At 45.5% G+C, this 72,089-nt stretch overlaps 2 protein-coding genes and 2 non-coding genes across 8 annotated transcripts; 1 reads left to right on the forward strand and 3 right to left on the reverse strand.

The window, feature by feature from the left end:
- The first annotated feature begins 875 nt into the window (after positions 1-875).
- Positions 876-23,559, forward strand: dnase1l1 (deoxyribonuclease I-like 1). 5 transcript variants are annotated; one of them, XM_064956148.1, is made up of 9 exons: positions 876-961; positions 11,803-11,958; positions 12,199-12,287; positions 12,377-12,466; positions 14,494-14,606; positions 16,769-16,881; positions 18,218-18,375; positions 18,979-19,075; positions 23,300-23,559. In XM_064956148.1, exons 2-9 carry the CDS (start codon positions 11,812-11,814, stop codon positions 23,411-23,413), a joined length of 921 nt encoding a protein of 306 aa, XP_064812220.1. In that variant the 5' UTR covers positions 876-961; positions 11,803-11,811; the 3' UTR covers positions 23,414-23,559. The 5 variants fall into 5 exon arrangements, with proteins under 5 accessions (XP_064812220.1, XP_064812224.1, XP_064812221.1 ...); XM_064956152.1 differs by having other exon boundaries at positions 18,324-18,375; XM_064956149.1 differs by having other exon boundaries at positions 889-965.
- Positions 23,560-28,723: 5,164 nt separating this feature from the next.
- Positions 28,724-38,242, reverse strand: LOC135527665 (large ribosomal subunit protein uL16). Its single transcript, XM_064956153.1, has 6 exons — positions 38,092-38,242; positions 33,631-33,689; positions 31,054-31,161; positions 30,703-30,841; positions 29,727-29,889; positions 28,724-29,009 (listed from the first exon to the last, which is right to left on the reverse strand). Exons 1-6 carry the CDS (start codon positions 38,112-38,114, stop codon positions 28,854-28,856), a joined length of 648 nt encoding a protein of 215 aa, XP_064812225.1. The 5' UTR covers positions 38,115-38,242; the 3' UTR covers positions 28,724-28,853.
- Positions 30,538-30,670, reverse strand: LOC135528583 (small nucleolar RNA SNORA70). Its single transcript, XR_010453566.1, has one exon. It is a non-coding gene; the product is annotated as a small nucleolar RNA SNORA70 (small nucleolar RNA).
- Positions 32,982-33,114, reverse strand: LOC135528584 (small nucleolar RNA SNORA70). The gene has a single exon (XR_010453567.1). It is a non-coding gene; the product is annotated as a small nucleolar RNA SNORA70 (small nucleolar RNA).
- Positions 38,243-72,089: the final 33,847 nt, after the last annotated feature.

Genomic DNA, 72,089 nt, shown 5'->3' on the forward strand with positions numbered 1-72,089 from the left:
TGTAATGAGGGTTGCCAGGGGTTGTAATGAGGGTTGCCAGATGTAGTAATGAGGGTTGCCAGGTGTTGTAATGCGGGTTGCCAGGTGTTGTAATGAGGGTTGCCAGATGTAGTAATGAGGATTGCCAGGTAGAGGAATGAGGGTTGCCAGGTGTGCATCATGATGGGGTGCAGGTGTTGTAATGAGGGTTGCCAGGTGTAGTAATGAGGGTTGCCAGGTGTAGTAATGAGGGTTGCCAGGTGTAGTAATGAGGGTTGCCAGGTGTAGTAATGAGGGTTGCCAGGTGTAGTATTGAGGGTTGCCAGGGGTTGTAATGAGGGTTGCCAGGGGTTGTAATGAGGGTTGCCAGGTGTTGTAATGACGGTTGCCAGGTGTTGTAATGAGGGTTGCCAGGTGTTGTAATGAGGGTTGCCAGGTATTGTAATGACGGTTGCCAGGTGTTGTAATGACGGTTGCCAGGTGTGCGTAATAATAGGTTGCAAGGACTGTGGTTAGTAGACCTGCGACGTCGAGCACCGGAGAGGGGGAACAAGATTAGACGAGACACAGATAAACATATAACCAACTCATAACTAAAAATCTGTAACGTTCCACAAGACGTTGCTAAACATATTCTTTCTCTTCAATTTGCTTTTCTGGATTCACAAAACTTTCTTAAGAATACATTTTTTCTTAACTGCCATTTTTTCCTTAACTACTGTACAGACTTGTTATTTTGTGAATCTGAGCCCTCTTCATACTGCTGGGTTGACTGTGAGACAGAAGCTGCAACAACTCAGGTTTCAGTGTGTGTGTGTGTGTGTGTGTGTGTGTGTGTGTTTGCCTGCGTGTTTTTATGGAACTCGTCAGCTGCAGTGACCCCTCCTACAGGAAGCAGAGAGGGGTGGGGTGGGATAGAGAGGGTAGCAGCCGGGCAGTCTTCTCTTGAACCAGGAAGAAGAAAGTAAGCCGACTCCACCAAGTTAGTAAGACCACAGAATGTTATGTAATTTATCTGTGTGTGTCTCGTCTTTCTGTCAACCTTTAATTCTTAGCCTCTGTTCCACATCTGTATTTATATACTAAACGCCAAGGGAGAATTTGTCCAACACCTCTGTTATATGGGACTCTGGTCACCTTTAGTGTGTCCAATGTGTTTCTTGAGAGAGTGTTTTTTTTGTGCGTGTGTGTGAGAGAGAGGGAGCGAGGTATCAGTATATAACACACATGGGTGTTTCAGTGTGATTCTCCTTAGTACAGCGTCTGTTGTAGTACAGTCGGCTAAGGAACAGTTGGTGTAATAGAGGTACTGAAATGTGACTCTGGTTCCGTGCCTTCAGAAAGTATTCATACCCTTAGACTTATTCCTCATTTTGTGGTGTTACAGCCTGAATTCAAAACAGATTAAATAGATTTTTTCTCTCACCCATCTACACACAATACCCAATAATGACATAATTTACATAAGTATTCACACCCCTGAGTCAATACATGTTAGAATCACCTTTGGCAGTGATTATAGCTGTGAGTCTTTCTGGGTAAGTCTCTAAGAGATTTGCAAACCTGGATTGTACATTATCCTTTTTTAAGTTCTTCCAACTCTGTCAAGTTGGTTGTTGATCATTGATAGACAGCATTTTAAAGTCTTTTCATTGCAAGACAGCCATTTTTCAAGATTGTCAAGCCGATTTAAATCAAAAGTGTAACTAGGCCACTCGGGAACATTCAATGTTGTCTTGACATGTTTGGCCTTGTGTTTTAGGTTATTGTCCTGCTGTAAGGTGCATTTGTCTCCCAGGGTCTGTTGGAAAGTAGACAACCAGGTTTTCCTCTAGGATTTTGCCTGTGCTTAGCTGTATTGTTTATTTTTATCCTAAAAAAACTCCCCAGTCCTTAATAATGAAAAGCATACCCATAACATGATGCAGACACTACCATGCACTCTAATCCTTAATGATGACAAGCATAACCATAACATGATGCAGCCACCACCATTCTTGAAAATATGAAGAGTGGTACTCAGTGATGTGTTGTGTTGGATTTGCCCCAAACATAACGTTTTCTATTCAGGACATACAGTTAATTTCTTTGCCACATTTTTTTGCAGTATTACTTTAGGATGCATGTTTTGGAATATTGTTATTCTGCTCAAGCTTCCTTATTTTCAGTCTGTCATTTATGTTAGTGTTGTGAAGACGCTACATTGTTGTTGATCCATCTTCAGTTTTCTCCTATCACAGCCATTAAACTCTGTAACTGTTTTAAAGTCACCATTGGCCTCATGGTGAAATCCCTGAGCAGTTGCCTTCCTCTCTGGCAACTGAGCTAGGAAGGATGTCTGTATCATTGTAGTGACTGGGTGTATTGATACACCATCCATAGTGTAATTAATAACTTCACCATGCTTAAAGAGATATTCAATGTCTGTTTTGTTTTTTTACCCATCTACCAATAGATGCACTTCTTTGCAAGGCATTGGAAAACCTCCCTGGTCTTTGTGGTTGAATCTGTTTTTGAAATTCGCTGCTCGACAGAGGGACCTTCCAGATAATTGTATGTGTGGGGTACAGAGATGAGGCAGTCATAAACAAACATGTTAAACACTATTATTGCACACAGAGTGAGGCCATGCAACTTATTATGTGGCTTGTTAAGCACATTTTTACTTTTAATTATTTAGGCTTTCCATAACAAAGGGGTTGAATACTTATTGACTCAAGACATTTCAGCTTTTCATGTTTAATTAATTTGTAAAAATGTCTAAAAGCAGAATTCCACTTTGTCATTATGGGGTATTGTGTGGAAGGCCAGTGACACAACATCAGGCTGTAGAGTATTATATATTTTTTAAGTTGAGGTGTGTGCATACTTTCTGAAGGCACTGTTTGTGGGGTGTGTGTGCGTTACATTTCTCTGCTATGCCTCAGTTAATTAAGGATAATTAAAATTACAGTTATCTCAACCCTCAAGAGTTATATGGTCCCTGGAGTTAGTGTCGATGACTGGCGTTCATTGGGACAGAATACTTTTAACCCCATTAAGAGTATCCAGAGACAGGGCGTTCAATCTATGGAGTTATCCACAGATGTGGGAGGGGCCTCAGTGTCATATTTCCCAGTATGCTTGAATGTTTTGGTATCTACTGGAGAGCTCCTCTTTATCTACACCCATTCAGCATCGTTCACACCCTCTTAAGCTTTAGCCCCACCCATCTCTTTAAGGAGCGTTCAGAGCGCCACATTGGACGCTCTGGCCAAGGAGTAGGAGTGATCCAAGCGTGCTGCCCTAACAACAGCAGTCAAGCACCCAAGCTAACTGGCTAACATTGACTAGCTTTCTAGCTACTTCCAGACACAAATGAGAGAACAGCTCACTCTGACCATTTTACTCACCCTAGCAGAGGTGGTTAGGCTGTTTTCATGTTATCTAGCGTGTTGGTGACTGCAACTGTATTGCTGGCAACAATGTAATTATGCTTTTTTGCCAACGTTTACTGACACTGGCCATATTCAGCGGGTGTTGAGTGTTCGTAAATTCGTCAGTTATTCTGCGCTCTGGCACACCCAGACAAGAATACTCTGAAATCAGAGTAGATAGACAATTTGTAAGTCGCTCTGGATAAGAGCGTCTGCTAAATGACTTAAATGTAAATGTAAATAGCCAGAGAGAATTTACCAGCTACGTCTATCAACAGTTGTTGCAGGTACATTCTATTGAAATGGTTACTTGCATAGTGGAGTCTTTTGTTTAGACATGTAGCTAGCTAGCTAAGCAATGACACATAAGATATGAACCAACTCATGACGTTACTACCCTGCATGAATCTGCAGGTAGCTAACCAACCAGGTTCAATGTTAGCTTGCTCACATTAGGCTATAACTAGCAATGCAAATGCATTTCTGATTAGAATAATATTACTATACAGATCCTACACGTAACATTAGCTAGTGAGCCAGCCAGTTAATGTTAGCTGGCACGCTAACAGTACACTTTAACTTGAAATGAAAACATCTTTCTGACTAAAGTAGAAACGTGTAATATCTGAAAATGTAGCTAGCTAGACTATCTTACCCACGTACATGGATGGACGCTTCTCCCTCTCTGTCACGGATGCCATGGTTGCCCTTAGTTTGAAGATGTAATCATGGCTAGCGGGAAGGTTACTGACTTTTTCAGTGGCTAAATCAAGTAAGCACGTAATTTATCAATTCTATTTGTATTTTTACATGGCATACAAGTTTGTTATTAAGGCACATGAAAGTTTATATGTTCAAGAAGGCATTTCTGACCAAAAACGCATTTGGCTCAAATGGTGCTCCTGTGAAGTAATGACTCGCAACATATGCCTAGTTTCCTGAAACGAGTCACACATAAACTCCCAAATAGTGTTACATTTGACTCCATAGGAGTTAAATTAACTCTGCCGGTTTGACTTTGTACAGCTGTAGTTTCAGTCTGGGTTGAATGTAGGGTGAATCTTACTTAGCCTGTGTTGCACCCTGCTGGTTTTACCCCAAACAAACCAAACTTCAACTGTCAGGTCATTATCAAGTACTTACCATGTAACTATTAAGCCTAACGGTCTAGAGAGTTGGAAAAGACAGTAGGAACTCACCACTGTCACTCTGAGCTCACGTGACATTCAGGGAGCATCTCAAATGATCTCTGTGTCTTGTCAGCTGGGAACATCCAACCAAGCCTGTAGGCTAGTTGAAGTCTTGGGGGTTTAATGTAGTATGAATCTAGTGTGTAGACTCGTTTAAATGGTCCTATATGGCTCAGTTGGTAAATCGTGCTACCCACACATAAAACGTAAGCAATGCACACACAACTGTCAGTCACTTTGGATTAAAGCGTTGGATAAATGGCATATTACAGTATGATTATATTAAGTCTGGGTTTAAGTACTCCCACTGGGCTTTAATGAATCCTTAACTAATCACACTGCAATTGTTAGGTCATTATTGAGTAATTACCATGTAACCATTAATGACTTGGACATCGTATTTAACTCCATGTACATGTGTGCATTAATACACATATGTGAATTGAAAATGTATTTTCTTTTATATCCCAACTCCCCCTGAGACACTCGGAGAGTGGGGTCACAGCCAGGGTCACAGCCAGGGTCACAGCCAGGGTCACCATAATCTAGCGCTCCTGGAGCAATTAGGGTTAAGTGCCTTGCTCAAGGGCACAACCTTTCGGTTACTTGCACAACGCTCTAGTCTAGCTGCTAGGCTATCTGACACCCACCCCTAGAGAGAAGGTATGAGACACAAGAGCTTAGCGAGAAACTGGAGAGAAGGTATGAAGAACAAGAGCTTAGCGGGAAACTGGAGAGAAGGTGTGAGACACAAGAGCTTAGCGGGAAACTGGAGAGAACGTATGAGACACAAGAGCTTAGCGGGAAACTGGAGAAAAGGTGTGAATTACAAAGGCTTAGCGGGAAACTGGAGAGAAGGTATGAAGAACAAGAGCTTAGCGGGAAACTGGAGAGAAGGTATGAGACACAAGAGCTTAGCGGGAAACTGGAGAGAAGGTATGAAGAACAAGAGCTTAGCGGGAAACTGGAGAGAAGGTATGAGACACAAGAGCTTAGCGGGAAACTGGAGAGAAGGTGTGACGAAGTTACGTGACTCAACATGACTTTCAATAGCCCGATTGCCAAACAGATCTGGCACCAGTGTGGAGGATGAATCAGAGTTAGTTGGGCAACATAGATAAATAAATATTATAGTAATAAGATGTTTTATTTACATAATATGCTTATGTCAGATACTTGTCATTAGAATGTCTCCCTTTGGACTATACTGTTGGCAGTTGCACTTTTCCCTTCTCACCTAGGGCTCAGTCACTTAGGGCTCAGTCAGCTAGGGCTCAGTCTGCTAGGGCTCAGTCACTTAGGGCTCAGTCACTTAGGGCTCAGTCAGCTAGGGCTCAGTCAGCTAGGGCTCAGTCACTTAGGGCTCAATCAGCTAGGGCTCAGTCACTTAGGACTCAGTCAGCTAGGGCTCAGTCAGCTAGGGCTCAGTCAGCTAGGGCTCAGTCACTTAGGGCTCAGTCTGCTAGGGCTCAGTCACTTAGTGCTCAGTCTGCTAGGGCTCAGTCACTTAGTGCTCAGTCAGCTAGGGCTCAGTCACTTAGTGCTCAGTCAGCTAGGGCTCAGTCAGCTAGGGCTCAGTCAGCTAGGGCTCAGTCAGCTAGAGCTCAGTCACTTAGGGCTCAGTCAGCTAGGGCTCAGTCAGCTAGGGCTCAGTCAGCTAGGGCTCAGTCAGCTAGGGCTCAGTCACTTAGGGCTCAGTCAGCTAGGGCTCAGTCACTTAGGGCTCAATCAGCTAGGGCTCAGTCACTTAGGACTCAGTCTGCTAGGGCTCAGTCACTTAGTGCTCAGTCTGCTAGGGCTCAGTCACTTAGTGCTCAGTCAGCTAGGGCTCAGTCACTTAGTGCTCAGTCAGCTAGGGCTCAGTCAGCTAGGGCTCAGTCAGCTAGGGCTCAGTCAGCTAGAGCTCAGTCACTTAGGGCTCAGTCAGCTAGGGCTCAGTCAGCTAGGGCTCAGTCAGCTAGGGCTCAGTCAGCTAGGGCTCAGTCACTTAGGGCTCAGTCAGCTAGGGCTCAGTCAGCTAGGGCTCAGTCACCTAGGGCTCAGTCAGCTAGGGCTCAGTCACTTAGTTCTCAGTCAGCTAGGGCTCAGTCAGCTAGGGCTCAGTCAGCTAGGGCTCAGTCAGCTAGGACTCAGTCACTTAGTGCTCAGTCACTTAGGGCTCAGTCAGCTAGGGCTCAATCACTTAGGGCTCAGTCAGCTAGGGCTCAGTCAGCTAGGGCTCAGTCACCTAGGGCTCAGTCAGCTAGGGCTCAGTCACTTAGTTCTCAGTCAGCTAGGGCTCAGTCAGCTAGGGCTCAGTCAGCTAGGGCTCAGTCAGCTAGGGCTCAGTCAGCTAGGGCTCAGTCACTTAGTGCTCAGTCACTTAGGGCTCAGTCAGCTAGGGCTCAATCACTTAGGGCTCAGTCAGCTAGGGCTCAGTCAGCTAGGGCTCAGTCAGCTAGGGCTCAGTCACTTAGGGCTCAGTCAGCTAGGGCTCAGTCACTTAGTGCTCAGTCAGCTAGGGCTCAGTCACTTAGGGCTCAGTCAGCTAGGGCTCAGTCACTTAGGGCTCAGTCAGCTAGGGCTCAGTCACTTAGGGCTCAGTCAGCTAGGGCTTAGTCACTTAGGGCTCAGTCAGCTAGGGATCAGTCACTTAGGGCTCAGTCACTTAGGCGTCGGTCACCTAGGGCTCAGTCACTTAGGGCTCAGTCAGCTAGGGCTCAGTCACTTAGGGCTCAGTCAGCTAGGGCTCAGTCACTTAGGGCTCAGTCACTTAGGCGTCAGTCACCTAGGGCTCAGTCACTTAGGGCTCAGTCAGCTAGGGCTCAGTCACTTAGGGCTCAGTCAGCTAGGGCTCAGTCAGCTAGGGCTCAGTCACTTAGGGCTCAGTCACTTAGGCGTCGGTCACTTAGGGCTCAGTCACTTAGGTTAAACCATGTGATGGGGAGATGTCGTGGAAAATTGCAAGATTATGTTATAGTGCTTGTAAGATTATTTTATCATCTTTGTATTGCATTAGAATGGTTGTTTTATTCAACGGAATAGAATCTGTTGAATATTGTGTGTGTGTGTGTGTGTTCCACTGAGGATGGTCCTCTATGAGATAGCACTGACAGAGGAGATTTACGATGTCTTTGGCCAATAAAGCCTAAAGAGCATTCCAGATAGTGAGGTAATGTTTTGGTACTATGAAGTACCAGGAACGAGATTAGAACCTCATTTTAGAGACCAAACTGAACGATCATTTATAGCTAATGCTATCTAGCTATGGGATACTCCTCTTTCAAGTAAAAGGCCCTTTGTGAACTGTTCCTAAGATCTGTGGTTCGTCATGTAAGTTGAGAGGGATGTATCTTTGCTATAAAAGATCTCAGTTGCCATTATGTTGGGGCTCATTTATAGGCACTGAATTGATCTGAGTCAAAGGGCTATTGTAAAGCTCATGTTATTAAAAGATGAAGTTTAAGTATAACTCTGAGTGGTGTGTGGTTTGTAACTCTCCTCATTTGTTAATAGAGGAATTTCCCACGACACCAGGCTAGACATTCAAGCCAATCACAGCATTCTGAAAGAGCGTTATAAAGATGATTTAGTGTGATTTCTCTCCTTTCCTCACTCGTAATTTTCTTCTTTGTCATGCTGAGTAAAATAGTGCTCGTCAGCTCGATATATAACAAAAGTCTACAGGATCAGTGTCCCTAAACCGGGACAGTTGTTGCTCAATATTCTTGTTAATCTAACTACAGTGTCCAATTTACAGTAGCTATTACAACAACAAAAATACCATGCTATTGTTTGAGGAAAGTGCACAACAACAAAAATACCATGCTATTGTTTGAGAAAGTGCACAACAACAAAAATACCATGCTATTGTTTGAGGAAAGTGCACAACAACAAAAATACCATGCTATTGTTTGAGGAAAGTGCACAACAACAAAAATACCATGCTATTGTTTGAGGAAAGTGCACAACAACAAAAATACCATGCTATTGTTTGAGGAAAGTGCACAACAACAAAAATACCATGCTATTGTTTGAGGAAAGTGCACAACAACAAAAATACCATGCTATTGTTTGAGGAAAGTGCACAACAACAAAAATACCATGCTATTGTTTGAGGAAAGTGCACAACAACAAAAATACCATGCTATTGTTTGAGGAAAGTGCACAACAACAAAAATACCATGCTATTGTTTGAGGAAAGTGCACAACAACAAAAATACCATGCTATTGTTTGAGGAAAGTGCACAACAACAAAACACTTCTCAGGCAACTGGTTTGACACATTAACCTCTGAAGGTAAATAATGTACTTACATTCAGTTCTTGCTCTGATTTGTCATCCTGAGGGTCCCAGAGATAAAATGTAGTGTAGTTTTGCTTGAAAAAAAATCAATTTTTATATTCAAATGTAGAAACTGGGTTCACAGTTTGACCACACTGCAGTCCCTGCCATCTAGATGTGTGAAGGTTAGTGTATTTTCTGTAGGGAAACTAATGATCCATTCCTTGGAGTCTGTAAACTTTTTTTTTTTATTACCATATCATTTTTGTTTGTTCTCTATAGTTATGTACTTGAAAATATATTATTTGACCAATTCGGCACATTCGGGCAAACTCCTGGCAGACTTGATAGAAAATGTTGGGAAGTGATGTAATTCTTCACTGGATCAGTCTGGAACGTTCCACACACATTGCCTCCATCTTGTGGACAACATCTAAATTACACCTATAATCCGATCTCTATGTATGGAATTTCTCTTGCATTTCAAAGATGATGAAAAACATAAAATGCATGTTTTTTTGTTTGTATTATCTTCTACCAGATCTAATGTGTTTACACTCCTACATTAATTTAAAAATAGTGGCAGTATGAATCTGAAGGAGACATTTATTTTTATCTTCATCATGATCTTTCTGTCTCACGGTACTATAACGTTAAACTGTGTGGGACTGAAGTTGTGTATATTTTAGTTCAGGGATATTCTATCTGGGGTCTGGCCCTCTAGGGTTCCATAGAGGTACGGTAGGGAGTCTGCAATCCAAAAATTGTTTTCCATTTTTATTTCAATGTTTTCATGAATATTATTAGCAACAACTAAATATGTTCTTGCATGCCTACACTCTTAGAAAAAAAGTTGCTATCTAGAACCTTAAAGGGTTCTTCGACTGTCCCAGTAGGGTGACCCCTCTGAATAACCTTTTTTTGGTTTCAGGTAGAACCCTTTTGGTTCCAGGTAGATCCCTTTTGGTTCCAGGTAGAACTCTTTTGGTTGCAGGTAGAACCATTTTTGTTGCAGGTAGAACCATTTTGGTTCCAGGTAGAACTCTTGGAGTTCCATGTAGAAGCCTTTCTACAGAGGGTTCTACATGGAATCCAAAAGGGTTCTACCTGGAACCAAAAATGGTTTGTACCTCAAACCATAAATGGTTGTCCTATCGACACAGCCGAAGAGTAAGAAGAGCTGAAAAGTGAGTATACTGTAGAAAAGAGGAGAATATCTTTTTTCTGAGAGTTTACAGTAGAGAAGAGGAGAATATCATCTTTCTAATGATGTCAACTTTATTTCGCAGCTCCTAATATTGAGCCAATTACACTCTTTGTAGTATCTGACAGGCTTTGACAAAGCACCTGCTAATAGGCTACAAGCCTCAATTACACTACTTGGCTTGTGAGTACCAGTCGCGGTAACTACTGCTGGCTGCTGGTGAGCGCTCTTTACTTGGACATACATTTTTACCAAGTCATAAGGTTTGGTTAACCAGCTAACCAGCTGCTCTTAGAGTTACCTTTCCTTACCAACACATGGCTGACGTTTGTTTAACCAGCTAAATAGCAGCTTTTAGTGATAATGTGTTAGGAGTGACCGTTCGAGCTAATAGGCTATGTTAGAGTTTAAACTTCCCTTTCAAATTATGTGGGGAGGTCAAAATAATGAAAACAAAATATATTATTTTTTAAATGTTGATTACTTCTCCTTTCCATTATCATTCATCTGATAAACTTGTTTTTGTTGCTAACATATGATAGGGTTAATGGGCCACTGGTTCACCTGGGAGGGGTTCCCTGAGCCACTGGTTTGTCTTGGTGGGGTTCCCTGAGCCACTGGTTTGTCTGGGAGGGGTTCCCTGGGCCACTGGTTTGCTTGGGAGGGGCAAGTCAGTTAAAAACAAATTCTTATTTACAATGACGGCCTACCAAAAGGCAAAAGGATTCCTGCAGGGACAGGGGCTGGGATTAAAAATGTAGGACAAAACACACATCCCGACACGACAACACTATATAAAGAGAGACCAAAGACAACAGCACAACATGGTAGCAACACATGACAACACAGCATGGGAGCACCACATGACAACACAGCATGGGAGCACCACATGACAACACAGCATGGGAGCACCACATGACAACACAGCATGGGAGCACCACATGACAACACAGCATGGGAGCACCACATGACAACACAGCATGGGAGCACCACATGACAACACAGCATGGGAGCACCACATGACAACACAGCATGGGAGCACCACATGACAACACAGCATGGGAGCACCACATGACAACACAGCATGATAGCAACACAACATGAAAACAACACAGGAGCAACACAACATGGAAGCAACACATGACAACACAGCATGGTAACAACACAACAACAACAAGGTAGCAACCAACAACACGGTAGCAACACAACATGACAACAACACGGTAGCAACACATGACAACAACACAGTAGCAACACAACATGACAACAACAGGGTAGCAACGCAGAATGGTAGCAACTCAACAATGGAGATGTCTATTTAACAAGGAGAGTTTAAAAAAACGCTGATTTAGGATACACAATTCATATGATTATTGAGAGATTTCTACATAACTGACTGACTGACTGGCTGGCTGGATGACTGACTGACTGACTGACTGGCTGGCTGGATGACTGACTGACTGACTGGCTGGCTGGATGACTGATTGACTGACTGACTGACTGACTGACTGACTGACTGGATGACTGACTGACTGACTGGCTGGCTGGATGACTGATTGACTGACTGACTGACTGACTGACTGGCTGGATGACTGACTGACTGGCTGGCTGGATGACTGATTGACTGACTGACTGACTGGCTGGCTGGATGACTGATTGACTGACTGACTGGCTGGCTGACTGACTAACTGACTGGCTGGCTGGATGACTGATTGACTGACTGATTAACAAGATTCTGCCTCTTCCACAGCTTGGTACCATGTCATCCTCTTGCTCCCTCCTCCTCTTCCTCCTCTCTCTGAGCGGGGTGAAGCTGATCTCAGGGTTTAAGATCTGTGCCTTTAACGTCCAAAGCTTCGGAGACTCCAAGTCACGCAACACTGAAGTGATGCACACACTAATACGGGTGAGAGTTTCATGCGTACACATGCGTACACACACACACACACACACACACACACACACACACACACACACACACACACACACACACACACACACACACACACACACACACACACACACACACACACACACACACACACACACACACACACACACACACACACACACTCGCAGGGCTGTGTGTGTGTGAGTGAACCTGGATGACATATGATCTCATGACTGAAGTGTGTGTGTGTTTCAGATTGTGTCTCGTTGCGATGTGTGCCTGCTACAGGAAGTGAGAGACACTAAACAGAAAGCCATACCGCTGCTGATAACGGAACTGAACAGGTCAAACACACAAACACCTAAATATCCATGTTTTCAGAGGTTGTAAATGTGAGTGTGTATATCAAGAGGGTTTTTCTCTTCTCTATCAGGCATAACAGCCAGAACCAGTATGATTATGTGGCCAGTGAGCGGCTGGGCAGGACACCTAGCTACCAGGAGCAGTACGTGTTTGTGTTCAGGTGAGCCCAGGACACCTAGCTACCAGGAGCAGTACGTGTTTGTGTTCAGGTGAGCCCAGGACACCTAGCTACCAGGACCAGTTTGTGTTCAGGTGAAATTAGGACACCTAGCTACCAGGACCAGTTTGTGTTCAGGTGAGCCCAGGACACCTAGCTACCAGGACCAGTTTGTGGTCAGGTGAGACCAGGACACCTAGCTACCAGGACCAGTTTGCGGTCAGGTGAGACCAGGACACCTAGCTACCAGGACCAGTATGTGTTCAGGTGAGCCCAGGATACCTAGCTACCAGGACCAGTATGTGTTCAGGTGAGACCAGGACACCTAGCTACCAGGACCAGTTTGTGTTCAGGTGAGACCAACTATCATCATCATCACCTTTATTGGGGGCGGAAGGTAACCTAGTGGTAAGAGCAGGTAGCCTAGTGGTTAGAACAGGTAGCCTAGTGGTTAGAGCAGGTAGCCTAGTGGTTAGAGGAGCGGCAGGTAACCTAGTGGTTAGAGCAGGTAGCCTAGTGGTTAGAGCAGGTAGCCTAGTGGTTAGAGCAGGTAGCCTAGTGATTAGAACAGGTAGCCTAGTGGTTAGAGCAGGTAGCCTAGTGGTTAGAGCAGGTAACCTAGTGGTTAGAGCAGGTAGCCTAGTGGTTAGTGCAGGTAACCTAGTGGTTAGAGCAGGTAGCCTAGAGGTTAGAGCAGGTAGCCTAGTGGTTAGAGCAGGTAGCCTAGTGGTTAGAGCGTTAGACTAGTAACCGAAAGGTTGCTGGATCTGTTTCCCCAATCTGACAAGGTAAAAATGTGTCCTTCTGCCCCTGAACAAGGCAGTTAACCCACTGTTCCCCTGAACAAGGCAGTTAACCCACTGTTCCCCTGAACAAGGCAGTTAACCCACTGTTCCCCTGAACAAGGCAGTTAACCCACTGTTCCCCTGAACAAGGCAGTTAACCCACTGTTCCCCTGAACGAGGCAGTTAACCCACTGTTCCCCTGAACGAGGCAGTTAACCCACTGTTCCCCTGAACGAGGCAGTTAACCCACTGTTCCCCTGAACGAGGCAGTTAACCCACTGTTCCCTGAACGAGGCAGTTAACCCACTGTTCCCCTGAACGAGGCAGTTAACCCACTGTTCCCCTGAACGAGGCAGTTAACCCACTGTTCCCCTGAACGAGGCAGTTAACCCACTGTTCCCCTGAACGAGGCAGTTAACCCACTGTTCCCCTGAACGAGGCAGTTAACCCACTGTTCCCCTGAACGAGGCAGTTAACCCACTGTTCCCCTGAACGAGGCAGTTAACCCACTGTTCCCCTGAACGAGGCAGTTAACCCACTGTTCCCCTGAACGAGGCAGTTAACCCGCTGTTCCCCTGAACGAGGCAGTTAACCCGCTGTTCCCCTGAACGAGGCAGTTAACCCGCTGTTCCCCTGAACGAGGCAGTTAACCCGCTGTTCCCCTGAACGAGGCAGTTAACCCACTGTTCCCCTGAACGAGGCAGTTAACCCGCTGTTCCCCTGAACAAGGCAGTTAACCCGCTGTTCCCTGAACGAGGCAGTTAACCCGCTGTTCCCCTGAACAAGGCAGTTAACCCGCTGTTCCCCTGAACAAGGCAGTTAACCCGCTGTTCCCCTGAACGAGGCAGTTAACCCGCTGTTCCCCTGAACGAGGCAGTTAACCCGCTGTTCCCCTGAACGAGGCAGTTAACCCGCTGTTCCCCTGAACGAGGCAGTTAACCCGCTGTTCCCCTGAACAAGGCAGTTAACCCGCTGTTCCCCTGAACAAGGCAGTTAACCCGCTGTTCCCCTGAACAAGGCAGTTAACCCGCTGTTCCCCTGAACAAGGCAGTTAACCCACTGTTCCCCTGAACAAGGCAGTTAACCCACTGTTCCCTGGGAAGCTGTCATTATACATAAGAATGTATTCTCTCTTGTTAAATAAAGGTTACAGGTAAAATAGTCCTCTTCTTCCTGTGCAGGACTGAGTCTAACAAGCTTTTTTCTATGATTAGAAAAGTCTAATTACTGTGTGTTTGTGTGTAGGATCGGCTCTGTGACAGTAACAGATCAGTACCAGTATTCTGACATGTTGCCGGGAGACGAGGATGCCTTCTCCAGAGAACCCTTCATCATCCGCCTTCACACCCCCAAGACAGGTAGCACTGCTGTTATAACACTGTTATAAGTTATCGTAGGGGTGTTACAAACAGTCGTCAGATGTTATTACAGGTACATTGGAGTGAATCAATTGAGTTGAGAACTAAACAGACATGACATCATGAGATAGGATTAAACAGACATGACATCATGAGATAGGATTAAACAGACATGACATCATGAGATAAGTATACATATAACAACAAATGATGGGACCAACATCAATAATAATAATAGTAGTGGAAATGGGATTACCATTAACAGCAACTACAACAACAATATTAATGAGAATAATGATATATTAAGTCAATCTGTCTCTCTCTCTGTCTCATTCCCTGTCTGTCTCTGTCTCTTTCTCTGTCTGTCTCTCTCTCTCTCTCAAACTGTCTCTCTCCCTCTCTCTCTCTCTCAAACTCTTTCTCTGTTTGTCTCTCTCTCTGTGTCTCTTTCTCTCTCAAACTCTTTCTCTGTCTGTCTCTCTCTGTCTCTCTCTCAAACTCTTTCTCTGTCTGTTTCTCTCTCAATTCAATTCAATTCAAGGGCTTTATTGGCATGGGAAACATGTGTTAACATTGCCAAAGCAAGTGAGGTAGATAATATATAAAGTGAATATATAAAGTGAAATAAACAATAAAAATTAACAGTAAACATTACACATACAGAAGTTTCAAAACAATAAAGACATTACAAATGTCATATTATATATATATACAGTGTTTTAACAATGTACAAATGGTTAAAGGACACAAGATAAAATAAATAAGCATAAATATGGGTTGTATTTACAATGGTGTGTGTTCTTCACTGGTTGCCCTTTTCTCGTGGCAACAGGTCACAAATCTTGCTGCTCTGATGGAACACTGTGGAATTTCACCCAGCAGATATGGGAGTTTATCAAAATTGGATTTGTTTTCGAATTCTTTGTGGATCTGTGTAATCTGAGGGAAATATGTCTCTCTAATATGGTCATACATTGGGCAGGAGGTTAGGAAGTGCAGCTCAGTTTTCACCTCATTTTGTGGGCAGTGAGCACATAGCCTGTCTTCTCTTGAGAGCCATGTCTGCCTACGACGGCCTTTCTCAATAGCAAGGCTATGCTCACTGAGTGTGTACATAGTCAAAGCTTTCCTTAATTTTGGGTCAGTCACAGTGGTCAGGTATTCTGCCGCTATGTACTCTCTGTGTAGGGCCAAATAGCATTCTGCTCTGTTTTTTTGTTAATTCTTTCCAATGTGTCAAGTAATTATCTTTTTGTTTTCTCATGACTTGGTTGGGTCTAATTGTGCTGCTGTCCTGGGGCTCTGTGGGGTGTGTTTGTGTTTGTGAACAGAGCCCCAGGACCAGCTTGCTTAGGGGACTCTTATCCAGGTTCATCTCTCTGTAGGCTTTGTTATGGTAAGTTTGGGAATCGCTTCCTTTTAGGTGGTTACAGAATTTAACAGCTCTTTTCTGGATTTTGATAATTAGCGGACCCCAGACCTCACAACCATAAAGGGCAATGGGCTCTATGACTGATTGAAGTATTTTTAGCCAAATCCTAATTGGTATGTTGACTTTTATTTTCCTTTTGATGGAATAGAAGGCCCACCCTGCCTCTCTCTCTCTCCCCATATCTGTCTCTCCCCTCTCTCCCTGTCTCTCTCTCCACCTCTCTCTGTGTATCTCTCTCCCCCTCTGTCTCACTCTCTCCCTCCCTGCCTCTCCCTATGTCTCTCCTTCTGTCTCTCTCTATCTCTGTCTCTCTCCCTCCCTAAAATGATAAATAACCATGCAAAAAAGACCAACATGCTTAAGCTTCAAAGACGCTTTCAATGATACACATTTAATGATACACACGCACAAACACACTTTTTCTGTGTCTCTCTCTCTGTCTCATCTCTCTCTCCCTGCCTCTCTCACTCTGTCTCTCTCTCCCTGCCTCTCTCACTCTCTCTCTTTCCCTGCCTCTCTCTCTCTCAATTCAATTCAATTCAATTCAAGGGCTTTATTGGCATGGGAAACATGTGTTAACATTGCCAAAGCAAGTAAGGTAGATAATATATAAAGTGAAATAAACAATAAAAATTAACAGTAGACATCACACATACAGAAGTTTCAAAACAATACTCTCTCTCTCTCTCACACACCATCTCTCTGTCTCATTCTCTCTCTTTCTCTCCAGCCATACGGGACTTTGTGTTAGTACCCCAGCACACCACTCCCACCAACGCTACTAAAGAGATCGATGCCCTCTACGATGTCTTCCTGGATGTCAAGAAGAAATGGAAGACAGAGGTAACAGTGTTACTGTGATTTATTGTGATGGTGTAGACTATATTACATGGTTTTATTGTGACGGTGTAGGTAGACTATATTACATGGATTTATTGTGATGGTGTAGACTATATTACATGGATTTATTGTGATGGTGTAGACTATATTACATGGATTTATTGTGATGGTGTAGACTATATTACATGGATTTATTGTGATGGTGTAGGTAGACTATATTACATGGATTTAATGTGATGGGGTAGACTATATTACATGGATTTAATGTGATGGTGTAGACTATATTACATGGATTTATTGTGATGGTGTAGACTATATTACATGGATTTATTGTGATGGTGTAGGTAGACTATATTACATGGATTTATTGTGATGGTGTAGGTAGACTATATTACATGGATTTATTGTGATGGTGTAGGTAGACTATATTACATGGATTTATTGTGAAGGTGTAGACTATATTACATGGATTTATTGTGATGGTGTAGACTATATTACATGGATTTATTGTGATGGTGTAGGTAGACTATATTACATGGATTTATTGTGATGGTGTAGGTAGACTATATTACATGGATTTATTGTGATGGTGTAGACTATATTACATGGATTTATTGTGATGGTGTAGACTATATTACATGGATTTATTGTGATGGTGTAGGTAGACTATATTACATGGATTTATTGTGATGGTGTAGACTATATTACATGGATTTATTGTGATGGTGTAGACTATATTACATGGATTTATTGTGATGGTGTAGGTAGACTATATTACATGGATTTATTGTGATGGTGTAGACTATATTACATGGATTTATTGTGATGGTGTAGACTATATTACATGGATTTATTAGACTTTTTAAAATGTAGATGTTCCAAAGGTCTGCATCAGTGGCTTGAAGGCTGTGTGGAAGCCAGGTGATGCTACATGTGTTTATGTTAATCAATTAGCGTGAGACTGACAGAACACCCTAGGGGTGATGTTCCTAGGGGATTTTAACTGTGTGTGTAGATGGTGATGTTCCAAGGGGATTTTAACTGTGTGTGTAGATGGTGATGTTCCAAGGGGATTTTAACTGTGTGTGTGTGTGTGGATGGTGATGTTTCAATGGGATTTTAACTGTGTGTGTGTAGATGTTGATGTTCCTAGGGGATTTTAACTGTGTGTGTGTAGATGGTGATGTTTCAAGGGGATTTTAACTGTGTGTGTGTAGATGGTGATGTTTTAAGGGGATTTTAACTGTGTGTGTGTAGATGGTGATGTTTTAAGGGGATTTTAACTGTGTGTGTGTAGATGGTGATGTTCCTAGGGGATTTTAACTGTGTAAGTGTGTAGACGGTGATGTTCCTAGGGGATTTTAACGCTGACTGTGGCTACGTGGCCAAGAAGAACAGGCAGCATGTACGTCTCTATAGTAACCAGGCCTTCCTGTGGCTAATAGGGGACACAGTGGACACCACCGTTAGACAAACAACCACCTGTGCCTACGACAGGTACGTCTGTCTGTCTGTCTGTCTGTCTGTCTGTCTGTCTGTCTGTCTGTCTGTCTGTCTCTGTCTCTGTCTCTGTCTCTGTCTCTGTCTCTGTCTGTGTGTGAGCGCATCGAAGGCTGTCCAGTGCACTGGTCTACAATGCACCTTTGATTGAATACCCAACCTGTGGTAACCCTGTGTGGCAATCCTGTGTGTTAATCCTGTGTGTTAACCCTGTGTGTTAACCCTGTGTGTTAACCCTGTGTGTTAACCCTGTGTGGTAACCCTGTGTGTTAACCCTGTGTGTTAACCCTGTGTGTTAACCCTGTGTGGTCATCCTGTGTGTTAACCCTGTGTGTTAACCCTGTGTGGTCATCCTGTGTGTTTACCCTGTGTGGTCATCCTGTGTGTTAACCCTGTGTGTTAACCCTGTGTGTTAACCTGTGTGTTAACCCTGTGTGGTCATCCTGTGTGTTAACCCTGTGCGTTAACCCTGTGCGGTAATCCTGTGTGTTAACCTGTGTGGTAATCCTGTGTGTTAACCCTGTGTGTTAACCCTGTGTGTTAACCCTGTGTGGTCATCCTGTGTGTTAACCCTGTGTGGTCATCCTGTGTGTGTTGTAGGATCGTGGTCCACGGGGAGGCATTTGAAAAAGGCATCGTGCCCCAGTCCGCACAACCTTTCAACTTCGCCAAAGAATACGGCCTCACAGAGGAACAGGTAACACACCCACAGAGTCAATTCAACAGGAAACACCCACAGAGTCAATTCAACAGGCAGCACACCCACAGAGTGAATTCAACAGGCAAAACACCCACAGAGTGAATTCAACAGGCAAAACACCCACAGAGTCAATTCAACAGGCAACACACCCACAGAGTGAATTCAACAGGAAACACCCACAGAGTCAATTCAACAGGCAGCACACCCACAGAGTGAATTCAACAGGCAAAACACCCACAAAGTGAATTCAACAGGCAAAACACCCACAGAGTCAATTCAACAGGTAACACACCCCACAGAGTGAATTCAACAGGTAACACACCCCACAGAGTGAATTCAACCTACAACACACCCACAGAGTCAATTAAACAGGCAACACACCCACAGGGTGAATTCAACAGGAAACACACCCACAGAGTCAATTCAACAGGCAACACCCCCACAGAGTCAATTCAACAGGAAACATACCCACAGAGTCAATTCAACAGGAAACACACCCACAGAGTCAATTCAACAGCAACAGGCAACACACCCACAGAGTCAATTCAACAGGAAACACACCCACAGAGTCAATTCAACAGGAAACACACCCACAGAGTCAATTCAACAGCAACAGGCAACACACCCACAGAGTCAATTCAACAGGAAACACACCCACAGAGTCAATTCAACAGGAAAAACACCCCACAGAGTGAATTCAACCTACAACACACCCACAGAGTCAATTAAACAGTCAACACACCCACAGAGTCAATTCAACAGGAAACACACCCACAGAGTCAATTCAACAGGAAACACACCCACAGAGTCAATTCAACAGGCAACACACCCACAGAGTCAATTCAACAGGCAACACCCCCACAGAGTCAATTCAACAGGCAACACCCCCACAGAGTCAATTCAACAGGAAACACACCCACAGAGTCAATTCAACAGGAAACACACCCACAGAGTCAATTCAACAGCAACAGGCAACACACCCACAGAGTCAATTCAACAGGAAACACACCCACAGAGTCAATTCAACAGGAAACACACCCACAGAGTCAATTCAACAGCAACAGGCAACACAGGCAACACACCCACAGAGTCAATTCAACAGGCAACACACCCACAGAGTCAATTCAACAGGAAACACACCCACCGAGTCAATTCAACAGGAAACACACCCACCGAGTCAATTCAACAGGAAACACACCCACAGAGTCAATTCAACAGGAAACACACCCACAGAGTCAATTCAACAGGAAACACACCCACATAGTCAATTCAACAGCAACAAGCAACACACCCACAGAGTCAATTCAACAGGCAACACACCCACAGAGTCAATTCAACAGGAAACACACCCACAGAGTCAATTCAACAGGAAACACACCCACAGAGTCAATTCAACAGGAAACACACCCACATAGTCAATTCAACAGCAACAAGCAACACACCCACAGAGTCAATTCAACAGGAAACACACCCACAGAGTCAATTCAACAGGAAACACACCCACCGAGTCAATTCAACAGGAAACACACCCACAGAGTCAATTCAACAGGAAACACACCCACAGAGTCAATTCAACAGGAAACACACCCACATAGTCAATTCAACAGCAACAAGCAACACACCCACAGAGTCAATTCAACAGGCAACACACCCACAGAGTCAATTCAACAGGAAACACACCCACAGAGTCAATTCAACAGGAAACACACCCACAGAGTCAATTCAACAGGAAACACACCCACAGAGTCAATTCAACAGCAACAGGCAACACACCCACAGAGTCAATTCAACAGGAAACACACCCACAGAGTCAATTCAACAGGAAACACACCCACAGAGTCAATTCAACAGCAACAGGCAACACAGGCAACACACCCACAGAGTCAATTCAACAGGCAACACACCCACAGAGTCAATTCAACAGGAAACACACCCACAGAGTCAATTCAACAGGAAACACACCCACCGAGTCAATTCAACAGGAAACACACCCACAGAGTCAATTCAACAGGAAACACACCCACAGAGTCAATTCAACAGGAAACACACCCACATAGTCAATTCAACAGCAACAAGCAACACACCCACAGAGTCAATTCAACAGGCAACACACCCACAGAGTCAATTCAACAGGAAACACACCCACAGAGTCAATTCAACAGGAAACACACCCACAGAGTCAATTCAACAGCAACAGGCAACACAGGCAACACACCCACAGAGTCAATTCAACAGGCAACACCCCCACAGAGTCAATTCAACAGGCAACACCCCCACAGAGTCAATTCAACAGGAAACACACCCACCGAGTGAATTCAACAGGAAACGCACCCACAGAGTCAATTCAACAGGAAACGTACCCACAGAGTCAATTCAACAGGCAACGTACCCACAGAGTCAATTCAACAGGCAACACACCCACAGAGTCAATTCAACAGGCAACACACCCACAGAGTCAATTCAACAGGCAACACCCCCACAGAGTCAATTCAACAGGCAACACACCCACAGAGTCAATTCAACAGGAAACACACCCACAGAGTCAATTCAACAGCAACAGGCAACACACCCACAGAGTCAATTCAACAGGCAACACACCCAATTCAACAGGAAACACACCCACAGAGTCAATTCAACAGGAAACACACCCACAGAGTCAATTCAACAGGAAACACACCCACAGAGTCAATTCAACAGCAACAGGCAACACACCCACAGAGTCAATTCAACAGGAAACACACCCACAGAGTCAATTCAACAGGAAACACACCCACAGAGTCAATTCAACAGCAACAGGCAACACAGGCAACACACCCACAGAGTCAATTCAACAGGAAACACACCCACAGAGTCAATTCAACAGGAAACACACCCACAGAGTCAATTCAACAGGAAACACACCCACAGAGTCAATTCAACAGGAAACACACCCACAGAGTCAATTCAACAGGAAACACACCCACATAGTCAATTCAACAGCAACAGGCAACACACCCACAGAGTCAATTCAACAGGCAACACACCCACAGAGTCAATTCAACAGGAAACACACCCACAGAGTCAATTCAACAGGAAACACACCCACAGAGTCAATTCAACAGCAACAGGCAACACAGGCAACACACCCACAGAGTCAATTCAACAGGAAACACACCCACAGAGTCAATTCAACAGGCAACACCCCCACAGAGTCAATTCAACAGGCAACACCCCCACAGAGTCAATTCAACAGGAAACACACCCACCGAGTGAATTCAACAGGAAACGCACCCACAGAGTCAATTCAACAGGAAACGTACCCACAGAGTCAATTCAACAGGCAACACACCCACAGAGTCAATTCAACAGGCAACACCCCCACAGAGTCAATTCAACAGGAAACACACCCACAGAGTCAATTCAACAGGAAACACACCCACAGAGTCAATTCAACAGCAACAGGCAACACACCCACAGAGTCAATTCAACAGGCAACACACCCAATTCAACAGGAAACACACCCACAGAGTCAATTCAACAGGAAACACACCCACAGAATCAATTCAACAGGCAACACACCCACATAGTCAATTCAACAGGAAACACACCCACAGAGTCAATTCAACAGGCAACACACCCACAGAGTCAATTCAACAGGCAACACACCCACAGAGTCAATTCAACAGGCAACACACCCACAGAGTCAATTCAACAGGAAACACACCCACAGAGTCAATTCAACAGCAACAGGAAACACACCCACAGAGTCAATTCAACAGGCAACACACCCACAGAGTCAATTCAACAGGAAACACACCCACAGAGTCAATTCAACAGCAACAGGAAACACCCACAGAGTCAATTCAACAGGCAACACACCCACAGAGTCAATTCAACAGGAAACACACCCACAGAGTCAATTCAACAGCAACAGGAAACACACCCACAGAGTCAATTCAACAGGCAACACACCCACAGAGTCAATTCAACAGGAAACACAGGCAACACACCCACAGAGTCAATTCAACAGGCAACACACCCACAGAGTCAATTCAACAGGAAACACACCCACAGAGTCAATTCAACAGGAAACACACCCACAGAGTCAATTCAACAGGAAACACACCCACAGAGTCAATTCAACAGGAAACACACCCACAGAGTCAATTCAACAGGAAACACACCCACAGAGTCAATTCAGGAAGTATGTTATATCAATGTGTGCATGTGTGTCTTTTCCAGGCGCTGGACGTCAGTGACCACTACCCAGTGGAGGTTGAGTTGAAGGCGGGGTCAGAACATTTGGGAGGCCACGCCCTTCTGATCATCCTCATGACCTTCTTCATCTCCACCTGAACCTGTGGCCACGTTCCAGGCCGACTATACTGCATTGCATCAACCAATGGTTGTGTCCCACGTCAAGCATCAGATGGCTATACTGTATCATATGATGTGTACTGAACAAAAATATAAACAAATATAAAACAATTTCAAAGATTTTACTGAGTTACAGTTCATAGAAGGAAATCAGTCCATTTAAATAAATAAATTAGGCCCTAATATATGGATTTCACATGATTGGGTAGGGGCACAGCCATGGGTTAGCCTGGAAGGGCATAGGCCCACCCATTGGAGAGCCAGGTTAAGCCAATAAGAATACGTTTTCCCCATAACGGGCTTTATTACAGACAGACATGCTCCTCAGTACCCCCTCCTCAGACGATTCCACAAGTGAAGAAGCCGGATGTGGAGGTCCTGGGCTGGCGTGGTTACACGTGGTCTGCGGTCTTTAGTCCGGTTGGACGTACTGCCCAATTCTCTAAAACGAGGTTGGATGTGGCTTATGGTAGAGATATTCACATTCAATTATCTGGCAACAGCTCAATTGGACATTTCTGCATGCCAATTGCACACTCCCTCAAAACTTGAGACATCTGTGGCATTGTGTTTTGTGACAAAACTGCATGTTTTAGAGTAGCATTTTATTGTCCCCAGCGTAATGATCATGCTGTTTATTCATGCCACACCTGTCAGGTGGATGGATTATCTTGGTGAAGGAGAAATACTCACTAACAGGGATATAAACACATTTGTGCAAAAAATCTTAAGAGAAATAAGCTTTTTTTTTGCATATGAATTAGAATTTCTGGGATTTTTTATTTCAGCTCATGAGACATGGTACCAAAAATGTACATGTTGCATTTATATTATTGTTCAGTGTAGTTAGCATAATATGTTAAACACCTGTATAGGTGTTGTGAGACCTGGCAGGCGTCTGCAATGTTGTCAGCCTGGAACACGGCCAGTGTGTGTGTGATGGGAGAACTCCATGAGACTTCTGGTTCGAATACCAATTCAAACAAAGTGAAAAACCTGCCTGTGTGCCCTTGAGCAAGGCACTTAACCCTAATTTTGCTCCAGCACAGTACTTCTACAGCTGACCCTGTAAAACATTTCACTGCACCTATCCAATATATGGAACAATAAAACAGGTTTTTTCACACAGAATTATTCAATCAAACACCTGTTTCAGTAGTTCCATAGTACCTCATAGCTCAATGAAATCACAGAATGTCCTTCAAAAAAACCCTACTACTACCTGAATGATCAGAATAGGAAACGTGAGCACACACGGCACCACTAGTTTGTAAACCGACACTAACAGGTTTGATGGAATTCTAGCCTGGATTTCAGGAGTCTGAACACCAAAGCCTTATTCACGTCAGCCATTAATACCAGGATATTTACTGTGTATGTTTTTATGTAAGGAAATATATTTTTACACTGCACAAGTCATCCACTGGGAACAGTATGTATCGATTGTATTGAATTCAAAGGGGAGAGGCTCTAAAGGACACGGCGGACCTGTGAAACAACTAGCCAAAATCTAAAACTGACCCTTAACCTATTCTTATCAAATCAAATGTTATTTGTCACATGCGACGAATACAACAGGTATAGACCTTACAGTGAAATGCTGACTGACAAGCCCTTATTAACCAACAATGCAGTTGAAAATGTATAAAGGATCATTAAAAAATCAAAGTAACAAATAATTAAAGATCAGCAGTAAATAACAATAGCGGAGCTATATACAGGGGGTACCGGTACAGAGGACATTTCTGAAATGAAATCTAGTTTTGCAGGTCATGAGTGGCCATACAGTCTTTCCCAATTCAAAGCCACTGGTGCCTGGTAGCCATGTTTTATCACGTCTATAGTCACGTTAAGCTGGGCTACACTACACATTCTGGCCCTGATATAGCTGACAAGTTCAGATCGGAGACAAAATCCCCATTTTGCTGCTTAGCCTGGGCGCGAGGCCATCACCGAGGCTCATTTAATGTGTGCATGTCAATGCTCTTGTAGTGTGAGATGTGCAACGGCTCGGTTTGAAAACAGTGATAAGCAATAGTCAATAAGAGCTCACCAGAGAAGAAGTGAGATAACGTATCACATCACCCAGTATGTATAGACTCTGGAGCAGGAGCCATGACTACTACTAGTATGGATGTATAGACTGGAGCAGTAACCATGACTACTACTAGTATGGATGTATAGACTGCAGTCATGACTACTACTAGTATGGATGTATAGACTCTGGAACCATGACTACTACTAGTATGGATGTATAGACTGGAGCAGTAACCATGACTACTATAGAATCGCATCTCTGCATGTCTGGCAGACATATCAGTGTGGATGACGGATCACCACCTCAAGCTGAACCTCGGCAAGACGGAGCTGCTCTTCCTCCCGGGGAAGGACTGCCCGTTCCATGATCTCGCCATCACGGTTGACAACTCCATTGTTTCCTCCTCCCAGAGCGCTAAGAACCTTGGCGTGATCCTGGACAACACCCTGTCGTTCTCAACTAACATCAAGGCGGTGGCCCGTTCCTGTAGGTTCATGCTCTACAACATCCGCAGAGTACGCCCCTGCCTCACACAGGAAGCGGCGCAGGTCCTAATCCAGGCACTTGTCATCTCCCGTCTGGATTACTGCAACTCGCTGTTGGCTGGGCTCCCTGCCTGTGCCATTAAACCCCTACAACTCATCCAGAACGCCGCAGCCGGTCTGGTGTTCAACCTTCCCAAGTTCTCTCACGTCACCCCGCTCCTCCGCTCTCTCCACTGGCTTCCAGTTGAAACTCGCATCCGCTACAAGACCATGGTGCTTGCCTACGGAGCTGTGAGGGGAACGGCACCGCAGTACCTCCAGGCTCTGATCAGGCCCTACACCCAAACAAGGGCACTGCGTTCATCCACCTCTGGCCTGCTCGCCTCCCTACCACTGAGGAAGTACAGTTCCCGCTCAGCCCAGTCAAAACTGTTCGCTGCTCTGGCCCCCCAATGGTGGAACAAACTCCCTCACGACGCCAGGACAGCGGAGTCAATCACCACCTTCCAGAGACACCTGAAACCCCACCTCTTCAAGGAATACCTAGGATAGGATAAAGCAATCCTTCTCACCCCCCCCCTTAAATGATTTAGATGCACTATTGTAAAGTGGCTGTTCCACTGATGTCAGAAGGTGAATTCACCAATTTGTAAGTCGCTCTGGATAAGAGCGTCTGCTAAATGACTTAAATGTAAATGTACTACTAGTATGGATGTATAGACTCAGGAGCAGTAACCATGACTACTACTAGTATGGATGTATAGACTCTGGAGCAGTAACCATGACTACTACGTGTTTACCAAAGCGTCAAATCATTACAAGCAATGGTATTTACTATGTATTGGCTACTTCAGTATGCGTGAATGTCTGACTGAAAACGCTGGAGGCTCATTCTGGCCATGTTAATCTAATCACATTGATTGTGAGAGCGTGGTATTGAGAATCCTCAGGTCCAAGCGAAGCATCTTGGTGTTTAAACACCCGTCCATGCCACTACGTTGGCAAGACAAAACATTTGAAGAAAGATTGTTTAATGAGAGGATGTTGGAAGTGGTGTAGTGTGCGCCCAGTCTTAGGGACAAGACAAGGCTTTCAGTAAGAAGGTCTCGTAACCGCAACATTAGTAGAGGAAGTGCCTCTAGCAACACATGTCTCGGAATTGTCTTTATTTGGGTGGCAGCTATGGGCTTACACATTAATAAAGGGAGTTCCCCCAATAAATTACATGCCCCGGTTTACTTTTAATCATGTTAATCTTTGACTGTAAGCCATCAGGTCTGTTGCTAAACAACCCACCCGTCTATAATGCCCTTACGCAGTATGTCATCTTCACGGAGTCTTGTCCCGTTCATCAACAGACAAGTGCAGCGTTTGTAACGCAAGACAGAGCCCAACAGGTCAGAGATCCCAATTATTTTGGGAGCTTGCAAAATTACCTTTTCATTCAAGACAGGATACATATATTATTTCAGGTGATAGGTTGTTTAGTTACTTTTTCCTCAACTACTTGTTTCTCCAACTTTATAGCAAGACAATTTTCATATTCTGTGGTTTGGTAACTTCCTGTTCTTTGACAGACTGGCTGGACTGAAGACGAAGTTTCAAAACTGAGGCGTCCGTCTCGCAACTGCACCTTCAAGCACAGGGGGGCGTTGCGCTTCCACTCTTGTGGACGTGCCCATTGAAATGCAAGACATCCGGCGCAACGCAACAAGTGCTTATGGGTAATGTGAACATGGCTTAAAGTTTCAACCAGAGCGCTGAAGAGCTGTGACATGACAAATTTAAAAAAAACAGGCAGTTCTCATTTTGGATAGTAGTACTCAGTGGCGACCCGCCATTCAGGGCAGAGCTACATTTAGCCTGTTTTGGCAATAATACGTGTCGCATACCAGTTTGCAAACAATGTAAATAAATATAGGCAAGCCAGTTTAGAACAAATTCTTATTTACAATGACTGCCTCCACCGGCCAAACTCGGACGGCGCTGGGCCGATTGTGCACTGCCTTATGGGGAGATGAACATAGGGGTTGGTAATGTCCTCGTTGCCCCATGATTGGCTCAATGTTCCGTCATTCACGGGGACACTACTTCCTTGCAAAATCTATGAGGTTCTGCCAGTTCTCAGAGGTCTTGGAAACTGCAGAAAATGACAATTTTCCCACCAGGACCGCCACGCCACCTTCCTGCACAACAGACTTGGCGGTGTACGTCGCCTGTTTTAGACGTAAGTAATCATTGAATATTGTAAGTTCATCGTCTGCTTATATGCCCATCTTTAGCCTACGGTTCTGACTTGGGCCGTTCCTAGTTCACCCTGAAATTACTGGTTGCCTCTTATCCACTCGTCGTCCCCTTGTGCCAGTTTGTACATCTCAATTGTCAGTAGAAACCACATCTGCTTTAGGAAGTCGGCCATGTTTTTTAAGACAGTAAATGAGGCTGAATGAACTGTTTAACTGCCAGACAGGGTTCCACTGATAGCCAGGTGTAGCGGTGGTAAGGATTCACTCCATGGTGCTGAAAATAAATCTCTGCTGTTCCATCGGCCCAGTTATACTGCAATTAATGTTATGAAATATAGTGGCTTGCTGGCACACATCCCAAGATTAACATGCTATAATCACCACTGGCAGTACTTCATGTACAATTACTGGCGTTCCTAATTAATATTTCAGTAAAAGATAAATTAGCTCATAAAGTCCTCCCCCAAGTCAAGCCCTCCTCTAACGTCAGCATCAGCAGTGAAATGACAACAAGAGCAGGTCAGTTTAATATTTTATTTGCCAACTTTCCAGATGTATTCATTCACCATGTCTGACCTCTTGTGAAGCCGAGGACCAGACAGGCATCCTATGGGATGTTGAACCTGTCCAGACAGTCTGTAGTTGGGTGTCTAGATGGCGTGAATCTTCTTCCAGCGAGCCAGAGGACCAGTCGAAGGGATGTACTTCACCCCACAGCCATCAGGAATCACACGCTTCTCAGCCATCATTTGATCAAAGTCCACCGCGTTGAACTTGGTGAAGCCGTACTTCTTGGACATGTGGATCTGAGGGAGGGAGAGGTGAGTGATCAGAGGTCCTCTACACAGCAATGTTTCTCAGTGTGTAAAGGGACGTGGCCCTTAAGACGTTTAAAACCCCCATAGCCAGAAATCTAATTTGCATAATAAAACGATCCATAAAATTCTGCCAGGAAGCTAGAGATCTGTTCGCATTGGCCGAGTCTCGATCCACCACTGCAGTGAAAGGTGGCATAGCTACAGATCTGTTTTGTCAAGACCATGAGACATCCTTGAAAACCAGTCTCTTCAAACAAACATTAACGTATGAACGGTATGGCTACAAACTATTATGACCTGGATGGAAAGGAGACTCAAACACAATGGTGTTCTCCGTTTACGCTAAAACATCAGGTGTCTTGGACTCCTCCAAAGTCATGACAGTTGATCTGACAACTTCTGTTTGGGCTACACTATTAAGACCCCTCTGGAAAGGTGAGTCTCAATGTTGGTCGTTTAGCATTATGACACCTCCAGGCTGCAAGGCTCACCTGAAGTCTGGAACCAAGTATAGGTGATGACTGTTTAGTGCCAAAAATAAGGGGTTAAATGTGTCGTTTTTAAATCCGATCTTCCATCTCTCAGATATAGGACAGACATTTCAGAACTTTTGGGGCCCATCTGTTATTCAATGTGTTGGTATCACATCCGATCAGTTATGCCCAGTGTGTTTGTATTTCAAGTGTGTGTCCAGGTGAGTGTTACCTTCTGGCGTCCGGGGAACTTGAACTTGGCTCTGCGGAGAGCCTCGATAATGTGCTCCTTGTTGCTGGCCTTGGTGCGGACAGACATGATCACCTGACCGATTCTAACACGGGCCACTGTGCCCAGGGGTTTACCGAACGCACCACGCATCCCTGTCTGGAGCCTAGAGAAACAGAACAAAACACATTTAACTGACGAACAGACAGAACACATTGAATTATGGGACGACACACATCTAATGTACTTGGACACATGAAATGGAGTCAAATTGCACCCTCTAATGAAGGTCACCAACTGGTTGATCTTCAAGACATTCCTAGTCCATCACCGAACTGCAGAAAAGCCAACGTTTAAGGCTTTGTGTGTGTGTGTGTCCTGCGCCATGGACAGTAGGGGCACTTGAAGCCCTGCAGGTCAGGTAGAGCGGTCACAATTTTGGGGATAGTAAAATGTTTTCAGTATAAAATGAAGACCTACCAAATATTAAGTATAGACGATAATGAAGCTTTTTAAATAAGATCTGGGAGAACTAAGAACCAAAATAAACTAGAGACTGAGGTTCAGATAATGTCATGTGAGCAGCTCAGACAGCATAAGGCATTATCTTTGCCCCTTAAAGTGCAGCACAGCGAGAAGTGAACCAACAGCAACATTTTGCCAAGAGGACTTCTAAAACAGTAACCCACCCCCCATCAGAACGGTTTTTAATTACATCTGAGGTAGTTCACTACTGTTGACCAGAGGCCTATGGTCCGGTCTACAACCCCCAGCCTGGTCAGTCCTGGTCCGAAACACAGCACCAGTTGTAAAGCGTTGTCTCAGCGGTCCCTTAAAGGGGCCAGCACCTCCCAGCTGGCCTCATACACAACCACAGAGTTACTGTCTGCAGCCATTGCACACCAGAACCGCACGGCAGCAGGACTGGTCGGCTTAATAAGCTGCAGGTGTGTTTTATGAGTTTAGAACAGTGCTGTACCTGTCAGCCCCAGCGCAGGACAACATCTTGTTGATACGGATGACATGGAAGGGGTGCAGCCGGACCCGGATGTGGAAGCCATCTTTTCCACAAGTCTTCACCATGTACTTGTTGGCACAGATACGGGCTGCCTCCAGAGCTAGAGGAGAGATGGGAGAGTTAACACAGGCTGCTGCCTCCAGAGGAGAGATGGGAGAGTTAACAGACTGCCTCTAGAGCTAGAGATATGGAAAGTAGATTTAATGCGACATGGCAATCTGACCTTGCATTTTCAGAAGACAAAGTGTAACATTGTCAAGGAGTGAGAGTGTGTCAGAGCAGGACTGACCGCCTCCAGAGAGGCACCCTCACCTTCAGAGGACAGCTGCTCGTACTCGTCAGAGACCATGTGACCACACAGAGGGAACTCGTCCACCCTGGCCTTCTTCCTGCCCAGGTCAAAGATCCGAATCTTAGGATCTACAGAGGTAAACAACAGGATAGCGTTTACAAGAGGTAATTGTTCATGTTGGTCTGAATGTCTTAAAAAAAAAAAGGTACACTATGCAGAAAATCACTCCATTTCCTGTTTGCTACAAGTCTAACAGGTCACCTAATTTCACTTGGTGACTAAACTAGTGTGGAGCAGGGCTTCTCAAACTCGGGTCTGGCCCCACGGGGTGCACGCTCTAGCACTACACAGCGGATGCAAATCAAAGCTTAATGAGTTGGTTGTTTGAGTCGGCTGTAGTGCTCAGGGGCAAAACCCAAAACGGGCCCAAGTTTGGGAAACCTTGGTGTACCAAATCATTGTAGCATCTGAACAGCTATGAAATATATATTTTCCATAACCAAACATTTTATTTTCAGCTGGTGTACAAAAACAAAAGACTTAAGGGATAGAAATAGATCAGCTCCTGCTTATACCTGCTATCAATGAGTGACATCTATACAGAATAAAAATATATACACAACAATTCAGTCAACTAAAATCAACTCATTAGGCCCTAATCTATGGATTTCACGTGACTGGGAATACAGCTATGCATCGGTTCATCAGATACCTTACCAAAAAGGTAGGGGCGTGGATCAGAAAACCAGTCAGTATCTGGTGTGATCACCATTTGCCTTATGCATTATGACACATCTCATTCACATAGAGTTGATCAGGCTGTTGATTGTGGCCTGTGGAATGTTGTCCCTCTTCTCTTCAATGGCGGTCAAAAGTCGCTGATATTAGCGGGAACTGGAACACTGTCGTGCACATGGATCCAGAGCATCCCAAACATGCTCAACGGGTGACATGTCTATTGAGTATACAGGCCACGAAATAACTGGGACATGTTCAGCTTCCAGGAATTGTGTACAGATCCTTGTGACATGACAACCACTTGACCAAAACGCTATTGTTTTTGTAGTTGTCCATACCACAACCCTACCACAAGGAACCTCTTCACAACGATGACATCAGCAAACCACACGCCCACACACGCCGTCTGCCCAGTACAGTTGAAACCGAGATTCATCCATGAAGCGCACACTTCTCCAGCGTGCATCGAAGATCGGTTAAGACGCCAAACTACAGTCAGTTCCAGACCCAGGTGAGGACGACGAGCACAGCTTCCGAGACGTTTGTGCAGAAGTTTTTTGGCTGTGCAAACCCACAGCTGTCCGGGTGGCTGGTCTCAGACGATCACGCAGGTGAAGAAGCTGGATGTGGAGGTCCTGGGCTGGCCGTGGTTACACGTGGTCTGCAGTTGAGGATCAGTTGGACGTACTGACGATTTCTAAAACTACATTGAAGGCAGCTTATGGTAGAGAAATTACAGAAATGTACAAATTCTCTGGCAACAGCGCTGGTGGACTTTTCTTCAGTCAGCATGCCAATTGGACGCTCCCTGAACTTGAGACGTGTGACAAAACGTCACATTTTAAAGAGGACTTTTATTGTCCCCAGTACAAGGTGCACTGTGTAATGATCATGCTGTTTAATCAGATTCCTGATTGGCCACACCAGGTGGATGGATTATCTTGGCAAAGGAAAAATCCTCACTCACAGGGATGTAAACAGGTTTGTGCACAAAATTGCGAGAAATACGTTTTGGAGAGTTGGGACCTGTTATTTCAGCTCATAAAACACAGGACCAACACTTTACAAGTTGCGTTTACATTTTTGTCCAGTATATAAGTCACTTCTGTGAATTTGGTCTGGTCACTCAAAAAGGTGTCATTACAGCTGTAAGTGACCAAGTAGACAGAAGAGTTAACTAGCTACACCCTCAGTAGCTGTCAAAACTTAGCGTTGTCTCAGCGGTCCCTTAAAGGGGCCAGCACCTCCCAGCTGGCCTCATACACAACCACAGAGTTACTGTCTGCAGCCATTGCACACCAGAACCGCACGGCAGCAGGACTGGTCGGCTTAATAAGCTGCAGTTAAGAACACTTCATGTTCCTGTTTAGTATTTAATAGATTCCCCCATTAGCCACTGCCAAGGCAACAGCTACTCTTCCTGTGGTCCAAACAGGAATAAACAATTACACAAAACGCAACAGCCTCCATTTTTTTTTTTTTTTTTTTTAATGTACAAGTCAACGGTTGTATTACTAGTGGGTCTTCACAGTCCGTGTTGGCCTGAGAAGTATACATCTAATCTTACTGCGTGCGTTACTTGATGAGGAATAGAGTTCCGCGAGTTTCCTAGCCTCTGTTCTAAATTGTGAAGAGACCCCTGGTGGCATGTCTTGTTGGGTACGTATGGGCGTCTGAGCTGAGCCATTTGAACAGGCAGTCCGGTGCCTTCAACATCTCAAAGACTAGTGATGCAGTCAATTTAGCATGCAATTGACATTGGCCCCTAAATGTACACTGAAGGTTAACAGTCTGTTCTGGGCCAACTGAAATGAGCTTGTTTGAGTGGGAGTAACCTCAAGGTAAAGGAGAGAACTTACCAGGCACACCGCGACAGAAACGGGACTTGGGGTAGGGCTTGTTCTTGCAGTAGCGGTAGCTGAGGGAGACAGATGGTTTATTTCAAACAATTATCAGCCGACTAGCTGCAGTACCAAACGGATGCATTTTGGGTATAAAAATAATTTTATGGAACAAAAGGAACATTTGCTGTCTAACTGGGAGTCAGTGAAAACATCCGAAGATCAAAGCTAAACATTTAATTTGACTGATTTTCTGATTTGTGACCAAGCTTCCCGCTGCTAGCTGGACATAATGATATGCTAGGCTATCGATAAACGCTTGTCTTGCGTTGGCTGTAAAGCATAATTTCAAAATCTGAGACAGCAGGGTGATTAACAAAAGGCTAAGCTTGTGTGTCACTATATTTCACTTGTGATTTCATGAATATTTTGTAGTATTTTTTGTCCGCTGCTTTATGCTAATTAGTGTCAGTTGATGCCAATTCTCCCGGATCTGGGGGAGGGAGTTAAGAATTAGTAGGATTTGGCTTGGTTCGCAACGGCAAGGAGTGGGCATCATTTATATTAGATTAATCTTTGCTCAACTAAGGTTTGTGGTAAACTATTCCTTAGATTTGTCCATGTTTCTATCGTTTGTTCTACCTGATTGCCTGAGTCCTACCATGTTCTTAGGTTATTTGAAACGGAACTTCAGCCATTAGATACATTCTTTGTTCATGAAGTACCGAGGAGGGAGGGAGAAAAGCCAGCAGGCATAAAAACTGAAGTCATTCAGAACCAACGGATAGAAGACAAAATGGGGCTTTTAAAATACACTGCATTGTCCACTATAAAAATATTAAAATGGCTTCAGCGATACGGACCGGAACGAGAAACTTTGAGCTGCTTAAGTCTACTTTCCGCTGGCATTCTGTAAATGTTTTAACATGTATAGAAATAGGTTATAAAGGACTAAGCCACATGGCTCCGGACTGTGGTTCCAGTCAAATGGAAATAAACTATTCTTAGGCCATCACTTCACAACGTAGTTAACGACAGCTGTCAATCATCTGATGCGTAATATCACCCAACCCTGGAGCCACTGCACACTAGAACCACACTGGTCAGCTTAATAAGCTGCAGGGGTGACCAAGACTAAAAACAGTGTCCATCTCTAGGCCACCAGACTTAACCATCACTAGCCGGCCTCTACCCAGTACCCTGCCATCAACTTAGTCACGGTCGCGAGCCGGCTACCACCCCGGTACTCAACTCTGCACCGTAGATGCTGCTGCCCTATGTACATAGACATGGAACTATAATATATATATTTTTTTTACATACCGTTTTACCCACTTCATATGTATATACACTCTTCTCGTCAAGGCCATCCTATTGTACACACACCACTCTATCCTACATGTTCTTCAGAGATATTATGGATATAGTACACATCCCACCCCTCCTTACAAACATACGGTGCCTTTGGAAAGTATTCAGACCCCTTGACTTTATCCACAATTTGTTAGTTTACAACCTTATTCTAAAATTGCTCCCCCCCAATCAACACACAATACCCTCATAAGGACATAGCAAAAACACATTTGACAAATGTGTGCAAACTGAAATATGACAGTACATAAGTACTCAGACCCCTCTCAGTACTTTGTAGAAGCACCGTTGTCAGCTATTACAGCCTGAGTCTTGTGTACAAGCTTTGCACAACTTTATTTTGAGAGTTTCTCCCAATCTGCGATCTGGAACAGATTTTCATCAAGGATCTCTGTACTCGGTCCGTTCAGCTTTGACTCGATCCTGACTAGTCTCCCAGTCACTACTGCTTAAAAACAACCCCACAGCATGCTTCTGCCACCACCATGCTTCACCATAGGGATGGTGCCAGGTTTCCTCCAGAAGTGACACTTTGCATCCAGGGCAGAGTTCAATCTTGGTTTCATCAAATCAAATGTTATTTGTCACATACACATGGTTAGCAGATGTTAATGCGAGTGTAGCGAAATGCATGTGCTTCTAGTTCCGACAATGCAGTAAAAACCAACAAGTAATCTAACTAACAATTCCAAAACCACTGTCTTATACACAAGTGTAAGGGGATAAAGATATATGAATGAGTGATGGTACAGAGCAGCATAGGCAAGATATAGATGGTATCGAGTACAGTATATACATATGAGATGAGTATGTAAACACAGTGGCATAGTTAAAGTGGCTAGTGATACATGTATTACATAAAGATGCAGTAGATGATAAGAGTATACATATGAGATGAATAATGTAGGGTATGTAAACATTATATTAGGTAGCAGTGTTTAAAGTGGCTAGTGATGACGAGCTTGGAGGGTACTATGGTGTTAAATGCCGAGCTGTAGTCGATGAACAGCATTCACATAGGTATTCCTCTTGTCCAGATGGGTTAGGGCAGTGTGGTTGAGATTGCATCGTCTGTGGACCTATTTGGGCGGTAAGCAAATTGGACTGGGTCTAGGGTGTCAGGTAGGGTGGAGGTGATATGGTCCTTGACTAGCCTCAAAGCACTTCATGATGACGGAAGCGAGTGCTACGGGGCGGTAGTCGTTTAGCTCAGTTACCTTAGCTTTCTTGGGAACAGGAACAATGGTGGCCCTCTTGAAGCTTGTGGGAACAGCAGACTGGGATAGGGATTGATTGAATATGTCTGTAAACACACCAGCCAGCTGGTCTGCGCATGCTCTGAGGGCGCGGCTGGGGATGTCGTCTGGGCCTGCAGCATTGCGAGGGTTAACACGTTTAAATGTTTTACTCACCTCGGCTGCAGTGAAGGAGAGACCGCATGTTTCCGTTGCAGGCCGTGTCAGTGGCACTGTATTGTCCTCAAAGCGGGCCCTGATTAAAAGCAGTGGTTCGCGCTTTCAGTTTCACGCGAATGCTGCCATCAATCCACGGTTTCTGGTTTGGGAATGTTTTAATTGTTGCTATGGGAACGAGAATCTTGTTTCTCATGGTCTGCAAGTCCTTTAGGTGCCTTTTGGCAAACTTCAAGCGGGCTGTCATGTTTACTGAGGAATGGCTTCCATTAGGCCATTCTACCATAAAGGCCTGATTAGTGGAGTGGTGCAGATATGGTTCTCCTGTTTCCACAGAGGAACTCTGCCAGAGTGAACATTGGGTTCTTGGTCACCTCCCTGACAAAGGCCCTTCTCTCCCGATTGAGCAGTTTGGCCACGTGGCCAGTCCGAGGAAGAGTCTTGGTGGTTCCAAACTTGGGATGGGAGGCCACAATTCCTTAGACCTCGTGGCTTGGTTTTTGCTCTGACATGCACTATCAACTGTGGAACCTTATATAGACAGGTGTGTACCTTTACAAATCATGTCCAATCAATTTCATTTACCACAGGTGGACTCCAATTAAGTTGTAGAAACATCAAGATGCACCTAAGCTCAATTTCAAGTCCTATAGCAAAGGGTCTGAATACTTATGTAAATTAGGCACCTGTTTCTCATTAATTTGCTAATTTCAAAAAAAAAAACGCATTTTCTTTGTCATTATGGGGTGAAGTGTGTTGATTGAGACCCCCCCCCAAACCATTTCAGAATATAGCTGTAGCGTAACAAAATGAGAAGGGGGCTGAATACTGTCAAAGCACCGAATATCCATCACTATCTACACTACACATCTACCACAACCCTTCAGGATAGCACTCACTGGCCTGGGAGATGCTTTTTATATGAACATGTATCTTTCCTCTATTTCAAGCAAATGTTTGTATCCATCTTGCCTATTTTTATTTTATTTACATTTTTAGTAACTTAGCAGACACCTATCTGGAGCGACTTAGTCATTGCATTCAAGTGTAATGTTTCTAAGCAGTCTCTCGTCCTGTATCTGTCTCTGTGTAGAGATAAGAGGACCAGGAAGTTGCCTGTAGTGTGGACACACAAGCTCGTTTAACTATTCCTACCACCTATTCTTTTAGGTGTGTGTATTGTTAGATATTACTGCAGTTGGAGCTGGGAACACAAGCATTTCGCGACACGCACAATAACATCTAAATACGTATGTAAATTAGATACTAAGGATATTTAGATATTCACGCATCTTTATTCTGTACAGTAAAAACCTCACTAAACTGTGTATTGTACCAATAATCACAGATTAAAGTAATACACCATAACAAGGATGTTGATCAACCCACAAATTGCAGAGGCAATTTATGCTACCTAATGCCATTAGCAGTGTTAGCCTTCTAATCTAGCTAGCTACATTAGCTACTGTTAGCCAGGTGAATGACAAGGATGTAGACATCGCGGACAGTGTGTAACATACCATCAAGCGAGCTAATTTAATGACAAAACAAATTGACGTAACGCCATATAAATAATTTGACATCAACCCTGCGAATGTAGCTAGCTGGCACATGGTACAGACACATCCGCCATTTTGTATTTTCACCCAGTGTCAAGACTTTATTTGAGCTGAAACCATGCAACAAAAACACTCACCATCGGGCTGGCCGGCGACCCATGGCTGCGATCTGTTAAAATAACACAAACACTTACTACAAATGGAAAGTAGCTATGGTCCTAGAGTGGACGAATACATTATTTTCTATAATTTTTAGAAGCGCGGCAGAGACCACGATGTCACCGTGTACTCACCGAATGGAGGAAAGGAAGTCAGACAGACTTCCGCTGAGTCATATGGGTGCGTTCGCGTGGAGAAAATATACGGTAAAAACACACCTCTTTTATTTTTGATTTGGGTAAGCACTTTTGTAATCACACGTGAATTATAGTTAATAATCGTAAATGTTTTATTGAATATTTTGTCTGTAAAATTTCATCCGCAACAACTATCCAACCGTGGAGCATCTTGGGAAGAGTAGTTTTACCAACGACATTTATAACTAACCCAAGATCGTTCATCTCTGTCCTTTACAGTAGGAGCAGGCAGGACAAGCAAGGAGGTGGGCAAAGCCAAGCATTGCAAGCGGCGAGTGGGGATCCATAATAAATACAAATACAATATAAATATTGTCACATTATAGCATTTATTTGCATAGTTCCATTAAGGATCGCCTCCTCTCATGTGAGAGTGTGAACAAACTCATTTCGACCTTGCGCTCAGCAAACCTTTACTTTAGCAAAGTGTCAAGTCTCTAAAACTTCGTGCACTGTATTCGTAAGCGATTCTTGTTTTGGGAACAGAACACTGAGATCATTTGTTTCATCAATGAGAAAATTGGCAGAATGTCGACCCAGTTTCAGCAAGTTCCATCTTCTCCCACTACCTGCGACTAGATTTCCTCTCACTAACATATTTGGTGGTGAGAAGATGTTCTAACGGGATTCTACAACTTGATAGCCACTGTGATGTGTTTGGGTTTTACCACAGATACAACAATGACACAGATATTTCACCAGATGTATAAATGTGAAACACCCGCTTGGCGTTTCCACTCACTACCAAACATCGCATTGAGAAGAAACCCAGTGGCCGGCAGTGGGAGAAGATGGATTTTGTCCATTCTGCAAAGATTTCTCATCGATTATATCGATGAAACAAAGTAGATGTTCCCTCACAGAAATATGAAAATATATGCTAGAACACGCCAATAATATCTCGCTAGCTCGTGCTTGGCACTGCCCACTTCCTTGCTTGTTCTGCCAACTCTGACTCATTTGTTCCCGTTTGAAACGACGGGCTTTGGTCTATCTTAGTTATAAGAATCTTAGCTTTTACTGAGAGCATGGGAGGGTAAGAGGAAGATCACAGAGTTTGGGATGAGATGAGGTGGTGGAGGAGGAGGAGGAAAAAACGGAACACAACTGAACATGTTGATAATATTAGTTTGGGTTGGTGATGGTGGTGTAATTTAATTTATTTTTTATTGGTTAGTGACGATAGAGACTGTAAAACCGGCGATATTTTGCGTTTTAGAAGCTTCTATGGCTCATTTTCACAGGGCGGGGCTAGACTGTAAACTCTCCTAGACTCACATTAAGCATCTCCAATCCAGAGTTAAATCTAGAATTGGCTTCCTATTTCGCAACAAAGCATCCTTCACTCATGCTGCCAAACATACCCTCGTAAAACTGACTATCCTGCCATTCCTTGACCTCGGCGATGTCATTTACACAATAGCCTCCAACACTCTACTCAGCAAATTGGATGCAGTCTATCACAGTGCCATCCGTTTTGTCACCAATGCCCCATATACTACCCACCAGTGCAACCTGTATGCTCTCGTTGGCTGGTCCTAGATATATATTCGTTGCCAAACCCACTGGTTCCAGGTCATCTATAAGTCTTTTCTAGGTAAAGCCCCACCTTATCTGAGCTCACTGGTCATCATAGCAACACCCACTCGTAGCACGCGCTCCAGCAGGTATATTTCACGGGTCATCCCCAAAGCCAACACCCCCTTTGGCCGCCTTTCCTTCCAGTTCTCTGCTGCCAATGACTGGAACGAATTGCAAAAATCACTGAAGCTGGAGACTTATATCCCTAACATCTATAACTTTCAGCGTCAGCTGTCATAGCAGCTTACCGATCGCTGCAGCTGTACACAGCCCATCTGTAAATAGCCCATCCAACCAACTACCTACCTCATCCCCATATTTGTTTTTGTTTTTCTGCTCTTTTACACACCAGTATTTCTACTTGCACATCCTCATCTGCACATATATCACCCCTGTGTAAATTGCTCAATTGTAATTACTTCGCCACTATTGGTCTATTTATTGCCTTAACTCCTTACTTCATTTACTTCATTTGCACACACTGTATGCAGATTTGTTCTATTGTATTATTGACTGTACGTTTGTTTATTCCTTGTGTGTAACTCTGTGTTATTTTTGTCGTACTGCTTTACTTTATCTTGGCCAGGTCGCAGTTGTAAATGAGAACTTCTTCTCAACTGGTCTACCTGGTTAAATAAAGGTGATTTAAATCAAATAAAAAATACTCATAGCATCCCTAATATTCATAGAAGCCTAAAACACAGCTGAAAGGGACAGATCTAAATGTACAGAATGGAGGAAAATGGGGATGGTCATGCTTTCCAATTTCAGTCAAGGGGGGGTTTAATTATTTTTAAAAATCTAGTCCAGTGGAGGGTTATGTGATTTGTAATTGATGACATTTCAATATTTCAAATCAAATCAAATTTTATTTGTCACATACACATGGTTAGCAGATGTTAATGCGAGTGTAGCAAAATGCTTGTGCTTCTAGTTCCGACAATGCAGTAATAACCAACAAGTAATCTAACTAACAATTCCTAATCTACTGTCTTATACACAGTGTAAGGGGATAAAGAATATGTACATAAGGATATATGAATGAGTGATGGTACAGAGCAGCATAGGCAAGATACAGTAGATGGTATCGAGTACAGTATATACATGTGAGATGAGTATGTAAACAAAGTGGCATAGTTAAAGTGGCTAGTGATACATGTATTACATAAGGATGCAGTCGATGATATAGAGTACAGTATATACGTATGCATATGAGATGAATAATGTAGGGTAAGTAACATTATATAAGGTAGCATTGTTTAAAGTGGCTAGTGATATATTTTACATCCTTTCCCATCAATTCCCATTATTGAAGTGGCTGGAGTTGAGTCAGTGTGTTGGCAGCAGCCACTCAATATTAGTGGTGGCTGTTTAACAGTCTGATGGCCTTGAGATAGAAGCTGTTTTTCAGTCTCTCGGTCCCAGCTTTGATGCACCTGTACTGACCTCGCCTTCTGAATGATAGCGGGGTGAACAGGCAGTGGCTCGGGTGGTAGATGTCCTTGATGATCTTTATGGCCTTCCTGTAACATCGGGTGGTGTAGGTGTCCTGGAGGGCAGGTAGTTTGCCCCCGATGATGCGTTGTGCAGACCTCACTACCCTCTGGAGTGAGGTCTGAGATTATATGCTGATGTGTGCCCAATGCCGGCCCTCGTCTCTGATTCTCTGCTGGGCGGCAATGTAAAGTGCACCTATAGTATATTTAGTGTGGTCTCAATCAAATGATCCACAGCCTATACGCTATAGGCTACAAAGTGCAAACTCAGAGAAGCCCAGAGCTAAGTTATATCTCTAAGATCGCTGCTGGGATGGTCTGAAATACAAGTAAGCTGCCTTACACACTGCAATGGATTTTCCAACCCTGAGCCCTGTTCTGTTCTTACTGATAAAAAAATAGCTAACCAACAACTGCAAGGATGTATTTGAGAGAGCTCACTGTGCAGATGTATTTATGTTTTCAATAAACATTGAAGATAAGAGTTTACATGTTGTCAACAATCTAAGCCAACCCGTCTGTTTTGCCACATAGTTACACCTCGATTGTAAACACCCAGCCCTCTATATCTCACTCCATACCAAAAAACATGAATTTAATATCTTTATGAAATGTCAATGTTTTTTTTGTAGGACCACCTGCACCTGGATATTGACATTTCGAAGGTACTTTTCCCCACCAAATCGAGAAGGAAGAAAAGGCAAGAACACGTTGAAAAATCCCTGGCGGTGTTCCTGTAACGCCCAGAAATGGACAACAAAAATCTTGAGTTATATTGACATATTACGGGACGGCAGGGTAGCCTCGTGGTTAGAGTGTTAGACTAGTAACCGCAAAGTTGCAAGTTCAAATCCCTGAGCTGACAAGGTACAAATCTGTCGTTCTGCACCTGAACAGGCAGTTAACCCACTGTTCCCAGGCCGTCATTGTAAATAAGAATTTGTTCTTAACTGACTAAAATAAAAAATTATCTGGTGTACAAGTTGCAGCTTTAAGTTGGACTACTGCTACAAACTGTCTGATGACAATGTTAAAAACTGTGTTGGGACAGTATTTTACCAACACGCCACTTAGGACAGATGAAAATGATCAAGGATAAATGGACACAAACTACAGTGGAAGGTTTTCATACTGAGTTGTTATGGGGGCTTTGAGATACTCCCAGGTCCAACTGTTTCCTACTGTGGCCAGCAGGGGGCGGCCTTGTACCAGGAGAGCAGCTCCTGTATTGTCTCTGTTCCTCTGTCTTCCTTTCTGTACTGAGTAGATGTTGTCTTTCTGTATTGTCTCTCTGTTCCTCTGGAGTCCTCTCCATGTAGTGATTAGATGTTGTCTCTCTGTTCCTCTGTAGTGATGAGATCTTGTCTCTGTTCCTCTATAGTCCTCTCCATGTAGTGATTAGATTCAGTCTGACTCAGAGCTCCAGTATGAGGTCATACTAATGCAGAACAAATGTTTTAATGACGAGGGAGGCTGGACAATGTTAGGAATTCTAGCCTTGGTTTGACTCCACACATAGAACATACCCAATATAGACCTATACTGTTCCCTGTTTCAATGAAACAGCAGGCCGTTAATTTATTAAGATAAATATAACCTTTATTTAACTAGGCAAGTCAGTTATGAACAAATTCTTATTTACAATGACGGCCTACCCCGGATGACACTGGGCTGATTGTACGCTGCCCTATGGGGCTCTCAATCACGACCGGTTGTGAAACAGCCTGGAATCGATCCAGGGTCGGTAGTGACGCCTCTCGCACTGAGATGCAGTTCCTTAGACTGCTGCGCCACTCGAGAGCCCTAAACAGGCAATGTTAAATGGGGAGGCTCTTTAGGTACTGCACAGTAACCTCTAATAGAACTAGCCTACTCCAGACACTGCAAGCTGAGCGTTTAGTTTGTGAAAAGGTCTGTGTGTATGTGTGTGTGTGTGCGTGTTCGTGCGCGCGCGCGCGCGCGTGTGTGTGTTTGCATAGGCTTTCACACAGCTCAGTCCACACTGCGACTCTTATCTGATGTTAAGCTGGAGAGAAGTGTTTATTCAATGACTTCTGCTGACCACTGTTATACTGATATCACTCTTGTACCTTATATTTACCTTTATAATACAATACAATATGGCTTCACCACGGCAGTCAATGGTCACTCCGTCAAGTATGTGATAAGAAGATAAACGCGTGTATGTGTGTGTGTGTGTGTGTGTGTGGGCGGTCGGGTGTGTTGCGCGTGTGTTTGTGTGGAGCTCACCTCCTAAACACGTCCTTTCTGAGAGCGATGGTCATGGTGTTACTCACCACACCCTCAATCCCTCACTCACACACACACACACACACACACACACACACACACACACACACACACACACACACACACACACACACACACACACACACACACACACACACACACACACACACATTAGTCTGAAAGCCGTGCAGTGCTGTTTTACTACATAACAATCCCTCACTGTGTTACTACATATCAACCCCTCACTGTTAGTACATACCAACCCCTCACTGTTACTACATACCAACCCCTCACTGTTATTACATACCAACCCCTCACTGTTACTACATACCAACCCCTCACTCTGTTACTACATACCAACCCTTCACTGTTACTACATACCAACCCCTCACTGTTACTACATGCCAACCCTCACTGTTTCTACATACCAACCCCTCACTGTGTTACTACATACCAACCCCTCACTGTTACTACATACCAACCCCTCAATGTTACTACATACCAACCCCTAACTGTGTTACTACATACCAAACCCTCACTGTTATTACATACCAACCCCTCACTGTGTTATTACATACCAACCCCTCACTGTGTTACTACATACCAACCCCTCACTGTGTTACTACATACCAACCCCTCACTGTTACTACATACCAACCCCTCACTGTTATTACATACCAACCCCTAACTGTGTTACTACATACCAACCCCTCACTGTTACTACATACCAACCCCTCACTGTTACTACATACCAACCCCTCACTGTTATTACATACCAACCCCTAACTGTGTTACTACATACCAACCCCTCACTGTTACTACATACCAACCCCTCACTGTTACTACATACCAACCCCTAACTGTGTTACTACATACCAACCCCTCACTGTTATTACATACCAACCCCTCACTGTTACTTCATACCAACCACTCACTCTGTTACTACATACCAACCCCTCACTGTTACTACATACCAACCCCTCACTGTTATTACATACCAACCCCTCACTGTTATTACATACCAACCCCTAACTGTGGTACTACATACCAACCCCTCACTGTTATTACATACCAACCCCTCACTGTTATTACATACCAACCCCTAACTGTGTTACTACATACCAACCCCTCACTGTTACTACATACCAACCCCTCACTGTTACTACATACCAACCCCTAACTGTGTTACTACATACCAACCCCTCACTGTGTTATTACATACCAACCCCTCACTGTTACTACATATCAACCCCTCACTGTTACTACATACCAACCCCTCACTGTGTTACTACATACCAACCCCTCACTGTTACTACATACCAACCCCTCACTGTGTTACTACATACCAACCCCTCACTGTTACTACATACCAACCCCTCACTGTGTTACTATATTCCAACCCCTCACTGTGTTACTACATACCAACCCCTAACTGTGTTACTACATACCAACCCCTCACTGTGTTATTACATACCAACCCCTCACTGTTACTACATACCAACCCCTCACTGTTACTACATACAAACCCCTCACTGTATTACTACATACCAACCCCTCACTGTGTTACTACATACCAACCCCTCACTGTTACTAAATACCAACCCCTCACTGTGTTACTACATACCAACCCCTCACTGTTACTACATACCAACCCCTCACTGTGTTACTACATACCAACCCCTAACTGTGTTACTACATACCAACCCCTCACTGTGTTATTACATACCAACCCCTCACTGTTACTACATATCAACCCCTCACTGTTACTACATACCAACCCCTCACTGTGTTACTACATACCAACCCCTCACTGTTACTACATACCAACCCCTCACTGTGTTACTATATTCCAACCCCTCACTGTGTTACTACATACCAACCCCTAACTGTGTTACTACATACCAACCCCTAACTGTGTTATTACATACCAACCCCTCACTGTTACTACATACCAACCCCTCACTGTGTTACTACATACCAACCCCTCACTGTTACTACATACCAACCCCTCACTGTGTTACCACATACCAACCCCTCACTGTGTTACTACATATCAACCCCTCACTGTTACTACATACCAACCCCTCACTGTTACTACATACCAACGACTCACTTTGTTATTACATACCAACCCCTCACTGTTACTACATACCAACCCCTCTCTGTTACTACATACCAACCCCTAACTGTGTTACTACATACCAACCCCTCACTGTTATTACATACCAACCCCTCACTGTTACTACATACCAACCCCTCACTTTTACTACATACCAACCCCTCACTGTTACTACATAGCAACCCCTAACTGTGTTACTACATACCAACCCCTCACTGTGTTACTACATACCAACCCCTCACTGTGTTACTACATACCAACCACTCACTGTGTTACTACATACCATCCCCTCACTGTTACTACATAACAACCCCTCACTGTGTTACTACATAGCAACCCCTAACTGTGTTACTACATACCAACCCCTCACTGTGTTACTACATACCAACCCCTCACTGTGTTACTACATACCAACCCCTCACTGTGTTACTACATACCATCCCCTCACTGTTACTACATACCAACCACTCACTGTGTTACTACATACCATCCCCTCACTGTTACTACATACCATCCCCTCACTGTTACTACATACCAACCCCTCACTGTGTTACTACATACCATCCCCTCACTGTTACTACATACCATCCCCTCACTGTTACTACATACCAACCCCTAACTGTTACGACATACCAACCCCTCACTATTATTACATACCAACCCCTCACTGTGTGTGTCCAGTTTTCTGTGTGTTTGATGTTCTGAGTCAATAGTAATAATGTTCATATTTTCCTGATGTGAAACTATGACTTTACCATGGAAAAACATGCCCAACACACATTGTGAAGCAGCATCCCCTGCAGCCGCATTTCCCCGTTCAGCAGCATTCACCCTGCAACAGCAGTCACCCTGCAACAGCAGTCACACTGCAACAGCATTCACCCTGCAGTAGCATTCACACTGCAACAGCAGTCACCCTGCAACAGCATTCACCCTGCAACAGCATTCACCCTGCAGTAGCATTCACCCTGCAACAGCATTCACCCTGCAACAGCATTCACCCTGCAACAGCAGTCACCCTGCAGCAGCATTCACCCTGCAGCAGCATTCACCCTGCAGCAGCATTCACCCTGCAACAGCATTCACCCTGCAACAGCATTCACCCTGCAGCAGCATTCACCCTGCAACAGCAGTCACCCTGCAACAGCAGTCACCCTGCAACAGCATTCACCCTGCAGCAGCATTCACCCTGCAACAGCATTCACCCTGCAACAGCATTCACCCTGCAACAGCATTCACCCTGCAGCAGCATTCACCCTGCAACAGCATTCACCCTGCAGCAGCATTCACCCTGCAACAGCAGTCACCCTGCAACAGCAGTCACCCTGCAACAGCATTCACCCTGCAACAGCAGTCACCCTGCAACAGCATTCACCCTGCAACAGCATTCACCCTGCAACATCATTCACCCTGCAACAGCATTCACCCTGCAACAGCATTCACCCTGCAACATCATTCACCCTGCAGTAGCATTCACCCTGCAACAGCATTCACCCTGCAACAGCATTCACCCTGCAACAGCAGTCACCCTGCAGCAGCATTCACCCTGCAGCAGCATTCACCCTGCAGCAGCATTCACCCTGCAGCAGCATTCACCCTGCAACAGCATTCACCCTGCAACAGCATTCACCCTGCAGCAGCATTCACCCTGCAACAGCAGTCACCCTGCAACAGCATTCACCCTGCAGCAGCATTCACCCTGCAACAGCATTCACCCTGCAACAGCATTCACCCTGCAACAGCATTCACCCTGCAGCAGCATTCACCCTGCAACAGCATTCACCCTGCAGCAGCATTCACCCTGCAACAGCATTCACCCTGCAACATCATTCACCCTGCAACAGCATTCACCCTGCAACAGCATTCACCCTGCAACATCATTCACCCTGCAACAGCATTCACCCTGCAGCAGCATTCACCCTGGGGCGGCAGGGTAGCCTAGTGGTTAGAGCGTTGAACTAGTAACCGAAAGGTTGCAAGTTTGAATCCCCGAGCTGACAAGGTTCAAATCTGTCGTTCTGCCCCTGAACAGGCAGTTAACCCACTGTTCCTAGGCCGTCATTGAAAACAATAATTTGTTCTTAACTAGTTAAATAAAGATATTAAAAAACAAAAAAACAACAACCCTGCAACAGCAGTCACCCTGCAACAGCAGTCACCCTGCAACAGCATTCACCCTGCAACAGCAGTCACCCTGCAACAGCATTCACCCTGCAACAGCAGTCACCCTGCAACAGCAGTCACCCTGCAACAGCAGTCACCCTGCAACATCATTCACCCTGCAACATCATTCACCCTGCAACAGCATTCACCCTGCAACATCATTCACCCTGCAGTAGCATTCACCCTGCAGTAGCATTCACCCCCCTGCAGCAACCCCCCTGCAGCACCCCCCCCCCCCCCTGCAGCAGTCCCCCCTGCACTACCCCCCCTGCAGCAACCCCCCCCTGCAGCAGGCGACAAATCTAACCCCAGCTTGTGGTCTGTATATACATACAAACACAAACTGACACACACACACACTTACACGTTTCTCCGATGAGGTCTTGCTTACAGGGGATGCTGCTGTAAATAATTAGATGGATTAACGACTAAGCCCCGCCTCACCCCTCCAAACACAAATAAAAATACATGTTCAAGGATGTAGGCACAAAACATTAAGAACACCTTCTCTTTCCATGACAGGCTGAGGGCACAAAACATTAAGAACACCTTCTCTTTCCATGACAGGCTGAGGGGACAAAATATTAGGAACACCTGCTCTTTCCATGACAGGCTGAGGGCACAAAATAATAGGAACACCTGCTCTTTCCATGACAGGCTGAGGGCACAAAATATTAGGAACACCTGCTCTTTCCATGACAGACTGAGGGCACAAAATATTAGGAACACCTGCTCTTTCCATGACAGACTGAGGGCACAAAATATTAGGAACACCTGCTCTTTCCATGACAGACTGAGGGCACAAAATATTAGGAACACCTGCTCTTTCCATGACAGGCTGAGGGCACAAAACATTAAGAACACCTGCTCTTTCCATGACAGGCTGAGGGCACAAAACATTAAGAACACCTGCTCTTTCCATGACAGACTGACCAGGTCTGATATGATCCCTTATTGATGTCTCCTGTAAAAATCCACTTCACTCAGTGTTGATGAGACAGGTTAAAGAAGGATTTTTAAACCTTAAGACATTTGAGACATTGATTGTGTATGTGTGCCATTCAGAGGGTGAAAGGTCAAGACAAAAGATTGTAATGCCTTTGAACGGGGTATGGTAGTAGCAGCCAGGCGCACCGGTTTGAGTGTGTCGAGAACTGCAACGCTGCTGGGTTTTTCACACTCAACAGTTTCCCGTGTGTATCAAGAATGGTCCACCACCCAAAGGTCATCCAGCCATTTTGACTCAACTCTGGGAATCATTGGTGTCGACGTGGGCCAGAACCCCTGAGGAATGCTTTCAACACCTTGTACAGTCCATGCCCCGACAAATTTAGGCGGTTCTGAGTGTAAAGTGTGGGGGGGGGGTGCAACTCAATATTAGGAAAGTGTTCCTAATGGTTTGTCCCCACAGTTTACATACATACACACACACACGAACACAGACACACAGATACACACACTGTTGCCATTTTCTGTATCTACAAACACAGCCTTATAAGGTAAACTCTCTCTCCCTCTCTCTCCTCTCCTCCCTCCCTCCCTCCCTCCCTCCCTCCCCCTCCCTCCCTCCCTCCCTCCCTCCCTCCCTCCCTCCCTCCCTCCCTCCCTCCCTCCCTCCCTCTCCTTCTCTCTGAGAATGTGCTACTAGATTCCCCCATGAACATGTCTCTGGGTGCTCAATGTATTTGTTCACGAGTCTGTGCGTCTCTGTGTGTACTCTGTAAAAGTCTTCTTCTCAAAGTCTAATTTTGGGTTCATTTCATTGTACTGTAATCTTAGACAGTGAGAGAGATAGAAAGAGGGAGAGATGAGAAACTGAGAGCGAGAACAAGGGAGAGAGAGAGAGACAAGCAGAGAGACAGAGGTAGCAGGGCTACAGTAGTTCTGTCCTTATATGGCAGGACAGAGGAATGCGGAGTGAGGGAGCAGCTATGAATGACTGATCTCTCTCTCTGTCTCTAAATCAACACATTCCCTAAACCCCTCTCTCTCTCTTACACACACACGTACACAAACACACGTACACACACACGTACACACACACACACACACACACACACACACACACACACACACACACGCACCTCTGTGAGATCAGAGATGAGAGTTGTGCATGATCAAACATGACATCATCATGACTGATGTGTCTGACTGTGTGTGTGTGTGTGTGTGTGTGTGTGTGTGTGTGTGTGTGTGTGTGTGTCGTGAGTGTGGCGTGTGTGTGGTGTGTGGGGTGTGTGTGTGGTGTGTGCGTGAGTGTAACAGATATGGTCGTACTTCCTAACTCTCTTGCGTTGTGTTTTAAAGGAAGGACTGCCCAGTCAGGGTCCTAGTTGATTCGTGTTTATTCGCATGCATGTCGATACCAAACTGGGGCTCTTTCAGAATCAATAATAACAATGACAAAATATGAAAAAACACAATATGGTACCTGACAGTGGAGGCTGGTTGGAGGACCTATAGGAGGATGGGCTCATTGTAATGGCTGGAATGGAATTCATGGAACGGAGTGTGGTTTCCATATGTTTGACGTGTTTGATACAGCCAATACACTGAGCCTGTTCTCCTATAGCTCCTCCCACCAGCCTCCTCTGGTACCTGACAAAGGATAGGATGTACAAGGCTTTATGTTGTTGATGGCTGTAGATAGCATGAATCTCAATCTGTAACAGGACAATTCCACAGTAAAGGACTATCATTTTTTTCTTTTACTACTGTATGCCAAACAAACATATTTTATTTCAAAGTTTAACAAACCATACAACTCTACGCACAATGACTACTTTGAAGTTGTCTAAGTTTGGTAACAGAATTACTGTAAAATCTTCCTCAGTTTGATTCTGTAAATGTGTTTTTGTCCATTTTTTTGTGGAAATGTTTCAACATCGAGGAGGCTCTTATAAAATATGGACTCAGAAACATCCATCACAGCACCTTCCTCTGCTCCATGTCTCCTCCAACCATCACAGCACCTTCCTCTGCTCCATGTCTCCTCCAACCATCACAGCACCTTCCTCTGCTCCATGTCTCCTCCAACCATCACAGCACCTTCCTCTGCTCCATGTCTCCTCCATCCAACACAGCACCTTCCTCTGCTCCATGTCTCCTCCATCCAACACAGCACCTTCCTCTGCTCCATGTCTCCTCCATCCAACACAGCACCTTCCTCTGCTCCATGTCTCCTCCATCCAACACAGCACCTCCTTCTGCTCCAAGTCTCCTCCATCCATCACAGCACCTTCCTCTGCTCCATGTCTCCTCCATCCATCACAGCACCTTCCTCTGCTCCATGTCTCCTCCATCCAACACAGCACCTTCCTCTGCTCCATGTCTCCTCCATCCAACACAGCACCTTCCTCTGCTCCATGTCTCCTCCATCCATCACAGCACCTTCCTCTGCTCCTTGTCCCCTCCATCCAACACAGCACCTTCCTCTGCTCCATGTCTCCTCCATCCATCACAGCACCTTCCTCTGCTCCATGTCTCCTCCATCCAACACAGCACCTTCCTCTGCTCCATGTCTCCTCCATCCATCACAGCACCTTCCTCTGCTCCTTGTCCCCACCATCCGTCTGGCCTCACCTCCATGTCCAGGTCCCTGAACTTCGGCCTTTGTTCAGATTCCTACCGGGACTTCCTACATGACAGAGTCACCATTCCTTCCTGACCCCACGATTCTGCCAAAACCAGATGCCATCACAGTCCGACCATTTCATACATCATTGATTCAAAAACAGCCCAACCTCTGCTCAGGTAACTCCTCCCATTGCACACTATTTCACAGCGTTATCATCTTACTATTACAGATAACCAATTTCCCTGTCAGTAATAATCTTTTACCATCAAGTTGAATTCCACTGCTACCTTTGTGACTGTCAAACCAATTGGGAAGCCCACTGTGGTCATCATCTCATCATTAAGAGACATGTTAAACCTTTTCTCCACAAGCTTTTCTTCATGATGTGTATTACTCTGCCGTCTCTATCCGCTGCATCCGGACCCTGAATTAGCTCTGGTTCATGTCTCTCTGGCAGCCTTTAAACACCTTAGAGTTAAAAATAGAACAAATCCTTCAATCTCTGCAGACTTTTCAGATCTCATGATGAGATATCAGGCCTGGGCCAAGGCTAGAAAAATGTAACTTCCGCCAGATGACAATGTAGTGTATGCTAGTGCCCCCACAGATGACCAGGCTCTGTCAGAGCTTAGTGCCCCCACAGATGACCAGGCTCTGTCAGAGCTTAGTGCCCCCACAGACGACCAGGCTCGGTCAGAGCTTAGTGCCCCCACAGATGACCAGGCTCGGTCAGAGCTTAGTGCCCCCACAGACGACCAGGCTCGGTCAGAGCTTAGTGCCCCCACAGATGACCAGGCTCGGTCAGAGCTTAGTGCCCCCACAGATGACCAGGCTCTGTCAGAGCTTAGTGCCCCCACAGATGACCAGGCTCTGTCAGAGCTTAGTGCCCCCACAGACGACCAGGCTCGGTCAGAGCTTAGTGCCCCCACAGATGACCAGGCTCTGTCAGAGCTTAGTGCCCCCACAGACGACCAGGCTCGGTCAGAGCTTAGTGCCCCCACAGATGACCAGGCTCTGTCAGAGCTTAGTGCCCCCACAGATGACCAGGCTCTGTCAGAGCTTAGTGCCCCCACAGATGACCAGGCTCTGTCAGAGCTTAGTGCCCCCACAGATGACCAGGCTCTGTCAGAGCTTAGTGCCCCCACAGATGACCAGGCTCGGTCAGAGCTTAGTGCCCCCACAGACGACCAGGCTCTGTCAGAGCTTAGTGCCCCCACAGATGACCAGGCTCGGTCAGAGCTTAGTGCCCCCACAGACGACCAGGCTCTGTCAGAGCTTCAATCTGCCTTTCTTTGCACAGCAGAAAGCCTTTGATGAACTGAAATAGGCACTGCATGGTAAAACCAATTATATGATCTTTTCCAAATCACATAAAATGTTTGATGCAGCACCCACTTTCAGTCTTATGTAGAAACATTTGAAATTGTTTTATTTAATTTTTTACATCGGATAAAAGTACAAGTCTTAAGCCTTAGCCCCACCCATCTCTTTAAGGATCCACATGTTCATGTACTGGAGACATATACCTACTGGAGAGCTGTCCTTTGTCTTCACTCCTTCAGCATCATTCACACCCTCTTAAGCCTTAGCCCCACCCATCTCTTTAAGGATCCACATGTGAGGCCATGTGCTAAACAGAGTGAGTAAGATAGTAAACAACCAAAGATTGCAAGACTATAAGTGGTACAAGTGGGAGCCTACAATAAGGAAAGACTACAATATACACTTTATCTAGTCCTCTGCCTGTATCCTAATCTGACTTTGGTGCAGGTCATGTTGTTCTTCACATTACCGCCTCTTGTAAAAACACACCATATCAAATAGAATCAGGTGATTTGTCACATGAACAGGATACGGGAGGTGTAAATATAATATATATAATATAAAACAACAGAAAGTGTCCAGATAAAAATGATTTATAAATATTTTATAGTTATTAGATGATGCTAACCAGACACACTACATTATCCAGAAACACTACATTAACCAGAAACACTACATTACCCAGACACCCTACATTACCCAGACACACTACATTACCCAGACACACTACATTACCCAGACACACTACATTAACCAGAAACACTACATTATCCGGAAACACTACATTAACCAGAAACACTACATTACCCAGACACACTACATTAACCAGAAACACTACATTACCCAGACACACTACATTACCCAGACACACTACATTACCCAGACACACTACATTACCCAGACACACTACATTACCCAGACACACTACATTAACCAGAAACACTACATTACCCAGAAAAACTACATTACCCAGACACACTACATTACCCAGACACACTACATTACCCAGACACACTACATTACCCAGACACACTACATTAACCAGAAACACTACATTATCCGGAAACACTACATTAACCAGAAACACTACATTACCCAGACACACTACATTACCCAGAAGAACTACATTACCCAGAAGAACTACATTACCCAGACACACTACATTACCCAGACACACTACATTACCCAGACACACTACATTAACCAGAAACACTACATTACCCAGAAAAACTAAATTACCCAGACACACTACATTACCCAGACACACTACATTACCCACACACTACACTACCCAGACACACTACATTGCCCAGAAACCCTACATTACCCAGACACACTACATTAACCAGAAACACTACATTACCCAGAAACACTACATTACCCAGACACACTACATTACCCAGATACACCACATTACCCAGACACACTACATTTACCAGAAACACTACATTACCCAGACACACTACATTACCCAGACACACTACATTAACCAGAAACACTACATTACCCAGACACACTACATTACCCACACACACTACATTACCCACACACTACACTACCCAGACACACTACATTACCCAGAGACCCTACATTACCCAGACACACTACATTAACCAGAAACACAACATTACCCAGAAACACTACATTAACCAGAAACACTACATTACCCAGACACACTACATTACCCAGACACACTACATTAACCAGAAACACTACATTACCCAGACACACTACATTACCCACACACTACACTACCCAGACACACTACATTACCCAGACACACTACATTACCCAGACACACTACATTAACCAGAAACACTACATTACCCAGAAAAACTACATTACCCAGACACACTACATTACCCAGATACACTACATTACCCAGTTACACTACAATACCCAGAAACATTACGTTACCCAGACACACTCCATTACCCAGACACACTACATTACCCAGACACACTACATTACCCAGAAACACTACGTTACCCAGACACACTACATTACCCAGACACACTACATTACCCAAAAACACTACATCACCCAGAAACACTACATTACCCAGACACACTACATTACCCAGACACACTACATTACCCAGACACACTGCATACCCAGACACACTACATTACCCAGAAACACTACATTACCTAGAAACACTACATTACCCAGACAAACTACATTACCCAGACACACGACATTACCCAGACACACTACATTACCCTGAAATAATACATTACCCAGACATGCTACATTACCCAGACACACTACATTACCCAGAAACACTACATGACATAATGACTATACCCCATAATGACACAATACCCCATAATGACACAATACCCCATAATGACTCAATACCCCATAATGACACAATACCCCATAATGACTCAATACGCCATAATGACTCAATACCCCATAATGACTCAATACCCCACAATGACACAATAACCCATAATGACTCAATACGCCATAATGACTCAATACCCCATAATGACACAATACCCCATAATGACACAATATCCCATAATGACGCAATGCCCCATAATGACACAATACCCCATAATGACACAATGCCCCATAATGACACAATACCCCATAATGACACAATACCCCACAATGACACAATACCCCACAATGACACAATACCCCACAATGACATAATGACACAATACCCCATAATGACGCAATACCCCATAATGACATAATGACACAATAACCCATAATGACACAATACCCCATAATGACACAATACCCCACAATGACACAATTCCCCATAATGACTCAATACCCCATAATGACACAATACCCCATAATGACACAATATCCCATAATGACACAATACACCATAATGACACAATACCCCACATTGACACAATACCCCACAATGACACAATACCCCATAATGACACAATACCCCATAATGACACAACACCCCACAATGACTCAATACCCCATAATGACATAATGACACAATACCCCATAATGACACAATTCCCCATAATGACTCAATACCCCATTATGTCACAATACCCCATAATGACATAATGACTCATTACCCCATAATAACATAATGACACAATACCCCATAATGACATAATGACTCAATACCCCATAATGACATATTGACTCAATACCCTATAATGACATAATGACACAATACCCCATAATGACGCAATACCCCATAATGACATAATGACACAATAACCCATAATGACACAATACCCCATAATGACATAATGACACAATACCCCACAATGACACAATTCCCCATAATGACTCAATACCCAATAATGACACAATATCCCATAAGGACACAATACCCCATAATGACATAATGACACAATACCCCATAATGACACAATTCCCCATAATGACTCAATACCCCATTATGACACAATACCCCATAATGACATAATGACTCATTACCCCATAATGACATAATGACACAATACCCCATAATGACATAATGACTCAATACCCCATAATGACATATTGACTCAATACCCTATAATGACATAATGACACAATACCCCATAATGACTCAATACTCCATAATGACATAATGACACAATACCCCATAATGACTCAATACCCCATAATGACATATTGACACAATACCCCATAATGACATAATGACACAATACCCCATAATGACTCAATACCCCATAATGTCACAATACCCCATAATGACACAATACCCCATAATGACACAATACCCCATAATGACTCAATACCCCATAATGACACAATACCCCATAATGACTCAATACCCTATAATGACACAATACCCCATAATGACTCAATACCCCATAATGACACAATACCCCATAATGTGAAAACAGGTCTTTAGAAATGTTTGCAAATTAAAAAATTAAAAACAGAAATAGCCCGCCACTCGGGGCTCCCAAGTGGCGCAGCGGGCTAAGACAACACATCTCAGTGCTAGAGGCATCACAACCGGCCGTGATTGGGAGTCCCACAGGGCGGCACACAATTGACCCAGCGTCGTCCGGGTATGGCCGGTGTTGGCCGTTATTGTAAATAAGAATTTGTTCTTAACTGACTTGACTAGTTAAATAAAGGTTCAATTAAAATATTATAATAATTTACAAAAGTATCCAGACCCTTTGCTATGAGACTCGAAATTGAGCTCAGGTGCATCCTGCTTCCATTGATCCTCCTTGAGATGTTTCTACAACTTGATTGGAGTCCACCTGTGGTAAATTCTGAGACAGGATTGTGTCGAGGCACAGATCTGGGGAAGGGTACAACAACATTGAAGGTCCCCAAGAACACAATGGCCTCCACTAGATAATAAACAAAAGTGAAATAAACAATAACAATTAACAGTAAATACTACACTCACAAAAGTTCAAAACTAATAAAGACATTACAAATGTCATTATGTGCAAATGGTTAAAGTACAAAAGGGAAAATAAATCAACATAAATTTGGGTTGTATTTACAATGGTTGACCTTTTCTTGTGGTACCAGGTCAAATCTTGCTGCTGTGATGGAACACTGTGGTATTTCTCCCAGTAGATATGGGAGTTTATCAAAATTGGGTTTGTTTTCGAATTCTTTGTAGATCTGTGTAATCTGAGGGAAATATGTGTCTCTAATATGGTCAAACATTTGGCAGGAGGTTAGGAAGTGCATCTCAGTTTCCACCTCAATTTGTGGGCAGTGTGTCCATAGCCTGTCTTCTCTTGAGAGCCAGGTCTGGCTACGGCAACCTTTCTCAATAGCTAGGCTATGCTCTCTCTCTCTCTCTCTCTCTCTCTCTCTCTCTCTCTCTCCCCCCTCACTTTCTCTCTCTCTTTCCCTCTTCTCTCTCCCCCTCTCTCTCTCCTTCCCTCCATTTCGCTCTTTCTCCCTCTCTCTCTTCCTCTCTCCCCTCCTTCCCTCTCTCCCTGTCTCTCTCTCTCTCTCTCCAGACATCGTGAAACATGTTGTGAAGGAGTACAAGAACATCTACCCTGAGATTATAAAGAGGGTGGGACGTGTTTTTGAGACCGTGTTTGGTCTGAAGCTGTTGGAGATCGACTCTAAGAACCACGTCTACATCCTCATCAACAAACTGGAGCAGCTAGAGGGAGAATCTCTCAACATGTAGGTCACTGTGGGGAAAGAACCCACCCCCCCCCCCCCCCGGAAGACCACAGGAAAACACCATCCCCCTTGCAGGAAGACCCCAGGAAGACACCCCCTGCCCTATAGGAAGACCACAGGAAAACACCCCCTGCCCTATGGGAAGACCCCAGGAAGACACCCCCTGCCCTACAGGAAGGACACACCAAGCTGCCTCACTACAGAAACAGGAGATAGACTAGTGTCCTGTCCAGGGGGTGTCCTGCACAAGCTGCCTCAGTACAGAAACAGGAGATAGACTAGTGTCCTGTCCAGGGGGTGTCCTGCACATCAAGCTGCCTCACTACAGAAACAGGAGATATACTAGTGTACTGTCCAGGGTGTGTACTGTAGAAAGAGAGAGAGATTTTATATATATACTTCATATATTATCTACCTCGCTTGCTTTGGCAATGTTAACACGTTTCCCATGCCAATAAAGCCCTTGAATTGAATTGAATTGAATTGAGACAGGGAGACAGGGTATGCTTTTTGACCCCAATACTAATCTCTTCTTGTTCCCGCTCTCATTTCCCCCCTCTCACCATCTCTCCCTCTCCCCTCCTCCTCTCTTTCCCCTCTCCCTCTCCTCTCCCCTCCTCATCTCTTTCTCCTCTCCCTCTCCTCTCCCTCTCTTTCCCCTCTGCCTCTGCCTCTCCTCTCCTCATTAGAACCGGATGTTCAACACAGGAAACTCCTGCCAGTCAGAACAGAGATAGCTTGTTCGTGATAGAGCGTGTGTGTGAGTGTGTACAGACAGAAAGAATGGGGTGTGTCATAAATCTGCTGACATTGACTGTACACACACACTCACACACACACACACACACACACACACACACACACACACACACACACACACTATATTGGTCATATATACAAGACCCAGTCAAAAGTTTGGACACACCTACTCATTCCAGGGTTTTTCTTTATTTTTTAAATGATTTTCTACATCGTAGAATAATAGTGAAGACTTTAAAACTATGAAATAACATACATGGAATTAAGTAGTAACCAAAAAAGTGTTCAACAAATCAAAATGTATTTTATATTTGAGATTCTTCAAAGTAGCCATCCTTTGCCTTGATGACAGCTTTGCACACTCATTCTCTCAACCAGCTTCATGAGGTAGTCACCTGGAATGCATTTCAATTAACAGGTGTGCCTTGTTAAATGTTTATTTGTGGAATGCCTTTCCTTGTTAATGTGTTTGAGCCAATCAGTTGTGTTCTGCCTGTCCTGACCCCGATCCTGCCCGCCGTCTTGTACCTGCCTGACTCTGATTTGGATTACGACCCTTTAACCTGTTTTGACTTACCTTTTTTCTGCGCCTTGAACTATAATAAACTCTGAGACTCGTACGATCCATCTCCTGTGTCTGCATCTGAGTCTTAGCCTGAGTTGTGACAATATGAACTGGCCGTGACTGACCCAGCAGACTCGGATCAGCTCCGAAACGCCGTCTCCTCCCAAGGAGCCACCATTGGGAGACACGAGGAGTTACTGAGGTCTTATGGAAGGATTCCAGACCTTGGCGGAATGCCATGACCGTGCCTTCTGTGCATTAGAGAGGAATTCCGCAGATTGTTTGTTAGGCAGCCCACCACTACAGTAACCCCCCAGACTGTCAGTTACCCCACTACAGTAACCCCCCAGACTGTCAGTTACCCCACTACAGTAACCCCTCAGACTGTGAGTTACCCCACCTCAGTAACCCCTCAGGCTGTCAGTTACCCCACTACAGTAACCCCCCAGACTGTCAGTTACCCCACTACAGTAACCCCCCAGACTGTCAGTTACCCCACTACAGTAACCCCCCAGACTGTCAGTTACCCCACTACAGTAACCCCCCAGAATGTCAGTTACCCCACTACAGTAACCCCCCAGATTGTCAGTTACCCCACTACAGTAACCCCCCAGACTGTCAGTTACCCCACTACAGTAACCCCCCAGACTGTCAGTTACCCCACTACAGTAACCCCCCAGACTGTCAGTTACCCCACTACAGTAACCCCTCAGGCTGTCAGTTACCCCACTACAGTAACCCCCCAGGCTGTCAGTTACCCCGCTACCAGCGATGTTGCAGCCCTCTTAATTTCCCTCGGATCGCTCCAGGATAGCGTACTTGATAATGCTGATATCTGGCTAGGCTTTCACCTGGGCTACGGCGGTGTGGGAGCAACAATCCACCGTTTGCCTCAATCTGGAAGAGTTCGTGGCGGAGGTTCTATTCTCCATTTTCCAGGAGAGAGGAAGCTCGTACTGTAAGCTGCTCCAACTACGTCAGGACTCCCGTAGTGTGGCAGACTACGCTGTCATGTCTTGTTATGTCTGTTCCTGTCCTTTCTCTTCACTCTGTCTCTCTCTGCTGGTCTTTTTAGGTTACCTTCTCTGTCTCTCATTCTTCAGCTGTTCTACATCTCCCCTAACTAGCTCATTCACTCTTTCTCACCTGTTCTCTCTTCCCCCTCTGATTAGGTCTCTATTTCTCTCTCTGTTCCTGCTACTTTCAGTGTCTGATTCTTGTTTGTGTTTTTGATGCCAGAAGCAAGCTGTCGTCTCGTTTGCTTCCACCTTGTCCTATCCTGTCGGAGTCTGCCTGGCAGGTGCATCCTGCACAATACTACGTTCTTTTTGTTCCATTGTCAACGTTGGAAGAGGATTTATGCCATTCCTGTTTTTCATTAAAGAACTCTGTTTTCTGTTAAAACCGCTTTTGGGTCTTCACTCAAGTACATAACAGAAGAATCAGACCAAGAATGGACCCAGCGGCTCCGGACCCTTTTCACTCCGCCGTCGAGTTCCAGGGAGCGATGCTAGGCAGACACGAGGAGGAATTTTCTGCTGCTCGACATGCCGTTGAGACCCTGGCCGTCCAAGTCTCCGACCTCACAAGACAGGTTCACCAACTCCACCTCGATCCACCGCCCACTTCCAGGGTTTCCGAGTCTCCGGAGCCCAGGATCAACAACCCGCCCTGTTACTCTGGGGAGCCCACTGAGTGCCGCTCATTCCTCACTCAGTGTGATGTGGTGTTCTCTCTCCAGCCCAACACTTACTCCAGGAGCGCAGCCCGCATCGCCTACGTCATTTCTCTCCTTACCGGACGGGCGCGTGAGTGGGGCACGGCAATCTGGGAGGCGAGGGCTGAGTGTATTAACCAGTTTCAGGACTTTAAGGAGGAGATGATACGGGTTTTTGACCGTTCTGTTTTTGGGGAGGAGGCTTCCAGGGCCCTGTCTTCCCTATGTCAGGGGAATCGATCCATAACGGATTATTCTATTGAGTTTCGCACTCTCGCTGCCTCTAGTGACTGGAACGAGCCGGCTTTGCTCGCTCGTTTTCTGGAGGGTCTCCTCGTCGAGGTTAAGGATGAGATCCTCTCCCGGGAGGTTCCTTCCAGTCTGGACTCCTTAATAGCCCTCGCTATTCGCATAGAGCGACAGTTTGATCTTCGTCGCCGAGCTCGTGGAAAGGAGCTCGCGTTCTCCGTTGCTCCCCTCTCCACATCACTGCCACCTGCCGCATCACTGCCACCCTCCTCCGCCAGCTCGGATGCTGAGCCTATGCAGCTGGGGGGTATCCGCATCTCGGCCAAGGAGAAGGAACGGAGAATCACCAATCGCCTCTGTCTCTACTGCGGCTCCGCTGGTCATTTTGTCACCTCATGTCCAGTAAAAGCCAGAGCTCATCAGTAAGAGGAGGGCTACTGGTGAGCGCAACTACTCAGGCCTCTCCTTCTGGATCACGCACTACCTTTCCGGTCCATCTCCGCTGGCCCGGTTCATCTGCTTCCTGCAGTGCCTTGATAGACTCTGGGGCGGAGGGCTGTTTTATGGACGAGACCTGGGCTCGGGAACATGACATTCCTCTCAGACAGTTAGGGAGCCCACGGCCTTGTTCGCTTTAGATGGTAGTTCTCTCCCCAAGATTCAGCGTGAGACGCTGCCTTTAACCCTCACTGTCTCTGGTAATCATAGCGAAACCATTTCTTTTTTAATTTTTCGTTCACCTTTTACACCTGTTGTTTTGGGTCATCCCTGGCTAGTGCGCCATAACCCTTCTATTAATTGGTCTAGTAATACTATCCTATCCTGGAATGTTTCTTGTCATGTGACCTGTTTAATGTCTGCTATCCCTCCTGTTTCCTCTGTCTCTTCTTCACAGGAGGAGCCTGGCGATTTGACAGGGGTGCCGGAGGAGTATCACGATCTGCGCACGGTGTTCAGTCGTTCCAAGGCCACTTCTCTCCCTCCACACCGGTCGTATGACTGTAGTATTGATCTCCTTCCGGGAACTACTCCCCCCGGGGTAGATTATACTCTCTGTCGGCTCCCGAACGTAAGGCTCTCGAGGATTATTTGTCGGTTTCGCTCGACGCCGGTACCATAGTCTCCTCCTCCTCTCCCGCCGGAGCGGGGTTTTTTTTTGTTCAGAAGAAGGACGGGTCCCTGCGCCCATGCGTGGATTATCGAGGGCTGAATGACATAACAGTTAAGAATCGTTATCCGCTTCCTCTTATGTCTTCAGCCTTCGAGATCCTGCAGGGAGCCAGGTTTTTCACCAAATTGGACCTTCGTAACGCCTACCATCTCGTGCGCATCAGGGAGGGGGACGAGTGGAAGACGGCGTTTAACACTCCGTTAGGGCACTTTGAATACCGGGTTCTTCCTTTCGGCCTCGTTAACGCTCCAGCTGTCTTTCAGGCACTAGTTAACGACGTCCTGAGAGACATGCTGAACATTTTTGTTTTCGTTTACATGGACGATATCCTGATTTTTTCACCGTCTCTCTCGATTCATGTTCAGCACGTGCGACGCGTCCTCCAGCGCCTTTTGGAGAACTGTCTTTATGTGAAGGCTGAGAAGTGCACTTTTCATGCCGCCTCTGTCCCTTTTCTCGGTTCCGTTATTTCCGCTGAGGGCATTAAGATGGATCCCGCTAAGGTCCAGGCTGTCATTGATTGGCCCGTTCCTAAGTCACGCGTCGAGCTGCAGCGCTTTCTGGGCTTCGCTAATTTCTATCGTCGTTTCATCCGTAATTTCGGTCAGGTGGCAGCTCCCCTCACAGCCCTTACTTCTGTTAAGACGTGCTTTAAGTGGTCCGTTTCCGCCCAGGGAGCTTTTGATCTTCTTAAGAATCGTTTTACATCCGCACCTATTCTTGTTACACCTGACATCTCTAGTCAGTTTGTTGTTGAGGTTGACGCGTCAGAGGTGGGCGTGGGAGCCATTCTTTCTCAGCGCTCTCTCTCTGACGGCAAGGTCCATCCTTGCGCGTTTTTCTCTCATCGCTTATCGCCGTCAGAACGTAACTATGATGTTGGTAATCGCGAACTGCTCGCCATCCGCTTAGCCCTAGGCGAATGGCGACAGTGGTTGGAGGGGGCGACCGTTCCTTTTGTCGTTTGGACTGACCATAGGAACCTTGAGTACATCCGTTCAGCCAAACGACTTAATGCGCGTCAGGCTCGTTGGGCTCTGTTTTTCGCTCGTTTCGAGTTTGTTATTTCTTATCGTCCGGGCTCAAAAAACACCAAGCCTGATGCTTTATCTCGTCTCTTCAGTTCTTCTGAGGTCTCCACCGACCCCGAGGGGATTCTCCCTGAAGGGCGTGTTGTCGGGTTGACTGTCTGGGGAATTGAGAGGCAGGTAAAGCAAGCACTCGCTCACACTCCGTCGCCGCGAGCTTGTCCTAGGAACCTTCTGTTCGTTCCCGTTCCTACTCGTCCGGCCGTTCTTCAGTGGGCCCACTCTGCCAAGTTAGCCGGCCACCCCGGCGTTCGGGTACGCTCGCTTCCATTCGCCAGCGTTTCTGGTGGCCCACTCGGGAACGTGACGCGCGTCGATTTGTCGCCGCTTGTTCGGTCTGCGCGCAGACTAAATCTGGGAACTCTCCTCCTGCCGGCCGTCTCAGACCGCTTCCCATTCCCTCTCGACCGTGGTCTCACATCGCTTTAGATTTCATCACCGGACTGCCTTCATCAGCGGGGAAGACAGTTATTCTTACGGTTGTCGATAGATTCTCTAAGGCGGCTCATTTCATTCCTCTCGCTAAGCTCCCTTCTGCTAAGGAGACGGCTCAGATCATTATCGAGAATGTTTTCCGAATTCATGGCCTTCCGTCTGACGTCGTTTCCGACAGAGGCCCGCAGTTCACGTCTCAATTTTGGAGGGAGTTTTGCCGTTTGATTGGGGCTTCCGTCAGTCTCTCGTCCGGCTTTCATCCCCAGTCTAACGGTCAAGCCGAACGGGCCAATCAGACTGTTGGTCGCATTTTACGCAGTCTTTCTTTTCGTAACCCTGCGTCTTGGTCAGAACAGCTCCCCTGGGCAGAGTACGCCCACAACTCGCTTCCCTCGTCTGCTACCGGTCTATCTCCTTTTCAGAGTAGCCTCGGGTACCAGCCTCCGCTGTTCTCATCTCAGCTCGCCGAGTCCTGCGTCCCCTCCGCTCAGGCTTTTGTCCAGCGTTGCGAGCGCACCTGGAAGGGGGTCAGGTCGGCACTTTGCCGTAATAGGGCGCAGACTGTGAGGGCCGCTAATAAGCGTAGGACCAAGAGTCCTAGATATTGTTGCGGTCAGAGAGTATGGCTCTCCACTCAGAACCTTCCCCTTAAGACAGCTTCTCGCAAGTTGGCCCCGCGGTTCATTGGTCCGTTCCGTATTTCCCAGGTCATTAATCCTGTCGCAGTGCGACTTCTTCTCCCGCGCTATCTTCGTCGCGTTCACCCGGTCTTCCATGTCTCCTGTGTTAAGCCCGTTCTTCGCGCCCCCGCTCGTCCCTCCCCCCATCCTTGTCGAGGGCGCACCCATCTACAGGGTTCGTAAGATTTTGGACATGCGCCCTCGGGGCCGTGGTCATCAGTACCTAGTGGATTGGGAGGGGTACGGTCCTGAGGAGAGGAGTTGGGTTCCCTCTCGGGACGTGCTGGACCGTTCGCTGATCGATGATTTCCTCCGTTGCCGCCAGGTTTCCTCCTCGAGTGCGCCAGGAGGCGCTCGGTGAGTGGGGGGTACTGTCATGTCTTGTTATGTCTGTTCCTGTCCTTTCTCTTCACTCTGTCTCTCTCTGCTGGTCTTTTTAGGTTACCTTCTCTGTCTCTCATTCTTCAGCTGTTCTACATCTCCCCTAACTAGCTCATTCACTCTTTCTCACCTGTTCTCTCTTCCCCCTCTGATTAGGTCTCTATTTCTCTCTCTGTTCCTGCTACTTTCAGTGTCTGATTCTTGTTTGTGTTTTTGATGCCAGAAGCAAGCTGTCGTCTCGTTTGCTTCCACCTTGTCCTATCCTGTCGGAGTCTGCCTGGCAGGTGCATCCTGCACAATACTACGTTCTTTTTGTTCCATTGTCAACGTTGGAAGAGGATTTATGCCATTCCTGTTTTTCATTAAAGAACTCTGTTTTCTGTTAAAACCGCTTTTGGGTCTTCACTCAAGTACATAACAGAAGAATCAGACCAAGAATGGACCCAGCGGCTCCGGACCCTTTTCACTCCGCCGTCGAGTTCCAGGGAGCGATGCTAGGCAGACACGAGGAGGAATTTTCTGCTGCTCGACATGCCGTTGAGACCCTGGCCGTCCAAGTCTCCGACCTCACAAGACAGGTTCACCAACTCCACCTCGATCCACCGCCCACTTCCAGGGTTTCCGAGTCTCCGGAGCCCAGGATCAACAACCCGCCCTGTTACTCTGGGGAGCCCACTGAGTGCCGCTCATTCCTCACTCAGTGTGATGTGGTGTTCTCTCTCCAGCCCAACACTTACTCCAGGAGCGCAGCCCGCATCGCCTACGCCATTTCTCTCCTTACCGGACGGGCGCGTGAGTGGGGCACGGCAATCTGGGAGGCGAGGGCTGAGTGTATTAACCAGTTTCAGGACTTTAAGGAGGAGATGATACGGGTTTTTGACCGTTCTGTTTTTGGGGAGGAGGCTTCCAGGGCCCTGTCTTCCCTATGTCAGGGGAATCGATCCATAACGGATTATTCTATTGAGTTTCGCACTCTCGCTGCCTCTAGTGACTGGAACGAGCCGGCTTTGCTCGCTCGTTTTCTGGAGGGTCTCCTCGTCGAGGTTAAGGATGAGATCCTCTCCCGGGAGGTTCCTTCCAGTCTGGACTCCTTAATAGCCCTCGCTATTCGCATAGAGCGACAGTTTGATCTTCGTCGCCGAGCTCGTGGAAAGGAGCTCGCGTTCTCTGTTGCTCCCCTCTCCACATCACTGCCACCTGCCGCATCACTGCCACCCTCCTCCGCCGGCTCGGATGCTGAGCCTATGCAGCTGGGGGGTATCCGCATCTCGGCCAAGGAGAAGGAACGGAGAATCACCAATCGCCTCTGTCTCTACTGCGGCTCCGCTGGTCATTTTGTCACCTCATGTCCAGTAAAAGCCAGAGCTCATCAGTAAGAGGAGGGCTACTGGTGAGCGCAACTACTCAGGCCTCTCCTTCTGGATCACGCACTACCTTTCCGGTCCATCTCCGCTGGCCCGGTTCATCTGCTTCGTGCAGTGCCTTGATAGACTCTGGGGCGGAGGGCTGTTTTATGGACGAGACCTGGGCTCGGGAACATGACATTCCTCTCAGACAGTTAGGGGAGCCCACGGCCTTGTTCGCTTTAGATGGTAGTTCTCTCCCCAAGATTCAGCGTGAGACGCTGCCTTTAACCCTCACTGTCTCTGGTAATCATAGCGAAACCATTTCTTTTTTAATTTTTCGTTCACCTTTTACACCTGTTGTTTTGGGTCATCCCTGGCTAGTGCGCCATAACCCTTCTATTAATTGGTCTAGTAATACTATCCTATCCTGGAATGTTTCTTGTCATGTGACCTGTTTAATGTCTGCTATCCCTCCTGTTTCCTCTGTCTCTTCTTCACAGGAGGAGCCTGGCGATTTGACAGGGGTGCCGGAGGAGTATCACGATCTGCGCACGGTGTTCAGTCGTTCCAAGGCCACTTCTCTCCCTCCACACCGGTCGTATGACTGTAGTATTGATCTCCTTCCGGGAACTACTCCCCCCGGGGTAGATTATACTCTCTGTCGGCTCCCGAACGTAAGGCTCTCGAGGATTATTTGTCGGTTTCGCTCGACGCCGGTACCATAGTCTCCTCCTCCTCTCCCGCCGGAGCGGGGTTTTTTTTTGTTCAGAAGAAGGACGGGTCCCTGCGCCCATGCGTGGATTATCGAGGGCTGAATGACATAACAGTTAAGAATCGTTATCCGCTTCCTCTTATGTCTTCAGCCTTCGAGATCCTGCAGGGAGCCAGGTTTTTCACCAAATTGGACCTTCGTAACGCCTACCATCTCGTGCGCATCAGGGAGGGGGACGAGTGGAAGACGGCGTTTAACACTCCGTTAGGGCACTTTGAATACCGGGTTCTTCCTTTCGGCCTCGTTAACGCTCCAGCTGTCTTTCAGGCACTAGTTAACGACGTCCTGAGAGACATGCTGAACATTTTTGTTTTCGTTTACATGGACGATATCCTGATTTTTTCACCGTCTCTCTCGATTCATGTTCAGCACGTGCGACGCGTCCTCCAGCGCCTTTTGGAGAACTGTCTTTATGTGAAGGCTGAGAAGTGCACTTTTCATGCCGCCTCTGTCCCTTTTCTCGGTTCCGTTATTTCCGCTGAGGGCATTAAGATGGATCCCGCTAAGGTCCAGGCTGTCATTGATTGGCCCGTTCCTAAGTCACGCGTCGAGCTGCAGCGCTTTCTGGGCTTCGCTAATTTCTATCGTCGTTTCATCCGTAATTTCGGTCAGGTGGCAGCTCCCCTCACAGCCCTTACATACCTTAAGGGAACATTTCGACAATCACCGTATAGTTAGTGAGAAAGTCCCTATTGGAACTGTACGGTCCCTTACTAGACGTCCGAAAACATTTTAGAAATTCGGGACGGCGTCGAGCCGAGCGGTAGGGCCAGACCTACCGGGAAGTCATCAAATGAACTTTGTCGGACATTCGGTTTTCGTTTAATAAAATAAACAAATTTTAGCCCATTTTTGCGCAATGCCGAAATATCCCACAAGAGGGCATAAGCAATCATATTGCTATTGGACAAAACATCACGAATCACGACGTGCCATATCTCGGAAACCGAAAATATTTCGAAGCCGAAACTTGGTGAGCGTAGGTTTGGCATTATGGGAAGATGGCCCCGAACAAGATGGCGTCTAGGCCTCAACGGTTTTTGAGTTATGGCCATATTTCTGGGATTAAAGGTCCAAAATGAAAATAGAGAAAAGATTTTTTCACTTCACGTCAAAGTCAAGGAGCCTCCGGTGTCAATAAAAAAAAATCGGCCATTTATCTATCGTCATTTACGAGAAATCGTACGTTGACCAGATCGTGATGTTCAGATATAGGTGTTTTTTTTTTTTTTCAACGGTTACAGATCCAGTTGCAGGGTGTTCATACGAGTATTTTTAAAATGTGCTGCGGAGCTCTGCGACATTTCTGTGATTTTCTATGATTTTCTGAAATAACACACACTCACTAAACCCTCCGTAAATAACTCAGTTCTTAACGTAAAGACTTAAAACTCAGGATTCTGTAAAGGCATACCCCAATGAGGATATGAGTTTATTTATAGCTTCCTGTGCCAACCGGAAGTGCCATAATTGGCGTCTCAGGGGCTGTTTGGAAGGGTTAAAAAAATCAGATCTGTCCAAAACTTCATATGTGTGATTAGACAACCCCCATGAACTGTAAATCAGTCATTTTTCCCAACAGATGTCAAAGAAAAGCTCTCACACACACACACACAGCAAGGATGGAGTGACAAAGCGTGGTGTTTAAAGACACAGAGAGCAGGCAATGGCATAAACATAATCCCAAGGCAGGGCCGAGTCCAACGAGGTGCCCCGCTTGACCGTAGCTCACTCGGTCTGAGCGCAGCGACCATGAGAAAAATAGGCCCACAATGAAGCCTGCACCACAATGTCATTTGATTTTGGGTGACAGCGGCGGAACCGTTAGGTTTAGAAGGACAATTCAAACACAGGACTGTTCCTAAGGTCCTCCCGATCTGTGCAAGCCTAACCTTGACTGTGTGGCATTAACCTTTCACAGTTAAAAGAAGGTGTTTACAAAAAAACAGTGTGCATTGACTTCTCTCCCCATAGGAATACATTGCCTGCTCCCCTAAATACAACCTGGGGTCTTTATGGGTTATGAATGCTGTATGAACCTGTCTTCTATGACATTCCATCAGACCACTATGAGGTCTACCTGTGTTGATTCTAAGCTTCCTGGAGCAACCGGAAGTGGTTAGATTGACCCAAAAGGTATTTGGATGTACATCACCTCGAAAGGTGCCGAGGCCTCTGCATTATTCAACCCTGTGTAGATCAGTCAATTCTCAACTTAAAGACTTAAAACTCAGGATTCCCTAGGTTTCTATGTCAGTCAAGACATGTGTGTATTTATAGCTTCCTGTGCCAACCGGAAGTGCCATAATTGGTGACTCAGGGGCTGTTTGGAAGGGTTAAAAAAATCAGATCTGTCCAAAACTTCATATGTGTGATTAGACAACCCCCATGAACTGTAAATCAGTCATTTTTCCCAACAGATGTCAAAGAAAAGCTCTCACACACACACACAGCAAGGATGGAGTGACAAAGCGTGGTGTTTAAAGACACAGAGAGCAGGCAATGGCATAAACATAATCCCAAGGCCGTGCCGAGTCCAACGAGGTGCCCCTCTTGACCGTAGCTCGCTCGGTCTGAGCGCAGCGACCATGAGAAAAATAGGCCCACAATGATGCCTGCACCACAATGTCATTGGATTTTGGGTGACAGCGGCGGAACCGTTAGGTTTAGAAGGACAATTCAAACACAGGACTGTTCCTAAGGTCCTCCCGATCTGTGCAAGCCTAACCTTGACTGTGTGGCATTAACCTTTCACAGTTAAAAGAAGGTGTTTACAAAAACACAGTGTGCATTGACTTCTCTCCCCATAGGAATACATTGCCTGCTCCCCTAAATACAACCTGGGGTCTTTATGGGTTATGAATGCTGTATGAACCTGTCTTCTATGACATTCCATCAGACCACTATGAGGTCTACCTGTGTTGATTCTAAGCTTCCTGGAGCAACCGGAAGTGGTTAGATTGACCCAAAAGGTATTTGGATGTACATCACCTCGAAAGGTGCCGAGGCCTCTGCATTATTCAACCCTGTGTAGATCAGTCAATTCTCAACTTAAAGACTTAAAACTCAGGATTCCCTAGGTTTCTATGTCAGTCAAGACATGTGTGTATTTATAGCTTCCTGTGCCAACCGGAAGTGCCATAATTGGTGACTCAGGGGCTGTTTGGAAGGGTTAAAAAAATCAGATCTGTCCAAAACTTCATATGTGTGATTAGACAACCCACATGAACTGTAAATCAGTCATTTTTCCCAACAGATGTCAAAGAAAAGCTCTCACACACACACACAGCAAGGATGGAGTGACAAAGCGTGGTGTTTAAAGACACAGAGAGCAGGCAATGGCATAAACATAATCCCAAGGCCGTGCCGAGTCCAACGAGGTGCCCCTCTTGACCGTAGCTCGCTCGGTCTGAGCGCAGCGACCATGAGAAAAATAGGCCCACAATGATGCCTGCACCACAATGTCATTGGATTTTGGGTGACAGCGGCGGAACCGTTAGGTTTAGAAGGACAATTCAAACACAGGACTGTTCCTAAGGTCCTCCCGATCTGTGCAAGCCTAACCTTGACTGTGTGGCATTAACCTTTCACAGTTAAAAGAAGGTGTTTACAAAAAAACAGTGTGCATTGACTTCTCTCCCCATAGGAATACATTGCCTGCTCCCCTAAATACAACCTGGAGTCTATATGGGTTATGAATGCTGTATGAACCTGTCTTCTATGACATTCCATCAGACCACTATGAGGTCTACCTGTGTCGATTCTAAGCTTCCTGGAGCAACCGGAAGTGGTTAGATTGACCCAAAAGGTATTTGGATGTACATCACCTCGAAAGGTGCCGAGGCCTCTGCATTATTCAACCCTGTGTAGATCAGTCAATTCTCAACTTAAAGACTTAAAACTCAGGATTCCCTAGGTTTCTATGTCAGTCAAGACATGTGTGTATTTATAGCTTCCTGTGCCAACCGGAAGTGCCATAATTGGTGTCTCAGGGGCTGTTTGGAAGGGTTAAAAAAATCAGATCTGTCCAAAACTTCATCTGTGTGATTAGACAACCCCCATGAACTGTAAATCAGTCATTTTTCCCAACAGATGTCAAAGAAAAGCTCTCACACACACACACAGCAAGGATGGAGTGACAAAGCGTGGTGTTTAAAGACACAGAGAGCAGGCAATGGCATAAACATAATCCCAAGGCCGTGCCGAGTCCAACGAGGTGCCCCGCTTGACCGTAGCTCGCTCGGTCTGAGCGCAGCGACCATGAGAAAAATAGGCCCACAATGAAGCCTGCACCACAATGTTATTTGATTTTGGGTGACAGCGGCGGAACCGTTAGGTTTAGAAGGACAATTCAAACACAGGACTGTTCCTAAGGTCCTCCCGATCTGTGCAAGCCTAACCTTGACTGTGTGGCATTAACCTTTCACAGTTAAAAGAAGGTGTTTACAAAAAAACAGTGTGCATTGACTTCTCTCCCCATAGGAATACATTGCCTGCTCCCCTAAATACAACCTGGAGTCTATATGGGTTATGAATGCTGTATGAACCTGTCTTCTATGACATTCCATCAGACCACTATGAGGTCTACCTGTGTCGATTCTAAGCTTCCTGGAGCAACCGGAAGTGGTTAGATTGACCCAAAAGGTATTTGGATGTACATCACCTCGAAAGGTGCCGAGGCCTCTGCATTATTCAACCCTGTGTAGATCAGTCAATTCTCAACTTAAAGACTTAAAACTCAGGATTCCCTAGGTTTCTATGTCAGTCAAGACATGTGTGTATTTATAGCTTCCTGTGCCAACCGGAAGTGCCATAATTGGTGTCTCAGGGGCTGTTTGGAAGGGTTAAAAAATCAGATCTGTCCAAAACTTCATCTGTGTGATTAGACAACCCCCATGAACTGTAAATCAGTCATTTTTCCCAACAGATGTCAAAGAAAAGCTCTCACACACACACACAGCAAGGATGGAGTGACAAAGCGTGGTGTTTAAA

Source organism: Oncorhynchus masou, chromosome 33 (genome assembly GCF_036934945.1).
Source record: "Oncorhynchus masou masou isolate Uvic2021 chromosome 33, UVic_Omas_1.1, whole genome shotgun sequence".
Taxonomy (NCBI): domain Eukaryota; kingdom Metazoa; phylum Chordata; class Actinopteri; order Salmoniformes; family Salmonidae; genus Oncorhynchus; species Oncorhynchus masou.

Excerpts from the sequence above, each read along its gene's own strand:
- dnase1l1 (XM_064956148.1), top strand. The coding sequence starts at position 11,812 with ATGTCATCCTCTTGCTCCCTCCTCCTCTTCCTCCTCTCTCTGAGCGGG. Across the intron at positions 12,288-12,376 it reads CTGATAACGGAACTGAACAG|GCATAACAGCCAGAACCAGT; the intron begins GTCAAACACACA and ends CTTCTCTATCAG. Across the intron at positions 18,376-18,978 it reads ACCACCTGTGCCTACGACAG|GATCGTGGTCCACGGGGAGG; the intron begins GTACGTCTGTCT and ends TGTGTGTTGTAG.
- LOC135527665 (XM_064956153.1), bottom strand. The coding sequence starts at position 38,114 with ATGGGTCGCCGGCCAGCCCGATG. Across the intron at positions 29,890-30,702 it reads TCCTGCGCTGGGGCTGACAG|GCTCCAGACAGGGATGCGTG; the intron begins GTACAGCACTGT and ends CTGTTTCTCTAG. Across the intron at positions 29,010-29,726 it reads AGTTCCCCGGACGCCAGAAG|ATCCACATGTCCAAGAAGTA; the intron begins GTAACACTCACC and ends TCCCTCCCTCAG.